Raw genomic sequence first — 72,089 nt, forward strand, 5'->3', positions numbered from 1 at the left:
TGGACAGCCCATCCTTCTATCCGGGGGGGAGTCAGCCTTGACTTTTGAGAAAACAGGGGAATCAGACGCTTGTGCTCTGTCACCACCCAGAATTGGTGCCCATAAAAATACAGGTGGAAGTGCTGGCATGCCCATTTGATGATGAAGGCTTCCCTCTCAATTTGGGCTACCTTGTCCCAGTATCTAATAGTGTTCAACTGGTGTACCAAACGGATGCCCATTCCTTTCCTTCCCTTTCCTGGAGAGCAGACCCTAGGCCAACCAGGTGTGCATCAATAACAAGCTTGGTGTGCCTCCCTGTGTGAAAGTATGCCATGACCATTTTGTCCATCAGCAATGTCTTGATGGTGTGGAAGGCTGCATTAATTTCCGGGGCCCACACCCAGGTCTCACTGTTGCGTGTGATGGCTCGCAGCAGCTCTGAAACGGAAACTAGGTTCAGTATGAATGGCCATTCACAGGAAACTGTGGACTTCAGTCGAGGTGGTGGGTGTTTGGGCTGTCCTAATAGCAGTGGCTTTCTTCAGGTCTACCTGGAGTCCCTCATGCGAGAAGATGTATTGAAAGAAATAAACAGATTTCTGTTAGAATGAGCTCTTCTCCTTGTTTAGGATGAGGCCACTGACTCTTAGCCATTGAAGTGTGTCCCTCAGGTGCATTTGATGTTCTTCTAGGGTGTTCGAGAGTACCAGGATGTCATCGCTGACGTTTATGACACCTTTCAAACCAGACAGGGTCTCCCTGATAGCATTCTGGAAGACCTCAGTGGCCGTCTACACCCGAAGCCCAGTCATTTGTACCTCCTCAGGCCCACATAGGCGGAGAATGTGGTGATATAGCTGCTCTCTGGCGCAAGCTCCAGCTGATGGTATCTAGCATTTAGGTCAAGCTTGAAAAATGACATAGCCTCGTTATGGTCAGCCACGAGTTTGTCCATGGTAGGTGTCAGATGTCATTACCGCTGTATGGGAAGGCGCATGTCGACACACAACCGAATGGCTCCAGGCTGCTTCGGCTTTGGGGGGCGATGACCAGAGATGACACCCACAGGTTCAAGCCTGTGACTCTCTTGATGAAGTTTCCTCAACTTCTCCTCCAACTGCGGTCGTGGGTGGAAGGGTTACGCTTCTGTGCCTCAGTGCTGTCGACCTGATCGAGAATTCAATATGTAGCGTGAATTGCTTGTCTTATTGTTTTCCCAAGCCCTCTAACAGCTCAAGAAACTCCTGTAGGGTGAAGTTGGCATGGGAATTAGGCGCTTGATTGATGAAGAAAAACCAGCCCAAGGTCCTCCACTATGTGGCAGCTGAGAGTGTCTTACCTCCATCATGAGAAACCTTGCTTATGTTGTGTGCTTGTCGTTGGCCACTTCCACCTCCTTCACTCCTCTCAGAGGTAGTCTGGGTCCTGCAGTAGGTGTACATCTTCATATTGGTAGCTGAGAGAGGAGGGCACAGTGTGAGGCGTTCATATTGCTCATGGGCCATGACTTTGACTGCTGACCCGGTGTCAATGAGTGCTTTGCACCATGGAGCCTGCCATTTGAATGGAGCACTAGGGAGGTGGCCGTCGCCATCGGTCCGCACGTCCAGCAAAGGATACTATAAACACTTTGTTGTCCTCTCCCTCCATGTTGAACCCATGCACTGATGGTGTGGCATCCTCTTGGGTGAGGTGGTCATCAATCAACAGCTGCCTTATATTGGATGTAGGGCCACATGGCCTGCTGAAAGTTGAGAGTTGCCTCCATCTCCTCGGCTCGGGAGTTCAACAACTTGTGGGATCTGGCCAGTATAAGGATGTCATCTAGTGACTTTCCTGGTTGATGAAGGATTAGCCGCGGTAACAGCACCTACCAACATCCCTGGATGATCTGGGCCCCTATTTCTTCCCTCTGGTTTTGGTATGTGCATGTGTTTGTGAGCCTTTTCAGTCGAGCGTAAAAGACATTGACAGATTCCATTTCGGATTGTTTTTCCTGTCACAGCTTGAAGCGCTCGAAATCCAGATTGATTTGGGGGTTCAGGGCTGCCTCTGCAGCTTCAAAATCTTCATCATCTCCAGTGTCTGGGAGGGTCTTGAAGAGGTTATACAACTCTCCACCATCATGGTGCATAAGCAACAACATGTTGACGGCTCCTTCCATCTTTCTCTTGCCCCGAAAGTAGTGGTTGGGGTGCCCTATCCAGGATTTCCAGCGAGGGCAGCCGTTGCTGGGTCAGCAAGCTCACTGAAAGGCAGGAACGGTGTCACCACGGCAAGGCTGTGATGTTGAGGTGGTGTGGCTGCACCTGCTAATGGATCAGTTGCGCCTGCTTGTGGAGGTGTGCTCATGGTGGCTAGGGTCTCACTCTCCTGTTCTTATGTCCTCTTTTCCTTATGTGCCCCTCATTTACCCTGAATTTGTATTATCTATTTTTTAATTCAATTATCTGTTCCTACTCCCCCTTTTGATTTTGTTATTTATACTGATCTGTTTGCATTTTTTTTCTTTTTTTTTTTACTTTTGCGTTGCACCCTAGCAACTAATCCTCTTCTCTTTGTTTTTTGTTTTTTTAGTTGTAAGACTGCACCGGGGGCCCTGCGCGGCACAGCACGCTAACCTTGCATATTGTAGGTGATGCCCCAGTCCTCCTGATGGGGACCTTTAGTTCCCGCCAGGGCGGGGTCACCGCCAGCCGATCTGAGACCACGGAAGAGTGCCCACGCTTTACTGCTAAGCACTGGGCAGGGCCATGCAAGCTGCCAACTGGGCTGCACTCCGTACCCAGTGGAGGGTGTGGTCTCACTTTCAGAATGAAAGATCGGGATGTGCCCACTGCCACACGCTTTGCAGAGCAGCACCCCAGGCCAGTGTGGAGTCTGGCGAGGTGGCAGAGAAAGGTGAGCAGGAGAGGCGCTGGTTGTAACCGGCCTCATCACCAGTGTGGTGGGTCAGTCTGCGAAGACAATGCAGCCTACCTTGCTCCCAATTGATTGCAGGACACACACTTCGTTAAAGACCACCAGTGGACTTTCATCCCTTTATTTAGCTCCTCGTGGCTAGCCCGCACTGAGGAGTGATTCCAGGTGAAACATTGTTGCTCTCTACTCAAGAATGAAATAATTTTCATATGAAGCCAAAAAGAAAAGGAGTTTGACCCTTGCTTTTTGAAATGCCCATTTATTTTAAACATAATACCAGTGTACGAAAGAGACCCTAAGTGTGGAAAGAAACCTGGCCCTCATGGACCAAAAGGCCGATTTATTTTTACTTGGAAAATACAAGCTTTTCAATACTACTTGAAATGTGGTTAGGTCTGTGGATTCGCAACGGGAAAGATGCCAACGCATCTGTGAGTGGACTGCTGCTGCGAGGCGGCCTAGAGGTGTTCGGGGCCCGCACTGTGTTCAATGCACTCTGGTCCTCTGCGGAGCACCGGAGTGGCGCGTGAGCCGCTGGAACACCTGCTGTTGCTGATGAGCCTGTGCTGAGAGGACCCCTGAGTGGCATGGAAGAAGCCACGACAAATCAGGAGTTGGTGATGAGGACATGACACTGATGACAGAGGCGCTCATACAGTCTCTATTTGGGAGCTGCGGCTGGGCCGGACCTGAGGCGGTGCAGCTGCGGCAGTCCAGAAAGAGCCCAGGTGCTGTAATTGGTGCTGAGGGATCAGTGCAAGCATCAGATGGATTTGGACGAGAGCTGCTGGTGCCCATGAACGCAGCAGGCAAAAGGTCCGTGGTGAGGTGTCTTGAGAAGTCGGGTGTGTGTGTGTCTCTCCCTCCAGCAGGGAATGCAAGTGCTTTTTGCTGCCTGGTGTGCCCTGTGTGGTGAGGACTGTGGATGCTTTGCCACATGGCTGCAAGGTCTCCATCTCAGGGTACACAGCCGGCTTTCACCCGTTGGCACTGGCAGCATAGCTGAGGAGGCCGCAGTGATCCAGCGACGTGAGTTCCCGGGGCCTGTGTTCTGGGTGGTCAGTGACAGCTACAGCCGGTGAGCACTACCGTGGGCCGCTGTTACCCTGGGGGGCAGCGGGTTTCTGGGGGTGGTGGGAGGGTCCATATCGTATGGCTTATACGTAGTCCTTTGCATTTCAGCCTCTAGGGAATAGGAATTTGCCCCTCCCCACCCGCCCTGAATACCGGCAGCCTAAGGACTACTGCAGGGCCTATCTGCCGGGGTGTGGTGCTAAGATGTGACAGCACGGTCTTCATGTTGGTAGATGCTGAGATCCTAAGACACTGTATTGGATGTTTAGCACCCCTGATCACAGGACGTGGGCCCTGTGGCTCGGATGGCTAGGAAAGGTGGTTTCCTAGTCTAAGGGAAATCACCAAAAAACTAGGGATTGGCTGGTGGCCCTGATGGCTATCACCCATACCACTGAGATGTTGTAGAGAAGCGGCTACAACATTCGCTTTACAGATCCTTGAACCCTGCATTCTCTTGGAAGATATTCTGGACACCTCCCCTTCTGGTACTATAATTTTATATTCCATGACACAAGGAGGGGCCCGTTTGAGAGCCATGCCCCCCGCAGAGCCTAACAAAGGGAGGAATTGACAACAAAGAGGGGTCCGGAAAACTAAGAAGGACCAAATTGCGGCCCTGGGTTCAAATGCATTTGCTAATTCCCCACTGCAGGACTAGGTGGAAACCCCACAGGTCCTGCAGGGCCCAACGGGCACCCAATTACTTGCCCCCGTCAAAGCCTTGAGTGCTGCAGTCCAGGCAAAGATAGAGACTGTCTCCCAGGCGATGGCTTGCTAAGGGCGGATCTCCGCAAGTTGATGTAGATATCCTTAGCCAAAGAGCGGGATGGCTCCCAACTTACGGAGGAGGTGGCCTCCCTGCGGCCCAAGTAAAGAGTGCCCTGTCAACCAAAAAAGACACCTTGGAACTTAGGGCCAACGCAACAGGGTATGGTCCTGCTGTGTAATCTGTGCTTTGTGGGTTTCCCATAGGATGCTGAAGGTCGGACCCCAGAGCTTTCCCTTGAGCTCTGGATAAAAAAGATAATTCCTTTGGTGCAGTTGTGTCAGTTGTTTGTGATACAAAGGGCTCATTGTGCCCTGATGCTGAGCTCGCCTGCCAGGATACCATCCGCTCTATGATAGTGAAGATTCTTAACTACAGGGACAAGAATGCTATACTGCAGGAAGTCAGATAGACCAGAGACCTACAGTTTGAGAACCATGTGATACGGATTTTCCCAGATTACACAAGACAGGTTCAGCAGCGGCTTATGTTTGGGGGAATTAAGCAGAAATTGAGAGCTATGGCACTGCAATATATACTCCATTATCCAAGTGAAATTAAAGGTGATTCATGCAGGCTGGTGACCCCTGAAGCCGTGTGGGACTGGCTGGAGGTTCGTGGTGAAGATCGGATCCCGGGACCTGTACCCCGGTGATCTCCTGTTGCTCGCTTCTAGAGACTCCTCGCAAGTGGTGGTCCATCAGGATGGCACCTTAAACTTGGTGAAAAAAAGGTCAGAGAGGGAGGCAGCGAAAGCATTGGTAGAGGAAAAGACAGCCTCCAATTTGGGTGACGGTATAGGTGATGTGGTTGAAAAGACCCTTTAGCCAGGGTAAAACCTATTTGATACCTGACTTTTCTGACACTGCTGAATTTCACACTACAGCTATGGTCTAGCCCCTGTGGGTGACGCATGTGGTGGTACGTGGTGGTATGTATGACTTGTGAGAGAGTGTAAAAAAAGTAAAGTGGCAGGAGTGTATGTGTGGTACTGGGTTCTGCCCAGAGTCAGCAACTGTGGTTGATATCACTGGGTGGAGCTTCTGCTTCTGCTTCTGCTGACTTTGATGATTGACTGGGGATTGCAAGGGTTGGTGGAGATTAGCTAGTGTAGTGGATTGGGAGTTTGTATCAAGGCCGGGCTCAACGGGGCACTCCTATTTGGGGAGACACATGTGGGTCAATTATGTTTACCCGGTGGGAGGGTTATGATGTTTGGGGTTAGTTCTGTTTTGTTTTGTTGCAACTACGGTGTAGTGGCTGCTGGGGGTGGGTTGAAGATGGGGAGGCTGTTGAGCAAATGCAAATATGGCTGCCCACTTTAAGGTTGTGACGTGGAACATGCGGAGGCTCAATTCCTATGTCAAGCGGTAGGGTTCAGACCTATCTCCGGTGGCACGAAATACACATAGCACGTCTGCAGGAGACACGTCTGATGGATAGTAAATGTTCAGAAGATGCCGTGAAAATGGAAAGGGCAGTTGTTATCAGCTACCGATTCTGTTTCCACTTAGGCAATTTTCATTTGGATCGCCCCACATGTTCCATTCAGTGTTTGGATTTTTAAAGCAGATATTGAGGATAGATACCTGTTGTTACATGGCACTTTGGATGAGCGAGAGGTGTGCCTCTTGAACCTGTATGCAACCACTGCAGGTGATGGTGATTTTATCTTGCACTGGAGAGGAGCTCCTACCTTTTGTCGGGATCCCCTTGTTGTGGACTGGGGATTTTAATTGTGTGGTGGATAGGGACAGGGATCGTCACCCCCCAACCCGCGGAAATGAGGTTTGAAGCTGACCGTGGTGTCTGTGCAGCGGGGTGTGATGGAGCGCATGGGTTTGTCTCGATACTTGGCTCACTACTCACCCATAGTTCTAGAGAGTACACTTTCTATATCCCAACTTATGGCATATATAGCCGCCTAGATAGGTTCTTGTTGTTTCAGGCTTCTAGACGGAATGGTAGAGGATGTAGTGGTTTGTCTCGTCAGCCTTCACGCACTAGCAGGCAGCCTAATACTACGCCTTTAGGGCTGAACCAGTGTGCATATAGTAAGGAGGAGGTTCTTGTGGATGGGGTCAGGGAGCTGGAGAAGTGGACAGGGTTCAGAATGCTGCGGCCTCGCAGGGTTGTTCTGATCATAACTATTTTGATGACCCTCTAGGCGGACAGTATTATCATGATGATTGTGACACAGATGAGGTGACAGGAATGTCTTACAGCTTGGACAGCCAGGGACAGAGTGAGGGGCCAGTTCCGATACCTGAGATCAACGCTGTCCTTATGTTGCTGCGAGCTTGCATTGCTAGGCTAAGTAATTTTTGGTGGATACAGGTGCAACAAACAGTTCTATTTCTCACTCTTTGGTCCCTGGGGCGGCTCTGTCTGGCCATATTAATGTTTCAGTAGGTTTTTCTGGTGTACCAGTTGTAAGTCCATTTCAAAACCTCTTGCATTGACTATTGGTCCTTTCACTGTGGATTTGCCATTTTTGCTGATATCTAATTGTGGTGAGAATTTGATGGGTCTGGATTTATTGAAAAAGTTGTGTGCCACAATTTACTGTTCCCCAACAGGTGTGTATGTGACCATGGATCCGGATGTGGTGTGCGCTAAGCAGTGTCTATCCAAAGATATGCCCCTTCCTGTTGAATTTGAGGGTGTGTCACCCACTCTGTGGGCAACAGGTGACACAGATGTGAGATTGTTGCAAAAATTGCCTGTTTCGATTCTCGTTAAGGATGGTTCAATGTTTCCTCGTATCCCTCAATATAAAATACCGCAAGCAGGAGAGCGAATCTTGTTGCAGATTGTACAGGATTTTATTGAGAAAGGTGTGGTTGATGAGATGACCGCTAATATTTGCAATAGCCCTATTCTTCTGATTCTTAAAAGGGTAACCCCAAGTTCCTCTGATGACCATGAAGATGTTTATCATTTTATGATTGATTTGCGTGAAGTTAATAAAATAGTAATTCCCCAGTTTCCGGTGGTTCCTGACATTACCACTCTCTTGACAATGATTCCGTTTTCTGCTAGATTCTTTTCTGTTATTGATTTGAAAAATGTGTTCTTCAGTATTCCAATTCATTCTGATAGCAGATATCTGTTTGGGTTCACCCTAGCTGGTAGAAGTTTTAGGTATGTTGCGTTCCTCAAGGCTATACAGAAAATCTGAGTATCTATAGTCAGGTATTAAAAGGTCAGTTGGATTTATTTATTTTATTTATTTATTTATAAAGTTTTATATAGCGCGATCAAGATCCCAAAGGATATCAGAGCGCTTTACAAAAAGGATGTAAGGAAGGACATAAAAGCAATGTCGACATCAAGTAAGAATACAAAAACAGGAAAAATCGCATAATTTTATTTATTTATTTATTTTATTTATTTGATTTATATAGCACGTAATCACCCCGGGGTCTCTAAGCGCTTTTCCAGGTACAGCCGATCATCAAATTACAGCACACCCCATGCCTGCTGGAAAAGCACTGTTTTTAGCTTTTTTTTCGAAAAGGCAACAAGTTGGATTCTTTGCGCAGTTCGGTTGGTAAACTATTCCAGACAGCTGGAAAGATGTTAGAAAAAGCACGACCACCCAGGGTGGATAATCTGAAACGCGGTTGAGTTAGCAGGGTAGCATCTGAAGAATGCAGCCGTCTACCAGGTTTATATGGGACCAAACGGGCTTTGATGTAGCTTGGCGCCTTCCCATACAGGACTTTGTGCGTAATGCAAAGCCCTTTGAACAAAACCCTCTGTTTGACCGGTAGCCAGTGGAGTTCACACAATAGTGGAGAAGCATGCGTTCTCCGAGGTTTATTGATAATTACAAGACAAATTAGACAGGGAGAGTAATACAGTAGACAGGTATATAGCAGGCTACGCAGGGAGACACACTGTGGTAAGGAAGAATTCTTTGTCACTCCCCACAGGTAATGTCTTGCTACAGATGTTGATGACTTGCTCATCGCTTCTGACACAGAACAAGGTTGTAGGGACAGTACAGTTAAGTTGTTGTTGCACTTGGCACACCACGGACATAAAGTGTCCCTTTCCAAATTTCAGTATTGTTAACAAGAGGTCACCTATTTAGGTCACTTACTGTCGAAGGAGGGTAGGAGACTGACTCCTGAGCTCATTAGTAGCTCATAGGTATCACTTCCTATTGTTGCCAATAGATACCCAAATATTCCTTACTAACCAAGCTCCTGCTTGCACTAACCACTAAAGATGTGCATGAGCCCCTGCCTTGGACGCCTGAATGTCAGCAGTCTTTTGAGCAACCAAAAAGTGTGCTTTGCTCAGCTCCAGTGCTTGGCACACCTAACGACTACACGTAATTTGTATTTTATGTCCATGTGACGGCTGGTTGTATGCTTTCTGTTCTAACACAAAAATTTGGAGATAAGCAACAGCCGTGTGCTTACATCTCCGCTGTCCTTGACCCTGTTGCAAGAGCCCTCCCGAGCTGTGTAATAGCAGTCAAGGCTGTGACTGTCTTTATAAGACAATCGGCTGGACTCCTACTTAATACTGACCTCACAGTTATGGTACCCCATGCTGTGGATACACTTTTGAATAAGACCAAGACACAGCACCTCACCAGTGCACTTCTGACAGGTTATGAATTGACCCTGTTTACGAAATACATTACGTTCAAAAGATGTGCTACTCTGAACTTGGCCATATTACTGCCTCTCCCTTCTGAAAATGATGAAAATGAGAAACATGGTGGGCTCCTCCCCACTTTTCCTGGGGGTAGTGGGGTAGTGTACTCTTCCCTCTCTCCCTACGTGCTACCGTGCATTCTGGACTTTTTTATTATTTTTCCCTTTTCTTTCTTTACTTGCTCCTATATTTCGGGTTTTCCTTTGGGGCGACAGACACACTGCTAGGGGGGGGTAGGCCATAGCCTCGGCATGCGTGTAGGGTGGGGGGTCTTCTTCGATTCGTTTATTATTTTCTATGGGCCTCTTTTTCTCTTTTTCTATTCCTCTTTCTTCTGTGCTTTCTTGGGTCAGTGGATGGAGCTGCTGGTAGGAGGGTGGCGGTTAGGGGGCACGCTTCGTTTCATTTCACTATTCTGGTATCTTGGATTTGTGCCGCCATTTTTGATATGTTACTGTTAGTGGGCTCTCCTGGTGGACGTTGCCCATTTATTACTTGAATACATGTGCTGTACACTGATCCGTTCTAGTTTCTGAATCTCTTTATATAAACAATTTATTACCTTTCCCTTTTCTTTCTCTACTTGCTCCTATATTTCGGGTTTTCCTTTGGGGCGACAGACACACTGCTAGGGGGGGGGGTAGGCCATAGCCTCGGCATGCATGTAGGGTGGGGGGTCTTCCTCGATTCGTTTTTTATTTTCTATGGTGCCTCTTTTTCTCTTTTTCTGTTTCTCTTTCTTCTGTGCTTTCTTGGGTCGGTGGGTGGAGCTGCTGGTAGGAGGGTGACGGTTGGGGGGCACGCCTCGTTTCGTTTCACTATCCTGGTATCTTTGATTTGTGCCGCCATTTTAGATATGTTACTGTTAGTGGACTCTCCTGTTGAACGTTGCCCATTTATTACCTGAATACATGTGCTGTACACTGATCCGTTCTAGTTTCTGTATCTCCTTACATAAAAAACTTTAAATTAACCTTAATATCTCCTGACACTTGGTGCACGTGGAATTATTGTAACGTATGTTGGATGCTTTCATATGCTGACGTGCTGCCGAGTGGACGTATAATTTGCTATCAAGCTTCAGAAGTGTCGTGGCCGGCCGGATGGTTGTAGGCCCGTATTTGTATTGTGAACAGTGCTAAATAAAGGTTTTCAAAAAAAAGAAAATGAGAAACATGTTGTCTCTTCTGGATGGAAGAGGAGACAAAAGGACAGGTACTCTACGTTAGGTTACGTTACATTAAAAACATTTATACCGCGCACGTTCACCAACGGTTTCATGGCGCTCTTGACATACCGGCAGCTGAGGTAGAGGAGTTACTCAAATGCTGACTGAAACAAAAAGGTCTTTAACAGTCTGCGGAAATGATCGTAGCTGGGACAGAGGCGGAGTGGAGTTGGGAGGGAACTCTAGACTGATGTTCTCTTATCTGACCAATAAGAGGAACTATATGTCGATGGCTCTTGTTTTAAATTACCAGATGGCACAACAGCTGCTGCTTATGCTATCACCATACTGTGTACAGTCGTAGGGACATCACAAGTCCCTTATCAGTCAGCCCAAGCAGCTGAGTTAGCCGCCCTTATTCGAGCTTGTGAATTGAGAGAGGGACTGGTTGTCAATATTTATACTGACAGCTAGTAAGCCTTTGGGTTTGCACACAATTTTGGGCGACTCTGTGCTGAAAGAGGGTTCCATACTTCCCATGGTACAAGGATCCATCATGGTCACCTTATATTGAGGCTTTACTCTGCTTTGACACCTCCTAAGAAGTTGGCGATAGTGAAGTGTAGCACCCATAGGAAAATTACTGATGAAGTAGGTAGGGGAATGCTTTTGCTCACCAGATAGCTAAGGAAACGGCACAGACTAAAATGAATAAAATGTTTGTAGCAGGTCCTGCTAGGTGGGTGCCGGAAGTCACAATGTTTGAGGATACACTTGAGAACGTGAAGGAGATACAGAGTGAGGATACAATAGAGGAATTATCAGTATGGCAAGAAAGCACAGCACAATTGAATGATGAGGGATGTTGGATTGACAGAAAGGATTGACCGCCTTGGTTAAGTAGTGTCATGTGTGAACATCACTAGATTGAGCTAAAACAAATCTACTACATATTCCATAATTCTTAGCTGCCAAAGAAATGCGGTTCTAAGCAGTCTCGTGAGAACTGGCTCCGTAGAGACCGAAAAACGTCGAGTTGTGCTGCTGGCTGGGCTGTTATGAAATAAAATAACTAAGCATGGGCGAATTTTGCGAATTGGCAATTCGCGAATTTGCGGATTTGCGAATTGGCAATCCGCAAAATTCGCGAATTTGCGGATTTTTTTATTTTTGCGTGTTTGCAGGTGTTCGGGAGGCGCTTTGCGTGTTCGCGGGTGTTCGCGATGCGCTTTGCAATTTCGCGGGTTTTTTTTTTTTGCCTGCTTAATCACTGCCACCCTCTTGGTTTTTTTGCCCATCTGCCCTCTGTACCACTTGTTTCTGTGCCCTTCTGCCCTCTGCCCCACTCATTTTTTGTCCCCTTCTGCCTTCTGTCCTACTTTTGTGCCCTTCTGCCCTCAGCCCCACTTAGAATGGCGCCGGCAAGCTGCCAGCGCCATTCTAAAATAGCTAGAAATAGCTTTAACAGGAAGCACTAATAGATAAAATAAAGCAGGTGCTCCAGTTGAAGGTCAAATTAAGTTACACAATCATTAATCACCCCAAGTTTGGGGGTGAATAATGATTGTGTAGCTGAATTTGAGCAGCGCCTGCTTTACTTTATCTATTAGAGCTTCCTGTTGAAGCTGACTTTTGTAACTATTTGAAAATGGCTCTGGCAGCTTGCTGGCGCCATTCTAAAAGAGTTACAAAAGTCAGCTTGAACTTTTGACCCAATCCGTTCTGTTCGCGGATTTTTGTTCGCGGATTTTGCGGGAAATTCGCGAATCTCGCGGATTGCGAATTTACAAAAAATCCACGAAATCCGCGAGCGAAACGGATTTTTCGCCCCTGCTTAAAAATAACCTGAACTGCATGAAGTGTGTGGACTTCGCTTATTGAAAATCCGAGAGTGCGCGAGGAATGCCCTTTGGGAAATTGGATTGATTTGTAATGCGGCGTAGCTCTGCCGTACTTCAGATGCACCGCCCCAGAGCACCCGGGAGCCTGAAAGTGTGCCAATTTGGAAATTATATATATATATTTTTTTTCCCAAGGTGTCTCAGATCATGAAGATGCCACTCCGTGAATGAACAAGTAACAAACCTTCTTTATTAGGAACTGCACAATGTGTCTGTTGGTAAAACAGTCCCAACGCGTTTCGAGGTCCACACCTCTTCCTCATGGGACGACACAGCTTAAGGGAAATGGAGCGCTCCATCCCTATTTCTCCAATGCGCATGCACTCCCAGGTGAGTGGCATGCTGGTAGATGCAGTGTAACTTTTTTTCCCCCAGTGGAATCCATGCCTCTAAGCATACGTTGCGTGTCAATGTTCCTTATTTCACAGCCCTCCAGTGGGCTACAAGCACATTATTAAGTTCCTGCTCGAGTTCGATCACGCTGCAATATATATCCTTGCAATACTTATTATAATCTGTACAGGACATTGCGGGACTTGTATTTCCATTTGGAGGTCATGTGACAGTACGTATTTATACCAGCACAAAGCACGTTGCTTTTGATAAACTTTCCCACCTGTGATCAAGGCGAGAGCTGAAAAGCACAAGGGAAGGGGAAAGGTCGTTGTTACCACTAAAAAATAAATCATTTCATCTCTGGAAAGTGCCTCTGTTTTTCCTTACTGTGCTGACGTTGGTGGGTTGCTCCATGCCCAGTGTGTTACGAGGCCACCCTGAAGGGTCGGGGGCTCCTTGGAATTGGAGAAATGTATTTGGTAGTTAAATCGGGAGCATGACCCACTACAGTCACACAACCCATCTGGGAATGCCACGAGTGCGAAAAGCGTTGACCATTTTGGAAGGGAGTAGGAGGGGTGGACATCCCACTCAGGCCATCCAGAGGAACAAACTAGTTTAAGGTGGTGCACGTCTGCTGGGAGCACTGGCAAAGAAGGCAGCACATCGCAATGAGGACAGTATACCCGTTAAGCAATGCAGCTACAAAGCAATTAAAAGCGGAACATTTGTGCAAAAGAGAATTCATTGAAATTCCTTGCGGAGCTTATTATTATCTCTACAGTGCATTGCAGGACTTGTATTTCCATCTGGAGGTCATGTGGCAGTAGGTATTTAAAACAGCACAACACACGTTGCTTTTGATAAACTTTCCCACCTGGGATCAAGGCGAGAGATGAAACGCACAAGGGAAGGGGAAAGAGCGTTGTTACCACTAAAAAATAAATAATTTTATCTCTGGAAAGGGCCTTGGTTTTTCCTTGCTGTGCTGACGTTGGTGGGTTGCTCCATGCCCACTGTGTTACGAGGCCACCCTGAAGGGTCGGGGGCTCCTTGGAATTGGAGAAATGTATTTGGTAGTTAAATCCGGAGCATGACCCACTACAGTCACGCAACCCATCTGGGAATGCCACGAGCGCAAAAAGCGTTGACCATTTTGGAAGGGAGTCGGAGGGGTGGACATCCCACTCTGACCATCCAGAGGAACAAACTAGTTTAAGGGGGTGCACGTGTGCAGGGGAGCACTGGCAAAGAAGGCAGCACATGGCAATGAGGACAGTATACCCATTAAGCAATGCAGGTACAATGCAATTAAAAGCGGAACATTTGTTCTAAAGAGAATTAATTGAAATTCCTTGCGGAATTTATTATAATCTGTAGACACGGCCAACCTGGGAACTGAAAGCAGCCCTGGCAACTTTTGCCAAAGTAGCCCCCGACCGCTACTAGGGTGGTTCGAAGGGGGTTTTTCCCCAAGAAAATATTGGAAAAAGACAGACCAAAATTGGGAATTTTACAGCACATTTCTCATTACATATTCAATTGTATTAAATTTCAAAGTACAGTAAATAGTGGATGATGACCTTAAAGAGCACCAGGTTACCCACCCAGTCATATGTACTTATAGACATTCTTCCAGAGAGCACCAAAAATAGTCACAAGTAGAGAATCAGAGAGAACAAAGTAAAAGTGAGACCAGCTCCCACATGGTGTGTAGTGAGCAAGCGCACTGAGCGATCGCTACTAGTGGGAGTTTGGTGGGTTGTCCCCCCAAGAAAACTTTGGAGACAGAAAGGCCAAAACAAAGCATTTTTCAACACATTTTTCATTACATATTAGATTATATTAACTTTTAAAGCATAGGAAATGATTACCTTATGGAGCGCAAGGATACCCAGTCATAAATCATACACATTCCTACAGAGAACACTAAAAAATGAAATACCAAGCACGAAACATGCAAAATTGCGCCCTAATTGTCTTCTAATGTAAAGAGCGATCGAATCCCCGCTTCAGGGATCACCATGATTATCTTGCAATAAGACATATTTCTAGTCCTTCAAAGTGGTCCCCAAAAATGTGTCTTTTCAGTGTATGATGAAGCAGAACATGGCAATTGACTGTTAGGGAATAGCGGGCAGGTTGATTGGACACACAATCCTGGATTATTTCACTATTATATCATGTCTTTGTTTCTTTGAACTTTTTAAAAAACATTTTTACTCGTTATCTATCTCTTTATTTTCTTACATCTATATTTTGTGTTTTTTTCTACTTTTGGTTACTTTAAAACTACTTTTTTTAAACTTTTCTATTATTTACTTTTTCCCTATTCTTTCCTATTTTATTTTCCTTTCCTGTCCAGGACCATGTAAAGGGAGCCGGGAAGAACCTAAATGGGAAGGGTTCCGCACCCCGTACCCGGCTCCCTTGCGGGCGCTTAAGGGGGAGGCAGTAACTGCCCGGGAGATCTTCAGCGCAGTGGAGGTGGCCACACTGGTTTTCTTTGTCCAGCGCCACCTCCCCAAGACCGTCGCAGCAGGAGGCAGGCCCGGTACCGGGTACGGGCTCCGGGAGAGTCACCAGCTATGGGGGAAGGTGTGCCTGGTCATGAATCGGGAGTCTGGGGTCCGGCGCACCTAAAACCAGGCAACGCACCGATGATCAGACATCCTGGACCGGGAACACGACCTGCTCGACCTGCTTGGTGTGGAGATCCCGGGGCTTGATGAGTACTAGTAGCTATTTGATCACTACTTTGTTTTCTCCTGCTCTATGTTATGATATTGCAAATATTGGTTTTTTCCAATGAGCAAGATTGCTGCCGATTACATTGCAGGTAAATTATGTTTCAAAAGGTTCTATTATTGCAGGTGCTTGCCTGCTCCCTGGTGGTGCTCCTATGCTTACTTGTTTTCAATGTTGTGCTCATTTGGCCTCGGTGACTGATTATGTATGAGTGTACTTTACAGAACTGCGTAATGCTAGACACTAGAGTCTCAAGTCCAGTCCTTCGTACTCCTGCCACTAAGAAGAGATAGTGGTGGTGGTTTGATAGTTTGAGTATATTATGACTGGTTATTTAGTAGGAAACTTTTTGGTGGTCTGCAAACATGGCGGACTGTGTCTGTCACTTTGCGTGCTGTGGAGTGCTGCCTGCCAGTCCTAGTAGAAACTTTTTGTAGTTGGTTTAGGGAGTTACATAACTTTCCAAGTAGATGGTCCGTGAATCCAACAATACTAATATACTAGTAGACCACAGCAGATAGGTCAATACATTTAGTGCAATTGTTGTCTTTTTCCCCAAAATAATGTGTTATTGTTTTTTTGAAATGTTTGATTTGGTTGACAACAATTACCCATGTGTGTGTCTTTCTTTCATGTACATCAGATCCCCCTAGGGGCAAGAGGACAGAGGTGGAGGTAGAGGCACATCCAGGATAGGTCCGCCAAGGGCTCCTCTGCTGGCCTTCAGTAAGTATTCCTGTTAATATTAATAATTATACTTCCCTATCTTTTACGGCACCTATTTATTCCAAACGTTCCTCATAATTCTATTTTTTCCTAAATCGTCTTTGATCTTCTTGTAGACTGTTTCTAAATTCTTATCCTGCCTCTACTATGACTCTCTGTGGTACTACTAGATTATTATTAGTCTGTCTGTGTAGCTAGCTAAGCTTGCACAGTTGGCAAAAGGTGTTAAACAAAACTCCTATTCTATTCAGCAATAGCTCTAGCACTGAGTGCAGTCCTCTGGGTTGTCCATAATGTCTATTGAAGTCTTCTAAATGTTTATGCTTTGACAGTTCCCAACAATAAAATGTCAATGGCCACCAAGAATAAGATACGTTTTAATTTTTGATTGGATAGGAGGACATACTACTACTGTTGCAGGGACTATTCTGCACACACACAAAACTATGGACAAGAAATAGGGCATTGGTTATAAATTATAATAGGCGCAGTTAGACTTTCCACATACCTCAGTCATGACAGAAGTTGAACCCCCAATCTCCTTACTGACTAGCTAGTATGTCAGAGTCATTATTTATCTCCCAAATGCAGCGATGATCCCCAATGAATATACAACCCAGAACATAAGACTATGGAGTCAGAGTCCCGACCTCTCAGAGTCACGGACTCATGCTTGCAAATTGGAAACTCTTTCGCTCACTCACTCATGGATGTTTGACGTTACAACGCATGCTTTTACCACGCATGCCTTTACAACGCGGTTTTTACAACGAAAACCTTTACAACGCATAGAGCTTTGGGGTGCTGGATAGTGAAAAGTTTAATTTACTATTCCAACTCCAGTCCCCGTGGACACTAGGGAAGGTGTTGGATAATAAATTAAACGTATTCCCTATCCTAGAGCGCCCCCCAGCGCAATGTGTTGTAATGGTTTGCATTATAAAAGTTGCGTCGTAAAGGCACTGCATGGTAAAAGTTGCGTTGTAAAGGATGTTCCCCGTCCCTCATGACCAAAAACCACAGAGTCTATGTAAGTTTAAAGCTTTATTAAAAGTAAAACATCTAGCTCTGTGTGTACTCTGTAAAAATTTAAATTGTGCTTTATATAAAAATATTTATTAAAATCAATGTCATATAAGATAAACAGTGAACAACTGAAAAGTGGCTGATTTCCCACATTAATTGTGGGAGAGCCCTCACCTGGTTGGAACTTAAAGTCTTTGTGTGGATGAATCGTTGACGACTCCGACTAACATATGATGATGATCTTGCTCTTGTTCGTAGAAGGGAAGCTTCTGTCTGTTATGAGGAAAATGGTGCGTGTTAAAAAGCAAGCATTCATCAGTTATGTCAAAAAGTGTAGCATCACATGTTATGGGTAAGCATAAATAAAAAACACCCTTCCCTGAAGAAAGAGACATTTTTAGTTTAGACTAGAGAGTCACAAATTATTAAATTTGTTCATGTAGTACTAATAACTTTGTTTCATTCCTAGACAAAATAGGGAGTGGTGTATATGGCATCTAAAAATAATAAATATATTTTCTAGGTGTAACACCATCGGCACAGCCAACCACCAGTGTGGGGGCCAGCACGGAGGTGGGCATTCCAGGGGTGGATGCGGTGCCACAGCCAGCAGGAACTGCTGTGGGGGTGCCACGGTAGTGGTGGGCAGTGGTAAGCTATTATATTCCTTACTTATTGAGATTGCAGAGTAGGCTCGCTGCAGGGGTGTATATGTTGTAAAATACAAGTACACTTTACTGCTAAGAAGACTTACAAATTTAGAACTAAGTTTTTGTCAAACAACAAGTAAAAGACAGTCACCCTTGACTTCGCATTAGCAACAGCATTAGCGTCGGGAGTTGACGAGTAACCAATGGCCTCCACTAAATTTGACTTCAACTCAGCTGTCAAAGTTTTATCGAGAAGCCAAGTCAGATCAGAGATAAACTTGATGGATTGGATGAACGAAAAGGAAAAGAAAGGTGTAAGGAAGGACTAGCGAGTTAAATTAATGACTGGCAAAGAATGATACGTGTTTTTGAATGCAGGCACAGGTGGCTGGGAATCTAATGCATGGTCGGTTGAAGGCTGAATCAAGGATGGGTGGAGGGAGAAAGAAAAGAGGACTGCCTGGGTGGGTGAAACAGAAACTGTATGTGTGCGCAATATATCCTTTGGTTCAAATTCAAATGCAAGTCAAGCACGGATGCATGGCTGGCGGTTAACAAAAGAAAATAAAAAGGGTGTTTTTCGGTGAGAAAAAGTAAGGTTTGTCCAGTTGAGACATTAAGAAGAATGATTGACATTTACTTTGAATGGATGGATGCCTGGATGGTATCTTCCTCATAGCATAGATGTATGTAGTAGACAGAGTAGACGGTGACTGGATGAAGAGTGTTACTTTGAAGAGCATATAACATGGCACGTCCGTGCCAGAGTAGCGAAGCCGAGGAAAGAAGATGTAATTTTTCAGAATACTACCATGACTAGTAACAGTAGTTTGCAAGCACAGCATATATCCTGCAATTACAGGGACCACTCACTACCTCTGTTAATAATTGTTTTACAACTCTGTCATTTATGTGTGGCCTATCGGTGTTCACTCAATCAAAAAGAAAGCACCTAAAGTCATCCCATATGTAAGCAAATATCCTGTGAAGGTATAGATGATCATATTATTTATCTTCTTCATTTTCCTTTTGTAGTAGTCATGGGCAGGGCAGGGTGAAAGTTAAATTAATTAAGCAGTAGCCCTTGTAAGAGAGTATGGCCAGTGCCATCCATAATAGAAAAGTAAGAGCTTCGCCACCTGCATGTACTGGACTGGTACAGTAACGCAAGTCTGTGTCATCATGGCTTGCATCTGTTTTTCTCGGGTGCAAGTTGACTGCGCTGGCATTATGCCGGCTTCCACAAGTTTACGAACCGATTTTGCTAAACAAGAGAAAAGAAGAGGAAGACTGGTGTACTGTCTGAGTCTAATGTAGTGAGTCCATATAGTGCTAGTTGAATTCCTGAAACTCCCACTAATGTTAGAGCAGAGGCCGACGTAGTGGGAGGTTAGATAGATACATGCCACAAATATTATGTACTGTGCTTGCAAGTTGCTAATGCTACTGTGACACAACTTTCTGCTGAATTTTTTTGTGATAATCTTAAAGAGCATTGGTTACAGTATGTTTTTCTTTCTTCATATAGATGCTCCTTCCAAACTAACAAGGAAGGAGTTGGCTAGACGGGCCCGGCAATGAAAGCTGGAGGCAATTGTCGCCGAATATCGGCGGCTGTTGGCCCAGGAGGAGGAGAACACGCAGTCTCAGTCGACAACATCCACGACAGCTGCATCCTCCTCCGCTGACCCTGGGTCATACAGTCAGCGCAAGCCTTCAGCGGTACGGAGCCGTGGTCTGGAAGCCACCCACCGCCGCTGAGCAGCAAAAATATCAGCTGCCCCCACGGTACCTGCAAGTGCAAGGCTTGTGTGCACCACTAGACCCTCAGAGTGTCCAACCTTGAGCAGGAGGTGGCGAGGCTGAAAGCCCTGCTCAAGGACCTCCGGAGAGAGCAGCGTGACCACCTGGACAAAGGACACCGCAGGCGTAAGTAGAGGAGTGACTGTCCCTTAACCCTTTTCTTAAGACTTTTGGGGGGAGGGAATTGGGCGTTGCGGTTTTTGGACTTTTGGGGACTGATTTCATGGACATTGGTTGGGGTTAGGGAGGGGGGTGCGTCAGGTCCTCTTGTGGGATAGTTTATTTTTGTTAGGGCTCAAATAATTATTTATTTAAACTTAAATATAGCATATGCGTTTTTACCTTTTTGTGGGGGAGGCAGGAGTGGTTAACTGTACGTTTGTTTTCCTGAAACTTAACTTTCTGGTTGATTCAAATTGTCTAATCGCCCAAATTTGCACAAAAGTGCCACTGACAGAGTTAGTGAATTCAATTGTCCTACTACTTTACTAGTACTACCGTCAGTCTCTCCTCTCCTCCTACTCCATTATTCTTCCTCCCCCAAAATGCTTATCTTATCTGTGATTCGTGTTTGAGAATAGGGCTAGGCACAGGGCTGGCTACATGGCAAATGGTGATTAAGGTTGGCTATGTAATCCTGGACGGATGAAATGTCATCGTTGTGGTGGTGGTAGTAGTAGTGGTACACACTGGCAGTAGCAGCGTATGAAAAAAAAGGAAATGAAACATTGAGTGGCCTGAGCGGAGCATTAGAACAGTAAGATAGATAGTACAGTACACAAGAAAAGTGCCATAAAGTATAGCCTAAGCAATGCTAAAGTATTCAAAATATAACTACAAGTTGCGTGGAGTATGGCCTATGGCTAACACAAGAAATTGTACTGAAGATGAAGGACACAGCAGCCGTCACGTGTAGGAGTAGGATATTGTTGATAATGAATCCACTCAATGGCGCACATGAAATTCTGATTTGATTTGCAAATACTCATGAGTGTGTGTCAAGCAGAATAAAAATAAGATATCCTCGGATTCCTTCACCAGCCTTAAAATTGATTTTCTGTTGCTTTGACCTTATCCTCCCCAGCAAGTGTGTGGAATAATTCTTGTAATTTAGTCTTTCACACCTCAAAGAAAACCACACAGCCCGGGGGAAGAGGGCTAGGGTTAGAAAATTGGATGGGAATGGGGGGTTTTGGGAACGTTTTGTGGAGAGAGAGGAAAAAAAAACACAGAATGGACAAACAGCAAATGAAGAAAAACAAATCTTTGGATACGAAGATATCCATAAATCTTTTAAGGGACATAAAGGAAGTGCACTGCATGTATGAAGTTGTTTGCTAAATGGGTGGTTAGGTTACTGAAAAGTAGTAGTTACTACAACTTACTAACTATGAATAAACAATTTCACAGTACAGGGCTGCTGTAATTACGCAATTTCACTTGCCTATCTGCCCTCGGAGAGAATAAACAAGTATTAGTACATTAAAAAATTAGTTTTAAAAGTAGCAAAGAAAGTACTTATCAAATTGCTGTAGGTATGAATTTGAAGCAGAGAGCAAACGCACAGAGTCGCACTCATGGAAGTTCACAACAATGACATTATTTAAAAGATAAGGAGAAGTGAAGAGGATACTGTAACTGTATGTTGTAGTTGTCCTGTTCAATTTGGGAAGTTGCATGCATTCAGCCATTCCTCCTCTTGTTTGCGGTATTCCTCCATTCCATCTGATGCTCTGTCGATCAATCTTGGTGACCAGACATACTGTCCACTGCCTGCCTGGCTGATGCGGGGTTGCGGATTGCTATGGTAAACCTGAGTTAATGTTTTTCCCATCGCACAGGGTAAAAGGAAAGACGGCCTGTAATTGTCAATGGAAAAACAGGAAGGGATATTAAAACACCACGGAGAAAAAATATAAGGTACGGTGTGTAGTGAAAAAATAACACTTTCACTTTCAGAAGTGACAGTATTACATACGAGCATCATTTCTCATGTGCGTACTCTGAGTCTCCTTTTCAAGGATAGTAATTAGCACACAGCAGGCCAGGGCCATGCAGACGGTAAAGGCAGGCACCACTGAGTGAACCAACCTCTATGTAGCATACCTCTTTGACACAGACAGACAAAGCAGATCTAATTTTATGCAGCAAGCCACATAGCTGCAATTTTACATGAGCTGCTGTCTGGACTCTGGCATAACAAAACTACACTGGCTTGACCACTCCATACCACGACTAGACAGACATGTAGTTCTGCTGTGGTTGTTGTTGACTTGTTTACCTGTTTGCCACTCACGAAATAGCCATAGTTCTTCCGTAAACCGACGATGATGATCCCTCCATCCCAGTGAGTGACTGTAAAGAAAGATATTAACTTTGATCAACAAGACTCATCATCTTCATGGTATTGGCAAACTCAATGTTGTTGTTCACGCAGACACAGTCTACACACAGTGATTCCAAGGACATTTTCCATATTAAAAAATGCAACGCAGTGACCCCTGCAGTAGAAGTACAATTTGAACTAAACAAGGTAAAAACAGAGTACACTCGAGTTACATTTAGTGTGTAAAAGATTAAATATTAACAGAACACATAGGATTCATTTCATGCACAACAAACAAAGAGCAATTGCTTTCATCAGAGCCAGACATCCAGTGTTGTCCACTGCATGCCATCTCATTATTCATTACCTGTTCCACTTTTTGTCCGCATCTTATTCTTCAAGTGAAGGCCCACAGGGCAGCCTCTCATGTCAATTTTAGAAGTAACAGTCAGCAGCATATAATCAGTAATTCTAGTCCCACTTCTTTTGAGGGGACTCGTCTATGAAGCAACAGTTTCTTGATTCTGCGTAATCCAGCCATCTGCCCTAAGGAAATGGATAGGGGGAGTCTGGAGGAGGAGGATAGAGGAGCATGACTGAGTTGTGAACTTATGAACTTCAGGAATGCAGACAGTGGCACCTTCAATAAGGAAATAAGACGAAGACAGTGCTGCTGATGGATTTGTTGTGATTAGGGTTTTGCTGTGGTAAAAGTTGCAAAACAAAGAAAGAAACAAAGGAATAAAAGTGAATAAGGACGAAAAAAAAGGAAGTCAGTTTCAGGCCTGGGTGTCAGGAAAGTAGAGCTCGTCCTCAAACTCTGTGAATTGAGACGGGAGTAGGTCAGCTAACAGAGATGAACTTCCGTCACCTATTCGGTGTCGTCTTCTTCATGCATGGATTCACATATTTTGTAATCTGGTGGTATGAAGTGCTGATTCATCTTGATCATTGTTAACCTCTCTACATTTTTGGGCGAGAGGAGGGTCCTTTTTGAAGTTACAATGGCACCAGCACCACTGAAAACACATTCAGAAGACACGCTTGCAAGTGGGCAAGACAAATAATTTAGAGCCAGCTTGGTGATCAGTGGTCATTGACCCCTTTTCCCATACCAATACAGCAATGAGTTGTGATCAATGAAGACCTCTGTTGGGTCATCCAGATAGGCCTGCACCATCCACTCAAGGTCATCCAGGGGTGCTGAACTTTACGTACCATCTGAGGACTTTGCATCAACACTGGAACAAGCATACCCTTGATGAGTTATCCAATCCGCTTCCGACAATATTATGGCTGGGCCTGGTGCAGGTGAGGATGATGATGATAGGGTTGCTGGTGTCGGTAACAGTGTGAGGGAAAGTGACTGCCTTCGGCCACAGAAGTGGACCTTGACGCCGGATGGCCTGCTGATTCAGTAGTACTTCTGCTGGTTCCTTCAATTTCCTGCCGCTCTTTTTCTAACCGAGTCGCTGACAGAGCAAGCCAATGTTTGTACTTTGAAACATCTGCTTCATTAAAAGGAATGAATGTATTGCTGGCCAGTGCCTTTTTGTACCGTGGATCCAGAATAGTGGCACAAATGTAATGTTGTTAACACTGTATTCCTTGCATTGTCAAGTAGGCGGGTTGATAAGCTCTCCGCCAACTGATCTGCCTCTTGCTTGTCAGTATCATATTTGAACGTTGAAGACACCGCCTTCAGTTGGTGTTCTTGCATGCGCAACAATGGGATAGCTTTGCCCAAAGTACAGTCCTCCCTGCTGACTTAACGCGTGAAAACCTCAAAAGGACAAAGCATGTATGTCAGGCTTTTAACTAGGTCCCATTCCTCCACCTCTAGCCTCATGTCTTTCATAGAAGAACCCTGTGCAAAGACATACTCATTGATTACCAAGCACTGCTCAAACAGACGCTCAAGCATGTAGAAGGTTGAGTTCCAACGTGTTGCCACCTCCTGGATGAGTCCTCTGACTGGCACTCTACGGACACGTTGAATAATCCTCAGCTGCTTCCGGGCCTTAAAAGAATGGCTGAAATGTGTGCAGATTCTTCAGCAGGTGGTCAGTAACTTGCTGACTTTGTTTTCTTTTTTCAAGAAATCTTGAACAACAATGTTAATACTGTGCGCCAAACACGGCACTCTGAAATAGCCACCATCATTCATGGCCCTAACTATATTACTGCCATTATCTGCGGAAACATAACCAATCATGGGCTTTCTTGGATGTAGCCATTTAACCCCTCCCCTGCTGGTGACGGAACCACTCCGTCATCAGCCGCGGTCGCGCTGTGCTGATGACGGAGCGGTTAGTCATCAATGGAGCGCACACCGCTAGCCCCTCCTCCGGATCGCCCCTGGGGACTCTGGTACTTGTAGTTTTTTAGTGGATCACCCAGGTGGGTGCAAGTTGGTACTTGTAGGACTGATGAATCTCTAGACCCGATACATGTCCCGGGTTTTAGGATATCGCCTGAGACATGTCTCGGGTTTCGGGATAACTTCCCTCATCAGTAGAGAAAGATCGTTAGGGGTGGAAGAGAAGGCCGCCACACAACAGTCAAAGGCCTCGATGCCAGAACCGGCACGCAGGTGCGTCGTCCAAGAGCCCGTGGGCCCAAAGCTCAAGGGAGCCATATTGTGTTTAGTCATCAATGGAGCGCACAGAGCCAGCTCCTCCTCCGGATCGCCCCTCGGGACTCTGGTACTTGTAGTTCTTTAGTGGATCACCCAGGTGGGTGCAAGTCGGTACTTGTAGGACTGATGAATCTCTAGACCCGATGCATGTCCTGGGTTTTAGGATATCGCCCGAGACATGTCTCGGGTTTCGGGATAACTTCCCTCATCAGTAGAGAAAGATTGTTAGGGGTGGAAGAGAAGGCTGCCACACAACAGTCAAAGGCCTCGATGCCAGAACCGGCACGCAGGTGCGTCGTCCAAGAGCCCGTCGGCCCAAAGCTCAATGGAGCCATATGTGTTTAGTCATCAATGGAGCGCACACCGCTAGCCCCTCCGCCGGATCACCCCTCGGGACTCTGGTACTCTGGTACTTCTCTTCCACCCCAAAATATTTTCTCTACTGATGAGGGAAGTTATCCCGAAACCCGAGCCATGTCTCAGGCGATATCCAAAAACCCAGGACAGGTATCGGGTCTAGAGATCATCAGTTCAACAAGTACCTACTGGCACCCACTGGGGTGAACCACTCAAGAACTCCATGTACCAGAGTCCCCAGGGGCGATCCGGAGGAGGGGCTAGCGGTGTGTGGTCCATTGCGATTGTTTCTACAAATTGGCTCCCTTGAGCTTTGAGCTGAGAAGCTCCTGGACGACGCACCTGCGTGCCGGTTCGGGCATCAAGGCCTTTGACGGTTGCTTGGCGGCCTTCTCTTCCACCCCAAAATATTTTCTCTACTGATGAGGGAAGTTATCCCAAAACCCGAGCCATGTCTCGGGCGATATCCAAAAACCCGGGACATGTACCGGGTCTAGAGATCATCAGTTCAACAAGTACCTACTTGCACTCACTGGGGTGAACCAGTCAAGAACTCCATGTACCAGAGTCCCTAGGTGCGATCTGGAGGAGGGGCTAGCGATGTGCGGTCCATTGCGATTGTTTCTACAAATTTGCTCTCTTGAGCTTTGAGCTGACGAGCTCCTGGACGACGCACCTGCGTGCCGGTTCGGGCATCGAGGCCTTTGACGGTTGCTTGGCGGCCTTCTCTTCCACCCCAAAATATTTTCTCTACTGATGAGGGAAGCTATCCCGAAACCCAAGCCATGTCTCGGGCGATATCCAAAAACCCGGGACATGTATCGGGTCTAGAGATCATCAGTTCAACAAGTACCTACTTGCACCCACTGGGGTGAACCACTCAAGAACTCCATGTACCAGAGTCCCTAGGGGCGATCCAGAGGAGGGGCTAGCGGTGTACGGTCCATTGCGATTGTTTCTACAAATTGGCTCCCTTGAGCTTTGAGCTGACGAGCTCCTGGGCGACGCACCTGCGTGCCGGTTCGGGCATCGAGGCCTTTGACGGTTGCTTGGCGGCCTTCTCTTCCACCCCAAAATATTTTCTCTACTGATGAGGGAAGTTATCCCTAAACCCGAGCCATGTCTCGGGCGATATCCAAAAACCCGGGACATGTATCAGGTCTAGAGATCATCAGTTCAACAAGTACCTACTTGCACCCACTGGGGTGAACCACTCAAGAACTCCATGTATCAGAGTCCCTAGGGGCGATCCGGAGGAGGGGCTAGCGTTGTACGGTCCATTGCGATTGTTTCTACAAATTGGCTCCCTTGAGCTTTGAGCTGACGAGCTCCTGGACGACGCACCTGCGTGCCGGTTCGGGCATCGAGGCCTTTGACGGTTGCTTGGCGGCTTTCTCTTCCACCCCAAAATATTTTCTCTACTGATGAGGGAAGTTATCCCTAAACCTGAGCCATGTCTCGGGCGATATCCAAAAACCCGGGACATGTATCAGGTCTAGAGATCATCAGTTCAACAAGTACCTACTTGCACCCACTGGGGTGAACCACTCAAGAACTCCATGTATCAGAGTCCCTAGGGGCGATCCGGAGGAGGGGCTAGTGATGTGCGGTCCATTGCGATTGTTTCTGATGACGGAGTGGTTCCGTCACGGCCCACTCGGCACGCCTGCACGGAGCGGATTCCTCGCCTGCGCTGAGCGTTCTATTGAGCGGACGGGGCTGTGACGGAACCGCTCCGTCATGAGCACAGCGCAACCGTGGCTGGTGACTGAGCGGTTCCGTCACCAGCATGGGTGCGCCGCGCTTCCCCTGCCCCCTTAGCACTGCGGCGGAATAGCCACCACAGTGAAGGGGTTAAAGCCCTTACTGTTAAACTCCTCCAAAATGTTTACTGCAGTATGAGATTTCTCCATGGCAAACATGGCTACTGTTGCATGTTTCCGACTAGGCTTGAAAAATAGTGGCACTGTCAACACCTGCAGATATCTTGTCTCTAACCCCTGAAAAAGAGACCCAGTGTGCAGTGATGCACATGTAATCAAGGGCTTGGCAACTGGTCCACATGTCTGTTGTCACGTGGATAGTGTGAACAGCACTCTTCTACAAAGCTGCCCTAATCACCTCCAGCACATCTTGATGTAGTGCTGGAACCGCAACTCTGGAAAAATAGGATCGGCTAGGAACCTTCCATTTAGGGCAGACTGTTGCCACAAATTCTAGAAAACCCAACTCTTCCACGAAAAAAAAGGGAGAAGGTCCAGCGCTAACATTTTAGCCAGCATTGCATTATAAAGATGTGCCATTGGGTGGTTGCGTTCAAATGGCGCCTCGAACCAAAACATGCTTTTAATGGTGGTCTGGACCGTTTTCATATGTGATGAGGCGGATCCAGATCTCTTCAACACAGTTAGGCTCATTGATGTACTTTCTCGCATTGGTGTCTCTACCAGACTACTGTGCCTCCTTGATGTTGTTGGGGTAGAGGTGGGCTTGGGCGCTACCACTGCAGTGCTGCTTCCAAGGGTACTGTGTGTTCACCTCCCCCTGCACGATCAGCTCCTCCTCGTGATCAGATGCATTATCAATGTCTACATTTGGATTTGTACTTTTGGCTTCTCGGATGTTACTTAGGTGTGCCTCCCACTAGATAATGTGGTGTTTTTTTAGATTACCTCTCTGGCCTCCGGTATCATAGTTGGTACCAAGCTTACTCCGACTAACTACTTGTTTACAAATCGAACAAATGAATAGGCTTTCCGCCTTTTTTCTAATACTAAAGAAGTCCCAAACTGGTGACTGGAGATTTTTGATGGTGGTGGAGGTGCTACTTTCAATGACAGATGAAGTGGAGGATGGGCGTGGCTGAATTTGACTCTGTTGTGCACTTACAACACCACTACTTGAGGTAATGGTGGTTCAGCTGGATGGAGGTCCCTGCCGGCCCTTCTGACGAGAAAATATGGAAGCTGTAGGTCGTGTTGGTGTAGTAGTTACCTGTGTTGGTGGTGGTACCAGTGCCACGCCGCCTACATCCCGCTCAGCAGCATTTCGGGATAGGGTAAAAATGTCTGTCTGCTGCATGCCTGCTGGGGCTGGAGTGACGACTGTGATGACAGGGTCATCATAGTCAGAATGTTCATCAGCAGCAGAATACACTACTTCTACTTCTTGTTCGTCGTCATCACCCATAAATGAAAGCCTTGCGCGAACCTTCCTTTTAGCTACCTTTGTCGGCTCATGGCGTGCCTCCCTCTCAGACTGCATTGGTGGGTTCCAATCAAGATCTAGATCATCAGAAGGAAGGGGGCTTGAAGAAGAACTTGTACTAGCCCTCCTTGACCTTTTTCTTGCTGGGGATCTGGAAGACAATGGATCATAAGGAGGAGTTGTTTGCTCGGATGATACTTCTGCTTGAATCTCGTTTTCCTGATATGCCCCTACTTCTGGAGGAACAAGCATTGTGGGCAGTTGTGCCTCTCCATGCGCCTCTATTTGCTCTTCTACTTGCGCCACTCCTTGTGCCACTCCTTGCGCCACTCCTTGTGCCACTCCTTGCGCCTCTACTTGCGCCACTCCTTGCGCTACTCCTTACGCCACTTCTTGCGCCACTCCTTGCGCCTCTCCTTGCGCCTCTCCTTGCGCCTCTCCTTGTTACACCTGTGGTTGTCATTGCGGCTGTGGTTGAACACTCATCGGATGAGTGACACTCTGTGTTGATTGGATGCTGCTTTGCGATGAGTCAAAGCCAACATCACTGGTCGATGGTGAAAGAGGAATTAAAGAGGCTGCCTCCGGGGCACTCATGGACTTGGGTCTAACTTGGCGTGGTGGCACTGAGACCAATGAAGCGGAGGTGCTGCCCCCCGCTTGGTCCCCGGTGGACACCGCTGCTGCAGGCGTAGTTTTTTTTTCTCACACCAGTCTCCTTGGTAAGTAGCACCACTTTCTTCTTCTGCTCCTTGTTACTGGCAGTGGCACTGACCAATTTCTTGGTAGAGGAGCTATGCCCCCCTTTCTTTGGGCCCATCTTCTTCAGATGTCAGAACAGCAGGACACTGCTGCATGAGTTGCAGTTGTCTGTGGCCACCACACGTGACATCACGTGACATTGTGCACACACCGCAGCAGGACTTTTTCCTGGCACTACAGCAAGTGATGATGATGAGGATGATTTTGTCAGTCTTTGTGCACCTAAAGCAAAGGAAGTCGTGCTTCAATTAATATTTGCATCTAGGCATTTATTATTATTAACTCAACACACCCAAAAACGGAAAGACCCAAAATAAAAATTGCAATTCTAATCCAAAATGGATGTTTAAATTAATAGAAGAGAGAGAGACCACACAGAAAGAGTTGTTTCATGTAGCACTGAGTACCCCTGGGCATAATGGATGAAAGCAAGGCAGACTTGTTGCAGCCTATGGCACAAAGCACACTGCCTGGCTTCAAAATGGCCCCTAGATCCCCACCCACATGGCCAGGCCCTGGACCAGGCCCCAACAACACCTAAAAAATCAAAATACAGACAAAAATTACCCCAATCCAATGGCATCCATGTCCTAAATGATGTTTAAAATCAAGAAAACACACAGAAAGACTTGGCACACGCACCACTGGCTGCCCCTGGGCATAATGGATGAAAGCAAGGCAGACTGGGTGCAGGCCTATGGCACAACAAAGCACACTGCCTGGCTTCAAAATGGCCCCCCTAGACCCACACCCACATGGACAGGCCCTGGACCAGGCCTCAAAATGGCTCCACCCACATGACCAGGCCCTGGACCAGGCCCCAACAACACCCAAAAAAATCAAAATACAGACAGAAATTACCCCAATCCAATGTCATCCATGTCCTAAATGATGTTTAAATTCAAGAAAACACACAGAAAGACTTGGCACATGCACCACTGTCTGCCCCTGGGCATAATGGATGAAAGCAAGGCAGACTGGGTGCAGGCCTATGGCACAACAAAGCACACTGCCTGGCTTCAAAATGGCCCCCCCTAGACCCCCACCCATATGGCCAGGCCCTGGACCAGGCCCCAACAACAACACCAAAAATATCGAAATACATACAGAAATCACCCCAATACAATGGTATCCATGCCCTAAATGATGTTTAAAATCAAGAGAACACACAGAAAGGCTTGGCACATGCACCACTGGCTGCCCCTGGGCATAATGGATGAAAGCAAGGCGGACTAGGTGTGGGCCTATGGAACAACAAAGCACACTGCCTGGCTTCAAAATGAACCCCCTAGACCCGCACCCACTTGGCCAGGCCCTGGACCAGGCCTCGAAAACACCCAAAAAATAGAAATACAGACAAAAATCATGCCAATCCAAAGGCATCCATGCCCTAAATGATGTTTAAATTCAAGAGACCCCACAGAAAGTCCATGTACCACTGACTACCGCTGGGCCTACTGGCTAGTGTGACTTTAACACGCACCTCAAAATTTTTAAAAAAATCCACATATAACAGTGAGTTAATCAATAACATGCCATAAATGATATTTAAGTTCAACAAAACTCACAGAAACAGTTCATGCACCCATGACTAACCCTGGGCCTACTGGATACAGTGGGTACCCACAATATATATATTTTTAAAGTTGTGAAAAAGTTTATAAATTATAGTTGCAGCAGCTGCAATGCCCCAAACAAACAACACCAACTTACTTGTAAAATCTCAAATCCAAAAGTGATCCCCCCAAAAAGTCCTCAAATACAAATATCCCGCAGCAGCCACAAAGAGTAATCCTTCCAGCTCCAGATCCAAATGAAAGGTGACCAGGACATGGACAAAGCACTGGGAGGAGCCTGCTGGACAGGAACAGGATATATATATATATATATATATTACCTACTGGCGATAGCCAGTAGGTATATATAGTTAGGATTTTTTCTCTATGGAACTTTTGAAAATTCTATGCCTAATAACTTTGGCGTTTGTGGACGGAATTGGCTGAAATTTTCAGGAAAATGGCACATTTTGTTTCTGAGCAGGTCCTAGAAATTTGGGGGGGTTTCGTCAAGGGGGGGCCGAGAAAAAAGGGGGGTCCCAAAACGCGTTTTTCCCATGTTAATTTCCATAGGGCGGTTGGCCTCACTTTTAGCCCGAACGGCTGAATGGATTTCCACGAAACTTGGCAAAATTGTAGGGACTGTTAGCCCGATGTGCCTTTGCTAGGTCTCAATATATGTGCTTCAGTGGATTTTGAGAAATTAACGTTTAAAACAAGATATATATCTGTAACAGCGCTCCGGGTAGCGCTCCGGTTAGCGAACTCTTCGCGTATCGGAACTTTGCGAAGCGAAGCTGATTGGCTCTCCGGTGTCTGTCAACATTCTAAACAGTCCGGAGCGGCCGCCATCTTGTCTCTCGGTAGGATCGAGAGACAAGAGGAGGCCAAAACAAAGGGGGAAATGAAGGAAAGGGGGCAAGGTAGACCCCTTCTGACCCCCTAGGATAGATGAGGGGGATATTATAGAGCCACGCAGGGCCCCAAAAAAAAAAAAATCTGATTTTTTCGCCGTAGAGACGCGTCTTGGTACGCGAACCGGGCAGCTAACCGGGCAGCTAACCGGGAAGCTAACCGGCAGTGTAACGGGAGTCTGAGGAGTAGCTGATTGGCTGTCAACATTGTAAACAGTCCGGAGCGGCCGCCATCTTGTCTCTCGGTAGGATCGAGAGACAAGAGGAGATCAAAACAAAGGGGGAAATGAAGGAAAGAGGGCAAGGTAGACCCCTTCTGACCCCATAGGATTGATGAGGGGAATATTATAAAGCCACGCGGGGCCAAAAAAAAAAAAAAAAAAATCAGATTTTTTCGCCGTAGAGACGCGTCTTGGTACGCGAACCGGGCAGCTAACCGGGAAGCTAACCGGCAGTGTAACGGGAGTCTGAGGAGTAGCTGATTGGCTGTCAACATTGTAAACAGTCCGGAGCGGCCGCCATCTTGTCTCTCGGTAGGATCGAGAGACAAGAGGTGGAAAAAAAAAAAGGTGTAAATGAATGAAAGGGGTAAGGCAGACCCCTCCTGAACCCCTAGGATTGATGAGGGGGCTATTAAAGTTCCCTGCGGGGCAAAAGAAAAAAAAAATTGCGATTTTTCGCGGTAAAGGTGCTTCCTGGTACGTTAACCGGGCAGCTAACCGACAGCGTAACGGGAGTCCGACATATTGTGTTTTTTGAACGTTTGTGATATGTGCACGTGTGGATTTTGTCTAATTAAGGTTAAAAAAATATATATATATCTTTAAGCGTGTTCTGGCGCGCTTACGTTTTGGGTTTGGTTTGCGCTGCAGAGACGATACGTCACGGTTATGCGAAGCATCATGAGGCGTCTCACGGGCTACGTGATACGTCACTTAATAAAGAATATATTTTACAGCTATAGATATTAGCTTTTAAAAAACCAATGAAATTCACAGAAAAAAACATAGGTTATAGACCATATATAGTTAGGAATTTGCATTTACAAAACCTTGAAAATTCACTGAAAAAACCATAGGTTATAGACCATATATAGTTAGGGATTAGCATTTAAAAAACCTTATTTTATTTGCACAAAACCATTGAAATTCCATATATAGTTAGTTGCACTAACTATATATCGCGGACCCGCAATCCACTGCTAATGATGTCACGTATTACATCATTCATGACATGGTCAGTGGCATCACTGGTGACATCACTGATGACATCTCAAATGACATCACTGATGACATCACTGATGACATCTCAAATGACATCACTGATGACATCACTGACATCTCATTTGACATTACTGATTACATCACTGATGATATCATTTATGTGATAATACATCTTCAGACTCTAATATAACCTTAGATACACTCAGTGTAAACAGGCACTCACAGACTGTCACACATCCATGGAGTTACTCACACACCTAGTCAGTCATGCAAAGAATCAATCACATCTCCATTTCCTCAACTATACAGTTATACACACCTTACTTATTCAAACATATAGTAACACATATTTATAATCCTTGATACAAGTTCACAATGATTCATACAGCCACTCACACATTCACTGGCTCTTATGTTCAGTTATTTATATATGTCAACTCTCACATGGAGTGTGTTTTACATATGTACTTACTTTGACATGTAGCACTGAGATATCCATTCACTCACCAATATACTCATGCACACAGTCAACTGTCCATACAGCTGTTTCGACATGCACTTTTGAACCCATACACCTAGGGAATCAACTGCTCACACATCTATGCACAGAGTTATACACCTCCCAGCCACCCACACACATACTCAGTCTCCCATACAAATACTTGGGCAACCATTCAATAACCCATATAGTTACTGATATAGCTACTGATTTAAACATGCAGCAGTTTACAGAACAACATAAATAATGATTGCCAAATTAAGACACTTTAATCACTAACCCATACACTCAGTGAGACACATTTAATCATTCTCTCATACAGTCAGTCATGCACCTACTAAATCCTTCATCCAGACACTTATACATCCACTCATTCTTCAATATGTAAGACATATTTTAACTTTACAGAAACATACAGTCACTGGGTGTTGTCATCAGTGATGTCATCAGTGATGTCATTAGAGATGTCATCAGTGATGTCATCAGTGATGTCACTGACCATGTCATGAATGATGTAATATGTGACATCATTAGCAGTGGATTGCGGGTCCGCGATATATAGTTAGTGCAACTAACTATATATGGAATTCAATGGTTTTGTGCAAATAAAATAAGGTTTTTTAAATGCTAATCCCTAACTATATTTGGTCTATAACCTATGGTTTTTTCAGTGAATATATATATATATATATATATATATATATATATATATATATATATATATTACCTCCTACTGGCGGTCGCCAGTAGGTATATATAGTTAGGATTTTTTCCCTATGGGATTTCTGAAAATTCTATGTCTAATAACTTTGGCGTTTGTGGTCGGAATTGGCTGAAATTTTCTGGAAAATGGCACATTTTGTTTCTGAGCAGCTCCTGGAAATTTGGGGGGGTTTCGGCACGGGGGGGGTGAGATAAAAGGGGGGTCCCAAAACGCGTTTTTCCTATGTTAATTTCCATAGGGCGGTTGGCCTCACTTTTAACCCGAACGGCTGAATGGATTTCCATGAAACTTGGGAAAATTGTAGGGACTGTTAGCCCGATGTGCCTTTGCTAGGTCTCAATATATGTGCTTCAGTGGATTTTGAGAAATTAACGTTTAAAACAAGATATATATCTGTAACAGCGCTCCAGGTAGCGCTCCGGTTCGCGAACTTTTCGCGTATCGGAACTTTGCGAAGCGAAGCTGATTGGCTCTCTGGTGTCTGTCAACATTCTAAACAGTCCGGAGCGGCCGCCATCTTGTCTCTCGGTAGGATTGAGAGACAAGAGGAGGCCAAAACAAAGGGGGAAATTACCATAAGGGGGCATAGTAGATCCTCGTTGACCCCCTAGGTTTTATGTGGAGGTTTTAAAAGGGCCCAGGAGGGTCAAAAAAAAATGTTTTTTTTTTTTTTTTGCGTGGTGAGCGCCAGGTTCGCGAACCGGAAAGCGTTCTGGGCAGCGTACTATAAGGATAAAAGAATGATAGACTTTTCTAATACTGTATGTTAATTGTTTGTTGTTTTTGTTGTTTTTTTTTTGTTTTCTTTATTTTAAAAGTATTTTTTTTTAAATTTTGATTGTGTGTCATAATTCATTAAACTTTTAACATTCAATAAACATATAAAAATAAATAATGTGTCAAACAATTTTTGAATTAGGAAATTAAATTTTTTTTTTCATTTTGTTTTTCAAAATTTAAAAGAAAATCTAAAAAATCGTGATCATTTTTTTCTCCATTTTTTAGTAGAAAATCTACTGCATCTACGCATTGCACAAGTTCATTATTTATTGTGTCGTCGTAGAAATCCATGTAATCTTGTGTCTCAATTTTTTCTTCTGTTTCAGTTTTCATGTTGTTTTGTTGTTCTTCCATTTTCAATTCTGAAAAATGAATTTTTAAAAAATATATCAGTACAGAAAGGGCATTGTTGGGTTTCAGTACAGATTGGCAGTTTGGTTATTTATATAGTGTTTTTTTCACAAAGAAAGGTGTCGCCTGCAATTAAGGTCTATTGCAGGGGGCCCCCTCCTTGGGCCTCCCATGGATGGTGTCAGGAGGTATAGGGGAGGGAGAAGGAGACGCTCCCTCAATTGCAAGGAGACCATTCACAGGCACTGAGGGGGCCCATTGTCCAGCATTTTTGCGCCCCCACAGTTTTAACTTTTAGACCACAATCAATTCTCACACCTATGAAGGTGTGAGATATGCGTGTGGATTTAAAGTTAAAACTGTGGGGGCGTCAAAATGCTGGACAATGGGGCCCCCTCAGTGCCTGTGAATGGTCTCCTTGCAAGGGGCCACTTATGTAAATTGTAGGGGGCTTCGCGCACGTTCCTTTTTAGCCTATGGTCTTGCAAATTCTTGGAATGGCTCTGCCATAACTAAAACAGAGTAGTCTATTTTTTTCTATAAGTATTACAGAGTGATAGAATATAATTCTCAGAAAATGTTTTTCTAATTAGGTTTCAGTACAGAACATACTTAAGTTTTATAAATAATATCTTACCTTTTAAATATAAGTTGAAGTTATCAGTTGATTTTTTGTTGTGCACTTCACGAAGTAGCAGTCAAAATGGCTGTGTTTCCTTCTCTTCCTTTATATATATTCAGGTATATAACCAATCAAATGTCAGGTAATAAAAGTTGAAAATGAAAGTAACATTTTCATTGGTTGTCAATTCCAACACTTCAGATGTGTTTTGTGAAGTAATTTACCTCACGGTACTTAGAGAGGTCTACAGGCTAAATGGCTAAATGAAATTTCAATAAATTTGTGAAAATGAAAGGGATTGTTATGTAGTATGAGCTAATCTATATTTGGTGAGAGTGTCTCTAGTCGTTTTTCTGTAAATTACTTTCCCACCTTTTTTCAGGACCGCTTCCCGGTAAGCGGCTCGGATCGCGAACCTTAAGCGTCACAGGAGTCCTCCATTTTGTGTTTTGGTCGCATTAAGATACAAGATGGAGGGCAAATAATGTTCAGAATGGGTAGAAGGGGGCATGGTAGATTTATTTTGACCCCCTAGGTTTTCTGAGGGTGGCTGAGGAGGCTTATATGTGCGGAAAAAAACATTTTTTTTAAAAATTCCGCGAGGTTAGCTTTTGGTTAGCGAACCGGGTAGCGCCCCGGGGAGCGTATTTTGTGGAAAATTAGTGAAAAAAGTTAGAAAAAAATAATAATTGTGAGTGATCAGATGAAGGGTAGCTCTGAGAAGAGCTTTTGGGTTTATGGTACATTTAGGTACTTATAAGTAGGTACCAATGCACAGTCTTAAATTCAGAATGTAAATTCTGTTGCCCTCATCTGAGAAGTGAACTCCATCTCCTCTGTAGATATCTTGCATGTAGTAACGCAAGTTATTGTTGTACAAGGAGCCCATTCCATGGTCTCTCATGAAAGCTGAAACAGATTTGTTTACATGCTTCCTCGCTTTCTCAATTTGTGGACAAAATTGGTTGGACCACCTCCATTTCTGTCTTTGGCATATATTGGAATATACCAAGGCAGTTTGAGGAAAAAGTGCCATTAATTGCTCAAAGGTGTCCTTTAAAAGCATTTCCAGACCTACCCCAGTCAAAGTGCCCAAATCATTACCTCCACAGTGCACAATTAACAGGTCAGGTTTTGGCAAATGCATAAAGGTTTTCACCAATGGTATCAATTGGTGACATTTTAATCCTCTTTGGCCCAACCACTTAATTTCCACATCTTGTAAATTGAGGTTAGGTAAATTTCTGTTCTCAGCATACCTTTGAGCCCAGTGGATGTAACTATGTCCAACAATCCAGACATTAAACATGGTGGGAGAAGGTTGTGCTGCAGTCAGATGAAGTGTGGTAATGAAAGGGCAGTTGAAACAGTAGGAGTTTGTAAAGAAAAAAAACTGTGGATTTCCAATGCTAATGATTCATTAGCAGTGATTGGTGCATTTCCATTTCTGAAAACAGAAAGTTAGGGTGCATGGATGTGTTCTTTGTAAGATGTAATTTGAATGGTCAAGGAAGAAACATTTAATGAAAGATTGCACTGGATACGCAGGTGCACTGAGAGTTCAGAGTTCAATTGAAACATTGTTGTGTGAATTTGCAAACATGAGAGGTCTTCCAGGAAGTGGTTGCTATGGAAAAAAGGCAGAGAGGGCAGAGGGGGGAAGGGTTTTGATTTGAAAAAAGTGAGGGAAGAGTTATGATTGGCTAATATGAGAGATATGTGAAATGAATATCTGTATTTCTGTGCTTTCAATAGCTGCAGCCTCTGGAGTGCATCCTTTTTCTTCTGCTGAAGACAATTTGGTGTATTTCTGAGACTGTTTTCAAAACTCAAAAAGTATTTGCTAAGGTGAGAAAAGATTTATTTAATTTAGATAGAGAATAGTATGATTTAAGTAGAAATTGATGAAGAAAGCTGTGTTTTTAAAATGTGGCTTTGTCTCTAGTGATATACAAATAGATTTTGTTTCTTTGAGAAATTGTAATTGCATATTCGGTGTAGCATTCTAGCATGCAGTAACACAAGTTATTGTTGTACATGGAGCCCATTCCATGGTCTCTTATGTAAGCTGAAACAGATATGTTGTTTTTAAAAACGATTTTTGGAAATCAATTACATTTCTGGATATGTACTGCTAGAGCTTCATAGGTTGTTTTGGGTCATATTTATAAGGCATTTGAGTATCTTTGATGTTATTTTTTCCTTTTTAAATGGAAAGCATTCCTCATGGGGCAAGTGTCTTGTAAATACGCTCCCACTTGTGCTTGGCAAATTTAGATTTTGATTATGGGAGTTACATAGCCATGTTAATAATGTCCAAAAAATGGTGCTAGGGCATTCCAGAAAACGCTTTCATGTGTCTCAAGGACATTTTCAGTCATTTCCTCTTGAATGCAGGTATACAATTGATTTATATGCTGTGTTTAAAAACGATTTTTTGAAATCAATTACATTTCTGGATATGTACTGCTAGAGCTTCATAGGTTGTCTTGGGTCATATTTATAAGGCATATGAGTGTCTATGATGTTATTTTTCCTTTTTAAATGGAAAGCGTTCTTCATGGTGCAAGTTTCTTGTAAATACGCTCCCACCTGCGCTTGGCAAATTTAGATTTTGATTATGGGAGTTACATAGCCATGTTAATAATGTCCAAAAAATGGTGCTAGGGCATTCCAGAAAACGCTTTCATGTGTCTCAAGGACATTTTCAGTCATTTCCTCTTGAATGCAGGTATACAATTGATTTATATGCTGTGTTTAAAAACGATTTTTTGAAATCAATTACATTTCTGGATATGTACTGCTAGAGCTTCATAGGTTGTTTTGGGTCATATTTATAAGGCATATGAGTGTCTATGATGTTATTTTTCCTTTTTAAATGGAAAACGTTCTTCATGGTGCAAGTTTCTTGTAAATACGCTCTCACTTGCGGTTGGCAAATTTAGATTTTGATTATGGGAGTTACATAGCCATGTTAATAATGTCAAAAAAATGGTGTTAGGGCATTCCAAAAACGCTTTCATGTGTCTCAAGGAAATTTTCAGTCATTTCCTCTTGAATGCAGGTATACAATTGATTTATATGCTGTGTTTAAAAACGATTTTTTGAAATCAATTACATTTCTGGATATGTCCTGCTAGAGCTTCATAGGTTCTTTTGGGTCATATTTATAAGGCATTTGAATGTCTATTATGTTATTTTACCCTTTTTAAATGGAAAGCGTACCTCATGGGGCAAGTTTCTTGTAAATACGCTCCCACTTGCAGTTGGCAAATTTAGATTTTGATTATGGGAGTTACATAGGCATGTTAATAATGTCCCAAAAATGGTGTAAGGGCATAATCAAAATCTAAATTTGCCAACCGCAGGTGGGAGCGTATTTACAAGAAACTTGCCCCATGAGGTACGCTTTCCATTTAAAAAGGGTAAAATAACATAATAGACACTCAAATGCCTTATAAATATGACCCAAAACAACCTATGAAGCTCTAGCAGTACATATCCAGAAATGTAATTGATTTCAAATAATAGTTTTTAAACACAGCATATAAATCAATTGTATACCTGCATTCAAGAGGAAATGACTGAAAATGTCCTTGAGACACATGAAAGCATTTTTTGGAATGCCCTAACACCATTGTTTGGACATTATTAACATGGCTATGTAACTCCCATAATCAAAATCTAAATTTGCCAAACGCAAGTGGGAGCGTATTTACAAGAAACTTGCACCATGAAGAACGCTTTCCATTTAAAAAGGAAAAATAACATCATAGACACTCATATGCCTTATAAATATGACCCAAAACAACCTATGAAGCTCTAGCAGTACATATCCAGAAATGTAATTGATTTCAAAAAATCGTTTTTAAACACAGCATATAAATCAATTGTATACCTGCATTCAAGAGGAAATGACTGAAAATGTCCTTGAGACACATGAAAGCGTTTTTTGGAATGCCCTAGCACCATTGTTTGGACATTATTAACATGGCTATGTAACTCCCATAATCAAAATCTAAATTTGCCAAGCGCAAGTGGGAGCGTATTTACAAGAAACTTGCACCATGAAGAACGCTTTCCATTTAAAAAGGAAAAATAACATCATAGACACTCATTTGCCTTATAAATATGACCCAAAACAACCTATGAAGCTCTAGCAGTACATATCCAGAAATGTAATTGATTTCAAATAATGACTTACTTCATTGGTAGGCCTTCACATGTATTATCTCCTTTGTTTTCTTCAGTGAAAATCTTATCTGCAACCATGTGTTGGCCTCACCTCAAACAAACAAAACAGGTGATGGACCGAATGTGGATCAATGACACACATTCCCCCCAGTCCAAAGATCTGGGCCTAAACAAACCTTTAGATAGGCCACACCTTATAGTCATCCTGAATTAATCATTTAAAATATTAGGGAGAGATTTATGATTGTTGTATGCCTGTTTTGTACCACTGTGTGTCATTTTTGTGATGCAGTGCTGGTGCAAAAGATTTGCTATGTTAAATAATAAGTAGGGCATTAAGTTTTTGATGACTGTTATTCATTTACTGTTTGGTAATAGTGGTTAATAACATTTTTTATTATATTTTTCCACAGATTCAACTGCAGATCTTTTCTTAATTTGAAAAATGCCAACGAAAAATCGAATTAGCAAGGCTAGAAAACGTCAAAGACAGCAGGATGATCTTTTATTGCAGCAGTCCTCTTCCCCAAATACTTTTCAAAACACCAAGAAAGCTCCGGGTAAGAGCACAAAATCATTCTTAAGAAATATTTTTAGTAAAAAAAGTATTTATCCAAAAAATGTTTCAGTTCAGAAAAAGAAAAGCAATTTAAATGGAAAGGAAAGACCCATCAAAAATGTTACTGGTAGAGGAAGAGATAACTCTGTGCATGATAGTAGAAGGAAACAACAGTTTAGGGACATTCGAAAACGAATGTTCCGTAACAGGATAATAGTTAATTTATTAAAAAATATTAAGAAAGGCCAACAGAAAGTGGCATTTTATAAGAAGAAGAAAAATGTAGAGAAAATTATGGATCATGCTTTTGAAATTAAGCGAAAGTTGTTTATTTTGGTAATCAATAGAATTAGGAAACTAAGCAAGGTAATTTCTGATTTCAAAACAAAAAGTAGATGGAAGAGAGTAGTAAATCGTAGTAACTTTTGTGAAGTTTTTTCCGGAGAATGGATGCATAGTTCAAGTTGTGAGGCATTTTTTAATGAGGAGAGTTATTTTCAGGATAATGATTTGGTGTTTGCAGTTGACACCAGTGGTCGAGCTTATGAAGTGAAGGATGGTTGTCCAGTTGAAAAAGAAAAACTTGTGACAACAGAGACAGAAGAGGCGCTAAGTGATGAGGTTTTAGGAAGACGTCCTAAGGGTCCTGTGTACATTCGGAAGTGTAGTTCTATTTGCAGTGTGCGACAGGTTTCTATCAATTTGCTTTGTGATTTTATACGGACATTTAATAAGAAAAGTTTGAAGCAGAAAATGAAGTTGTTGCAAGATTTAGATCCTTGCAGAGTGAGACAAATGACAGGTTTGCGTGGTCATTCACTGGCTTGTCTTTCCAGGAGAGTATGCCAGAGTGTTTTTCATCATTTCAGGATGCTAGCAGTGCATCATAATAAAGTGAGAACATTAGTGAGAATGTTGTATTATGCTAAGAGTCCAGCAATTATGCTTAAACAATTATGTGCTGCTCTTTTGCATGGTTCTGAAATAGATGTGAAGAATATTTGTGAAGAAATTGAGTTTTGTTACTTTGCTGGAAAAGATGAGAATGTTCAAATTGACCCAGAAGTAGAGGGTAATGTTGAAGATAATGTACAGGTTTCCAGTACAGATAATTTTCAGAAGGAAATTGCCACGTTTCAGATGAAATCAAGTGAGAGGCCTAATTTCACTTGTGTATGTTGTCGACGCACTTATTATAAGAATCAGACTAAGTTAGTGGATTTATATGCAAAAAGTGAAAGGGAAAATAATAGTGAATGGAAGGATTTTGCCACATACTTGATGGTAGAAAATTATTTTGATTTGGGATCGGATCAACGTGTGTTTACTTATTGTTGTAATAAATTAAACCAAAACCAGATGCCTGCTAGGGCAGTTCATAATAATCTGGAATTGGTTGAGATTCCTTCTGAATTGAAGGATTTAAATACTTATGAATCTATTTTGATTCAAAGTATCCATCCCTTTCAGGCTATTGTAAGAATGGAGCCAAAGACAGGGAAGTTGCCTCCAGCAGATTTACAGAGAGGATTAAAGGGAAGAGTTGTTTATTTGCCTCTAGATTTGAACAAAAACATTAACACAATTGGAGTAGAAAAAGTGGAAGAGGAACCTCTGGTTATCTTGGTTAATGGGGTTCCGACAAAGAATAAGAAAATATGGCAAGATTTAGTGGATGTTAGGAAAGTCAAAAAGGCAACATTGTATTTGAAGAAAAATAATAAGTACTATAAGAATGTATATGTTGCAGAAGAGGAAGTAAGTGATGAAGAGGATAGCGATTTGTGTGCTGGCCAAATTGAGAAAGTAGAGGCCTCTAAAAGTGAAGAAATATATGAACATTATAGTGTTCATCCTTTGCATTCCAAGGAAGTCATGGGGAATGCTATTGAGTTGTTTCAAATGAAACAAGCCAAAGGGAGTCCCATTAGTGTTTGGGAGGAAAGTTTGGAAGCTCGGTGTTTCCCACAGCTATTTCCCACAGGTCGAGGAGGAAGATATGATGAGCGACCTCATCAAATTCCTGCGTCTGAATACCGGACTTTACGATTGTATGCAGAAGATCCTAGGTTTCGTCAATGCATTCCCTATTTGCTTCATCTCCTGTTGAAAGCGATCTGTCTGGACTGTCATATGCAGTGAACCACATCTTAAAAAGTGGTATACAGATGCGAAACATCTCGGCAAGTGATTTTATGCATAAAGTCAATGTCCAAGACAGTATTTTGGATTCTCACTTAATTAATCTCATGGCGTGTCAGCGTGGTACTAATGAGTACTGGTATCGTCGTCATGGTGATTTAAAATGTATGCTGAGGAACTTAGGAACTCCGACATGGTTCCTCACTCTGAGCTGTGCCGAGTATGGCTGGGAAGACTTACTTGAATTTCTACGAGAGGCAAATGGAAATATTGAAAACATTGAATTCAAGACACCTGGAGAACTGTGTTCTTTGGATCCAGTGAATGTATGCAGGTACTTCAATCATAGATTTGAAGCTAGGATGTCTTTCATCACAAATAAGAAGAATCCACCTCTTGGAGAGGTGTTGGATTTCTTCTGGAGAAAGGAGTACCAAGCAAGAGGTGCTCCTCATATACATATGTTGTTGTGGATCAAGGATGCACCTAAATTTGGAACAGATCCGGATGACTTAGTGATGAATTTCATAGAACAGTATTCTACGTGTGCTGTTCCAAACGCAACGGAGAAGAAAAGCCTAAGAGAACAAGTTCTACGTTTCCAAAGCCATCGTTGTGGAAAGTACTGTCGTCGTAAATTCAGAAACAAGGACAAGTTCTACACCAAATGTCGTTTCAACTTTCCACGACCGGTGATTTTTAAAGGAAGAGTGAACAGTTTGATGTCTTCACTGCGACATAATGTGACGAGGAAATCACCCAAAAATACATACAATTTGAAAAGGAACGAAGAGTCCAAGTACATCAACGACTACAACCCAGTGATTTTGTCCATGTGGAATGCTAACATGGATATACAGTTTGTGGCTGACAACTGTATGGCTGTGGCTCGGTATGTGACATCTTACATCACCAAAAAAGAAAAGACAGAACTGAAGGATATGTGGGAGGGCAGTTCCCATGAAAAGAGCCTCAGCAAGAAGTTGTACAGTTTCAGTCTGAAGATGTTGTCGCATCGAGAAATCGGAGCTTACGAATGTTCTGATCGATTGTCTTCAGCAAGTCTCTATGCCAAATCCAGGAGTATCGTTTGGGCGAGTCTTGGTCTTGCTGCAACGCGAAATCGAGTTCTAAAACCTGTCCGGGAAATTGAGTATTTGGCAGAAAAGGAACCAAACAGTACCGACATTTTGAAGACCAACATGTTGGATACATATTATCCAAATCGAAGCAGTCACCTTGAGAATGTTTGTCTATATGAGGTTCTACAAAATTATATATTCAAGAGGAACATTAAAGAAGATATTGAGAAAGGAGTGTATGCTGTAATTGGAAGTGAGGGATGCCTGGTCAAGCAAAGAAAATGCCAATTAGTAAACCATTGAAAATTGAGTGGCGAATCTCCAGAAAAAAAGGAGTTTTTCTATTTAGCACTTTTGCAACTTTTCAAGCCTTGGCGTGCAGAAGAGGAACTGCTTGGAGATTTCCTCTGTTACGAAGACTCTTTCACTGCTGCTAAGGAGACCATAGAATGTCCTGCTTTTCCCAAATATCAAGAAATGCTAACTTTGGAAATTGAGCAGGAAGCAACGATTGCAGCCGAGATTGCCAGAGACAGTTCTCAGGACAGTCAGAGTTCTGTTTCATTGAGTCAAGATCCACTTGGAGGACCTATTATCGAAAATGAAGCTGCCACTGCTATGAATGAAGTGGAAAGAGCCATGGCACATGCTCAGGAGGATTCAGTTAACTTAGAAGACTTGGAAAAACAACTCAACGTTGAGCAGAGGAAAATATATGATGAAGTTACCAAGCAAATTGAGCATGGATTAAGTCATGAGAAGAAAGAGTGCTCATGTACATCGTTGAAGCCTGTCCGACTGCACGTGAGTGGAGAAGCGGGAACTGGAAAAAGTTTCCTCATTAAAGCAATTTCTTGTTATTTGCAGGAAAGGACTGAGTCATCGCTGTCTTGTGTTGTCACCGCTCCTACTGGACTGGCAGCACATAACATTAAAGGTATTACTTTGCATCGTCTACTGATGCTGCCAGTGGAGCATGACAACAAATTACAATACCACAAGTTATCTGGGGATGCTTGCTGTGAAGTTTCAAGAGTCTTGAGGAAAATGAAACTACTTATCATTGACGAAGTAAGCATGGTTTCCAATGTCGTGCTTGCCTTTGTGCATTTGAGAATGCAAGAAGTACTTAAAACTGAATATGATGTGTTATTTGGTGGCAAACACATCATTGTTTTCGGAGATCTTCTGCAGCTGACACCAGTAAAAGGTCAACCTGTGTTCAAAATACTCACGCATGAAGATACCAGGAAGTGCCTAGGGAGCATTGGCAACGTCAATATATGGTTAAACTTCAATTATGCTGAACTGCATGAAAATATGCGTCAGGCGAAGGATGAAGATTACAAGAATATTCTACAAGATATTAGAATGGGAAAAGTGACCGAGCATGGAAAAGAAGCTTTAAATGCACGATTACTTTCAAATTTATATCCCGAACAAGAGATTGTGCCTGAGAATATTTTTCAGAAAATTACTGAGAAGAAATCCGGAATATGTTTGATGCCAACTCTTGCAGAATGTGCCATCTTCAACAACAAAATGTTGAATTTAGAAAAGCAAGAGATTGTGAAACTTGAAGCTATTGACAAAATAGAGCATATGGGATCAACAATTATTTTGTCAGAGAATTTGAAATCAAAATTGGATTCATTAGAGAAGACTATATCTAAAACAGCGGGTTTTGAAAAGACTTTGAATGTGTGTTTAAATTGCCGAATCATTTTGAGAAGGAATTTACATGTTAAAAGAGGTCTGGTAAATGGATCAATGGGTAATGTTGTTGATTTTGAGAAATACAGAAATAGAGATGGAATAGAATTTTTAAAAATTAAATTTGATGGCATTGAGGAAGTACAGCTAATTGGTCGTTGTTCTGCTAGGTTTTTGCTTGTTAAAGACTTATATGTTCGCCGTAAACAGTTTCCTGTTTGCTTGGCATATGCGGTGACAATCCATAAATCGCAAGGTTTAAGTGTAGATAGTGCATTGGTGAATATTGGCAGTTCTGTGTTCAAGGAGGGTATGGCATATGTGGCATTGTTACGAGTTAGAACTTTATCGGGATTGTACTTGATTGACTGTGATGTCACAAACATTTGTGCGGATCTAGATTGTGTTAAGGAATACAATAGGTTAAGAAGAGAGTATGCGCCACATTTGCCTCAATATTCTTTGTTTGAGAAACGTGTGGTAGGCCGGAAACGTAGAAATATCAGTAATGGTAGGGAGGTTGTAGCAAAAAGACCAAAAGTCAATGAACCGAAAATTGTTAGCAGAAAGAAAGTGGATTCTGTTGAAGATGTTGTCGGTTTTCAATTTGAAAACAGTTCTGGTGTCAACTGCTATGCAAATGTAGTGGTTAATGTTCTCTTTTCACTAGAGAGTTTAAAAGAACAGATTCTGTTGAATTCAGAACAAATTTTATGCTGTTTGTTGAATTCTGTTTTCGAGAAATGTAGCACTGATCGAACAAAAGTAGAAAGTGTGTCTGAAGTTCGTTATCTGTTAGATGAATGTTCAGGTCAAACAGACTTCTCTGAAAATAATCAGCAAGATTGTCAGGAGTTTTTAATGTATATGCTTGATGTATTGCAAGATGAGGGTGTAGATGTAGATCACCTGTTTGGGCTTTCTTATCAATGGCAGCATGACTGCGAGAACTGTATGGTATCAAGTACTACTAGTGTAGACTCAGAAAGATTTATATATTTAACTTTGCCAGACAGTAAATCAGTCTCCTTTAATAAGCTAGTAAATGCAGCGGATCACAACATGGAGTGTAGCCAATGTAAATCTGAAATGATGTCAACATTATTTATACGTAGATATGGCCAGTATGTCATTTTAATGATCCAACGATGTAGGCCTGATGGATCAAAATTGTCAACTTTAATAAAAAATGTTGTGGCTTCTCAGCTGTCAATATCAGGAAGGACTTTTGTAACTGTAGCAATTATCTATCACGATGGTCCTTCAACAACATCAGGACATTATACAGCTTATTTAAAGTCTCGAAACGGCTGGTCATTCTGCAATGATTCCGTTGTAACTTTAAAAAAAAAATTGCCGTTTGACCTTAAAAATTCTTACCTGGTGTTTTTAAAACCAAAATTTTAAAGAAAGAATCTCGGGATTTCCTGTGAGGAATTGCAAAAGGTTCATCAAGTAGAGGGAATGTAAGTCTGCAATGCTGTCTAGATTATTGGTCCAAAACTTTTAATTATAATGTCAATTTAAAAATCCAACTATATAAACCTGATGCAAGTAAGTCTGCTTCATAGTAAGCAGTATCAGTGTCATAGGAAAAGGAGAACATGAGTGACAAAGAAGGGTAAGATATTAGTAGTCCAGGATTGTGAAAATAATCTTAAATGTTTTCTTTTTGAAAGTTGCGAAAATAGAAAATGACGGGATTTGATTGGAAGAATTACAAGAGTTGTGAATCGCTGCAACATGATTTGGCCTAGTGGAAACATGTGGTAGAATGTGAGAAGTCTTTTCTTGTATGTAACATATTTTTCAAAACGATGGAGGTTTTCTTTCAGAAAGTGGCGGGCTGAAAATATTTATAGCACAACAGAGTGGACGCTGTTCATAGGACATCCTTCGATGTCATTGAAAGTAAGTTAATTTTAAGGAGTTTTGAATTCAGATTTCTTAGGTTGTATGGGTTTTTTAAACACAATCATTTTGATTGTGTTTTTTTTCCCCGCTGTTACATGATGAATACCTTCAAGTCACTGATTTAAGTGAAATTTGATACATTCTGAGAACAGCAAAAATAAACCATTTTCCATGTATAATTAATGTTCTGCTTTTTGTACTTATGATATACATTTAGAAATGTGAGGTAGATATGGAGAAACTGAGTCTTCTGTAAGTGTCAATTTTAATGCTTACAGTGCTGTACTTCTGGGTACTGTTTTTTTTTAAAAAAAGGAATAGGCCTCACCTCAAAGAAAGCTCTTGAAAGCACACATCTTATTTGCATCCTGAAACAATCATTTAAAATGTTAGACACAATTTTATGATGGCTTTACATCTTTTTTGCGCTGCTATTGCATCACTATTGTGAGACATCAGCAGTGCAAAAGAAGCACCATGTTCCAAAATAGGCCTCAGTTCATCAGCATGAAGATACTGTTTGTTTAAAATATATATCTTTAGGATTGTGTAGGGGACGTAGAGAAGCAGAGGCTTCTGTAAATGTCAAAGTTGTTGAAAAACTGTTTCTTCTTGAACCTTTTCCCTTTTCTTTTCTAATTTTTAAATACATGTTTTAATATTTTTGGAAATGTTTGTTCTCTCTTTTACAGATTAAAAGTATGAAAAAATATTTTAAAAAGTTAACAAGAATTATAAGGTAAATGTTTTCTACTCTTTTTACCCGCAATGCACTGCTGATGATGTCACTGACCATGTCATGAATGATGTAATAAGAGGACATGACTTACTTCATTGGTAGGCCTTCACATGCATTATCTGCTCTGTATTCTTCAACAAGTGTAAAATTGATCTGTAACCCTGAGTAGGTCTCACCTTAAACAAACCTCAGGAGAGATCACACCTTATCGTCATCCTGAATTAATAAATAGATCTATTAAACAGTATCTCTGGTTTACTCCCTATAGCTGTCTTTCTTTTAACATTACTCTCTGTTTACTTCCCTTATACTAACTCTTCTTTTTTAAAAAAAAATATTTTTTTGGTTCGCTTCAAGTTCGCGAACCGGGCAGCGAACCGGAAAGCGAACCAAAAGAAATAGAGCTTGCCAGAGTGCTAAACATTCTAGCAATTTTATTTGAAAGGGGAGGTAGTTCTGAAAAGAACTTTTTTTTAATGTTTTTGTTGTTTTATTTATTTATTTATTTTTTCTGAACATTTTTTGTTTTTTTGTATTTTTAGAACAGTTTTATGTTTTTTTTGTGTTTTTCATGGAGGGGAAACAACAAAAAACAGGCATTGAAAAGGGCTCAACAGGAGCAAAAAAAAAATTACTGTTTGGGTGGGTTAGGGCAATTGTGGTTTTCGTACGCAATGTTGATTAATTTCACGCTCATGTTCCCACATGAGAGCAGAGCACCACAATATATGCAGGTAAACTTCATGTGTTTGAAGTTTTGCTGTATGTTTGGCACGGTTTCCTGTGCCTCTCTTCCTGTCAAAGAGATATTTGATGTTGACCTGGCCACAGGAGTTGTTGGGGGATTATCTTGCAGGTCCCTTAACTCTGCCCGGCTGTAGTTTAGTGGATGCCACCTGGCCATATGGCGATGTATAGTATAGTTTCCCATACTATACTTTTTTTCAGTGCCTCTAGATAATCTGGATTTGCAAATGAGGCAGGTGGCATACTTCGCATTGACCTTCTTTTCCCCTCGAGGGATTGAAAAAAACTGCCATATGAAACTTGTTTTCCGTCGGGAAACACGGGGCAACTCCTGTATAAACTGTGGTTCATCTGTGTCCTCTTCTTCTAGGTCATCCTCTTCCTCCTCTCTTTTGGAGATGAATTGAGATGGTGGTCCTCTCTTCTCATGAGGAGGTGGAGGTGGTGGTGGGGGTCCACCAGCTGAAGCAAGGATAGAAGCCATTGCTGAACTACAGGAAAATGGTCTTTCTCTCACCAAGATGAAAGTCAGAGTGAGGAAAGAAGGAGGGGTTTTCATGATTTGGGAAAAGCAAAAGTTCTGAACCAATGAAAAGTGTTATTTTTAGGTCACATGACCTAGTCATACATCATTTGGAAACCAAAAGTGAAATGAACCAATGAAAAGTTTGATAAACAAGTCACATGACCTGTTCCGCTTACGTTACGCGGTGCGCGCCGCGTCCCGGATCGTTTCCGGTTCGCGGTCCGGAACACTTCCGGGAGCGCTAACGCGGCGCGTCATAAGACGCATTACGCGACAATGATACGTCGCGCTTCCGCGACGCGTCACAGTTGCGCTAACGAAACGTTTACCGGTTCGCGGACTAGGTCGCGGCATCAAGATGAGCTAACGGAAAGCTTCCCGGTTCGCTTACCGGAAGCGTAGAAAAAAAATATTTAAAAAAAAAATTATCAATAAACATCTAAAATATATTTTGGGATTTAAAGAAGAATACATTTTACAGCTACAGATGTTAGCTTTTAAAAAACCAATGAAATTCACAGAAAAAAACATAGGTTATAGACCATATATAGTTAGGAATTTGCATTTACAAAACCTTGAAAATTCACTGAAAAAACCATAGGTTATAGACCATATATAGTTAGGGATTAGCATTTACAAAACCTTATTTTACTCGCATAAAACCATTGAAATTTCATATATAGTTAGTTGCGCTAACTATATATCGCGCACCCGCAATCCACTGCTGATGATGTCACATATTACATCATTCATGACATGGTCAGTGACATCACTGATGACATCACTGATGACATCTCAAATGACATCACTGATGACATCACTGATGACATCCCAAATGACATCACTGATGACATCTCAAATGACATCACTGATGATATCTCATTTGATATTACTGATCACATCACTGATGATATCATTCATGTGATAATACGATGAACCTCTTCAGACTCTAATATAACCTTAGATACAATCAGTGTAAACAGACACTCACAGACTGTCACTCATCCATGGAGTTACTCACACACCTAGTCAGTCATGCAAAGAATCAATCACACCTCCATTTCCTCAACTATACAGTTATACACACTTTACTTATTCAAACATATACTAACACACATTTACTCTCTTATACAATCCCTGATACAAGTTCACAATGATCCATACAGCCACTCACACATTCACTGGCTCTCATGCACAGTTATTTATATATGTCAACTCTCACATGTACTGTGTTTTACATATGTACTTACTTTGACATGTAGCACTAAGATATCCATTCACTCACCAATAGACTCATGCACACAGTCAACCGCCCATACAGCTGTTTCCACATGCTCTTTTGAACCCATACATCTAGTGAATCCACTGCTCACACATCTATGCACAGAGTCATACACCTCCCAGCCACCCACACACACACTCAGTGTCCCATACAAACACTTGGGCAACCAATCAATAACCCATATAGTTACTCATATAGCTACTGATCAACACATGCAGCAGTTTACAGAACAACAGACATAATGATGCACAAATTAAGACAGTTTAGTCACTAACTCATGCACTCAGTGAGACACATTTAATCACTCACTCATACAGTCAGTCATGCACCTACTAAATCCTTCATCCAGACACTTATACATCCACTCATTCTTCAATATGTAAGACATATTTTAACTTTACAGAAACATACAGTCACTGGATAATGTCATCAGTGATGTCATCAGTGATGTCACTGACCATGTCATGAATGATGTAATATGTGACATCATCAGCAGTGGATTGCGGGTGCGCGATATATAGTTAGCGCAACTAACTATATATGAAATTTCAATGGTTTTATGCGAGTAAAATAAGGTTTTGTAAATGCTAATCCCTAACTATATATGGTCTATAACCTATGGTTTTTTCAGTGAATTTTCAAGGTTTTGTAAATGCAAATTCCTAACTATATATGGTCTATAACCTATGGTTTTTTCTGTGAATATATATATATATATATATATATTACCTACTGGCGGTCGCCAGTAGGTAGTTATAGTTAGGATTGTTTTCCATAGGAAATCCTCAACATTCTATTTGGAATAACTTTGGCCCTGGTTGAAGAATCTTAGCGAATTTCTCAAAGAAGATAGCTCGGTCTGCTGCGCTCCTTCCCTTAAAGTTTGGGGGGGTTTGGTCAAGTGGGGGCTGAGATATAAGGGGGGTCCCAAAACGTGTTTTCTGCATGTTATTTTCCATAGGACCTTTAGACTCGGCTACAGGTCGAACGGCTGAATGGATTTATAAGAAATTTCGCAAAACTGTAGAGTCAATTCGCAGATTACGCTTTTTTTGGAATGGTGTAAATCTGTTCAGTAGTTGTTGAGAAAATTAAAGTTAAAGTCAATTATATATCTATAGGCGCGCACGCGTGTGCGCACTCAAGCGCTGCGCGTGAGCGGAATTTTTTTTGCTGCGTGACGTCTGTTAACATTCGATTCGAAGGAAATCAGGAAGTTTTGTCCGCCATTTTGTCACTGCGAGTAAATATATTGTTCATTTCAAAGCGTTGAAACATGGAAAGGGGAGAAGGTAGAGATTGTCTTGCTGCGTAGGTTTTCTCGGGGTGTGCAGTAAGGCCCTTAAACGCGAAAAGATATAATTTTTTTCCGAAAAAAAATACGGGGTGCGCGCACCCGGTCACGCACACCTATTTACAAGAGTGTGAAAATGGAGATAAATCAGAAGTTTGAGTGCTTAGATATAAGGTGGCTCTGAAAAGAGCCCTTGTGTTAATTGAGTGTTTTCTGCATTTATAAGTAAGTACCGATGCAGAGCCTGATGTTGCAGAGGAAGATTCTGTTTCCTTCATTCGTGAAATGAACACCGTCTCTCCTATAGACGTCTTGCATGTGGTATCGCAAGTTGTTGTGGTAAATAGAACCCATGCTATAATCTCTGAGGAACGCAGAAACAGATGTATTTACATGTCTCCTTGCTTTCTCAAATTGTGCACAATGTTGATTGGACCAATTCCATTTCTGTCTTTGGCATATATTGGAATATACCAAGGCAGATCGAGGAAAAAGTGTCATCAATTGTCGAAAGGTGTCTTTTAGAAGCATTTCCAGACCTACCCCAGTGATTGTGCCTAGATCGTTCCCACCACAGTGCACAATTATAAGGTCTGGTTCTGGGAAATGCATAAAAGTTTTCACCAATGGAATCAATTGGTGACATTTCAATCCTCTTTTGCCAATCCATGTTATGTGTACATTTGGTAAGCCGAGGTTGCAAATTCGTCAGCTTACTGCATATTTTTCACTCCAGTGAATATAACTGTGTCCTATTAGCCAGACCTTCATTTTCAAGGGATTTGTAGTCGTCCTCCGATCTGTTCTGGAAGTGGAATGGTAGTTAGAAGTTGAAATTCTAAATAAAGAAAAAGGAAGAGGCTGGGTGTGGTTAAAAAGATAAAAATGATTGGTTGATTGTAATAAGTGGAGATTGAAGAGTACGTTGCATGTTAATGTTTATGTTAAACGAAAAGTACTATTGGGTGTGAAAAAAAAGACATGTAACAGAGTTGTGGATTGGCAGGTGTTTCTAGAGGGAAAACAGTGTTCTTAGTTTGCTGTAGAACGTTGAGACATGAACTTTTGACCTCTGCCTTCAGCAAGGTGCAGAATGAGGTGTAACCATGGAAACAGCCGGAGATGGCAGTTGGTGATGGGTTCACTCTTTGGTGCCTCTGCATCTGACTCTGTTCTGTGGTGGCAGGCGGAGAACTGTTTGTTATTGTGGAGATGAAAGGGTGATAAGGAGAGAAATAGGACATAGCATCTGGCCTGTAGAAGCGTGGGAGCAGTGATTAACTCTGAGTGAAGCGGAACTGTGGTGGTGTTTGGTAACAGTAAAAATTTTTTTTTAACATAGGTACAACTGTCTGTACGGTGCACGACCTACTAAGAAAGAGTTCACGGCCGTAATTGGCTTGAAGGTTGTAGTATCAGTAAGTGAGGTCGAGAAAAGAAAACATTCAGGACTTTATTTATGAAGGCCTTGCACCACCGGTGCATCACTTTTTCCCATTTTAAAAAATGAGGCACCGGCGGCGGAAGGTCTTCATAAATAAGGTCCACAGTGACTACAATTAAGGTTATGTGGACCCATTAATAGTTTTTCAATATGAAATCATTTCAGTTGAGATTATGGATTAAAAGAGAAACCGTGAATATTTGAAATGTTTATTTAGAAATGTACTGTTTTAAGGGCAAATCATTATGTAATATGAGTACAGAAATTGCAAAAAACACAGTAATTGGTATTGTCAGTAGTACATGGAATACAAACGCTATAGTTGAAGAAAAATGAATATAGTTGGAGAAAAACATTGTACACTCTTATAAGGAAGTATATCATATTTTAATAAATGGAAGAAGGTCTCTGGCCTTTCAGTTAGGGAACGATATATGAAAATGCAAGTGGTTATACATCATTACTTTATGAATCAGCTGTCTACATGCGAAGCACTATCAAGTTTGTGTTATGTCAGTGTGTGAGGGGGAAAAAAAGGCGCCAAAAGCGATAAAATGGTGAGAGGTGCATGTATGTAATCTGTTGGATGCTGCGCAAATCACTATTGAGGAGAACTACTGTATTGAGATATCTTTTGAAGGTTGCAGTATTGCATTTGAAATACAGCACTAGAAACAATGGAAATATTATTGAAAGAACATATTTTTCTGTAAAGTATTTTAAAAACATAATTTTATAGGAAATTAAAGGAGTAGAGGCGTGTGAGGCGGAAATAAGCAGTTGAGATGCAAAATGGCGTTTACAGTTATAAAAAACTCGTTTAAAATTTACACATTAATTAGAGCACATGTAGCATATATTAGCGAGTTTTGCATCGAGTACTTTTGAAATAACCTTAGATAAGATATGCAATAGAATTGTTGAGATTAGATTGTAATAAAATAAAGTTGAAAATCGAGTAGCTAATGAAATGAGGACGTCAATGGCTTGTATAAGAGTTATTGAAGCATTGTTTAGGCAAAATAGGTAGCTTCTGCTTCTAACAGGAAATCACGTTTATCATTTGAAAGTATGTCAGCTATCCAATGGAAAAGAGTAAAGCAGTACTCATGATCTGTTAAAATCGGAGCCTCTTTTATTATCAGAGGGCAGCTCTGTGGGTTTTCGATGTAGTTCTCTGTTAGGAAAGAGTTAACCGTCCATTGTGTAGGCAAAATAGGCAGCAAGTGCTTCTAACAGGAAATCACTGTTATCATCTGAAAACATGTCAGCCATCCAATTGAGAAGAGGAAAGGAGCATTCATGATCTGTCATTATTGGAGCGTCTTTTACCATCATAGGGCAGCTCGGTGGGTTTTCGATGTAGCTCTCTGTTAGGAAATCTTGCGCCGCTGCGGATATATTCCAATGACCCAGAACTCCTTGTATCGCTGCAAAGGCCATAAACCCTCCGTTGTAACAAAGCTGTTCATGATCAAGTAACGGATTCATGAGGTGATTGCAATTCGCTTCAGGAGGTACCAAATTGCAGAGACATAAATCCAGGGCCCACGTGAAATCACAGCTCAGGCAATGAAATACAGGCTGCACACAGGTGAAATACGAATATCGAAATGATAATCGATATGAAGTATTCAAAGTTGAGAGTGCTAAGGTGCCGTAGTTCATATGGCTGAGATACCCGCCACCCCCTCTCAACACAATCCCCAAGGATGGGAAACCGGAAACAGTTCTGAACTTTTTGGAAGACGGGAGGGAGTGACCCTCCCGGCCGTATTTATTAAAATATGAAACAAAATTAAAACATTAAAATAACAGTTTCATATTATTATGTACAATTTCATTACCACATTGCGATGTTTGGCTAACCTTAACATATTCTCTAATACAAAGGTTCTCCTAGCCGAACTAACATCCTACAAAACATTTAACTTGAAATTTTGAAATTGTACATCCTAACGTTTAAGGGCCAACGGCAAGGTCGTAACCGGTGTCAAGATCCCTAAACCAGAAATATCCCCCTCACTTGTGAGGGGCGACCGCACAGAGGTGTACCTCGAGTGCAACTACCAATTTCCCTTGACTTGACGGGGGCCCCAATAAACTCGACGCCACTTAAAGGTCGTTCGAGGACTCGTGTGAGGTATCTAGAAGGTAGCGTAGACCCCCCCCCAAACCCCACACAACTTACCGCATCTGCCGTCGCAGATGACCTGGCCCCGGGAAATTCTCCAGGAGGGGGCTGTAGCCCCTCCTACCCAGGAAGGGGCCTTGACCGCCTTTCCTTTCGGCGGCCCATCCTTAGAAGGGACCGCCTACCCCGTTGAGGGGCCAATGGCCACCTCCCTCGAGCGCTCCCATCCGTAATGGGTGACGCCCACTAATAGGGATCTTCCAATTAGTGCTCACCGATCATGACCTTACCGCCCGACCAAAATAAATACGACAGTTCTAAGCTAAATGACTAAATTACTTAAAGGACAGTTAAGAGCAACCACTTTATTAAAAGCATGCTACACTAGAGCAGGATTACTTTATTTGCAAAACATACCACAATTGCCCATGTCTTTATTGCATATTCAAAGTTATCACGATAATAATCCGGAACCTGCAAAACAAAAGAATTACCACATCAAACTTTATTCAATACCACTTGCTGTCCTCAGGGGCTGGTGGGTGGGTCATAAATTGGCTCTTCGTTCCGTCACGAGCTCACGTGCAGCGAGGTGGTGCAGCTTCAGAGCACAGGAACAAGAGGATGCTTCCTTGGCTTGTTGCTCCTTTTATCCGTCTTCAGGGCGGGCGTAAACCCGCCCCGGCCTGCCTCGTGGGCGTGGCCCGGCCTCGTCAGTGTCTAGGCCAGCCCACTCCAGGGCGGGAAAAGGCGCGCCCCGGCTACGCCGCTTCGGGCATACCAGCCGAGACTCGCCTCCCGCCCAAGATGGCTTCCCGGGGGGATCGTGGTACTCTGCCATACGTTCGGGGGGACCGAATGGTCGCCCCTTTCCATATGGCTGAGATACCCGCCACCCCCTCTCAACACAATCCCCAAGGATGGGAAACCGGAAACAGTTCTGAACTTTTTGGAAGACGGGAGGGAGTGACCCTCCCGGCCGTATTTATTAAAATATGAAACAAAATTAAAACATTAAAATAACAGTTTCATATTATTATGTACAATTTCATTACCACATTGCGATGTTTGGCTAACCTTAACATATTCTCTAATACAAAGGTTCTCCTAGCCGAACTAACATCCTACAAAACATTTAACTTGAAATTTTGAAATTGTACATCCTAACGTTTAAGGGCCAACGGCAAGGTCGTAACCGGTGTCAAGATCCCTAAACCAGAAATATCCCCCTCACTTGTGAGGGGCGACCGCACAGAGGTGTACCTCGAGTGCAACTACCAATTTCCCTTGACTTGACGGGGGCCTCAATAAACTCGACGCCACTTAAAGGTCGTTCGAGGACTCGTGTGAGGTATCTAGAAGGTAGCGTAGACCCCCCCCAAACCCCACACAACTTACCGCATCTGCCGTCGCAGATGACCTGGCCCCGGGAAATTCTCCAGGAGGGGGCTGTAGCCCCTCCTACCCAGGAAGGGGCCTTGACCGCCTTTCCTTTCCTTTCGGCGGCCCATCCTTAGAAGGGACCGCCTACCCCGTTGAGGGGCCAATGGCCACCTCCCTCGAGCGCTCCCATCCGTAATGGGTGACGCCCACTCATAGGGATCTTCCAATTAGTGCTCACCGATCATGACCTTACCGCCACAGGCCGGATAGTTGACCGGCTATCCGGACCCCCCACAACACTCCTACCTAAAGGTCATGTCTTAAAGTCTTTAGCCAAGCTATACAGTCCCCTATGAGTAACTCGTTCCCCACCCGGGACAAGTGAACACCATCCCCCAAATACATACTGTCACCAGTAATACAACCATGCGAAATAGAATGCAGTGTATTGGAACGGAACAATCTACTCATTTTGTTATTAATTTTCCTTACTGAATGATTCAGAGCAGAAACAGAAATAGCCCCCCGCCATACTTTTCGTGGGATCATATGTGACCATGCAATCGTGCACCCTGGAACTCTCCTCGCCAACCAACTTACAGTGGAAAGCATCGCCTCAAGGAGAAGTCGTCTACCAGTGGTGACCAAATCATTGCCCCCAAGATGTACTATGATTATAGCCGGCGGTGACCTCGTCCGCCCTAGCAAACCCTCAAAAAATGATTGAAACTGGTCAATACAGAGTCCGCCCTTTCCGTAGAAGGACATACTGTACCCGTATTCCCCAGCCACGTGAATCATGTCACCTGCCTCGAATACGTCCGCGGCACGCCTCACGTATGAGTGGCCCACGACCCACACCTCCTTTTTCACAGCCGGTGAAGTCTGACCGCTGGCCCGGTGTTGGGTCAACTGCATAGTCCGCCCCGCCTCGTAGGCTTGCGCAACTGAAACCAAACAAAAACAAGAAGCGTGAGTACAACATTACAGCTTCACAACATGTGCAACCGCACGTACCTCTTATAACAATTGGAGGACCAACGCCCCACACGTTTAATTTGTTCGACATTCAACCCCCTGGCTGTAGCCTCTGTAGCAGCCCCTATCCGAAAGGAATGGGTCCCAAACTCGCCCGGGTTCAAGCCCGCAGCCGTAATCGACATCGCAAGCACCCGCTGAAACTGAAACCTCGTCAGTGGGGTGGTGTCAGCGTGTCTCAACAAGGTCCCCCCCCATGATGCCACCCTTTGTGCCAAATATTCCTCTACACAACTCACTGGGCACATGGAGGACCCGGGTATCCTTTGTATGATTATGCAATCACCCCTTGCACCCTGATCGGTCTTGGACCTGACGAACGAGAGAGTCATCGTCTCCCCTCTGATCTGAACGTGCTCTCGGCACAGTCCCCCCATCACATCCTGCTTGTTCCTCGCCACTAGTTCGCTTACTCGCATAGCCCCATGGAATGCCAGCGTAAAAGCGGCTCGGAATAACACCATTTCATACTGGGATGAACATGTTGCAGGGAGTTTAGATAATAACAGGGCCAACCTATCCAAACCTATCGGGCGCCTTTCATCTACTCTGCGACCCTCAAGGCGTTGCCACCCACGTAGCGCTTTTTGTACAACGAAAGACGCTGTCGGGTCCTGGATCCCATGAGCCCTAGCCACAAAGGAAATGGCGGCCCGATGCCTCTGGGCCGTAGCCACTGATTTGCCTGCCTGACGTTGTGAAAAATTGAAGAAATTGATGTACATAGACAGCATTCATTCCTCTTCTTCTCCCACTCCTCTCCCTGTGAGCACCATGAATACCGTAAACTATTGACCGTATCACTCTGCCAGTAAAAGCCCCTACCCCTGTGCATATGTACAGCCAGTTTAGGCACCATGGCCTTTTTACCCATTAGGGTCTCTGGTTTCCCTCCTGCGCGTATCTTAACCCCCCCTCTCTCATGCATAGACCATGAAGCCCTCTCCCTCTGCGCGACCCCGCTGTGAAAGGCAACTCTCCCACTTGACTCGCACAAAACCCCCCATTCCTTCTTGGAGAGGCATCCTTCGCCTTAGCTGACGTAGCCCTCCCCAGCTGCACCTGACTGCCCCCGCTGTCTCATGTACGGGTCATAAGATCTCTCTCTCGCTCTCTGTGTGACTCTGTCCTTGTGTCCACCCTGGCTACCCCTCCCTTCTCCTCACGTGGGCAAGTCATAAACCTTCTTCTTCTGCAAGACCCTGTCCTTGAGAGTCACGGCCGCGCCTGACCAACCCCTCCTTCCCTTCCATGAATGCCCCTCTGTTGACAAGCCTTCTCTCCGCGCTCGATTGTCCACGCGGCATGAATACCACTCCTTTGATGACCCTTTCCCCCGAGTCCGGCTGACCACACATGTCCGAGGCCATCGCCTGGGCCAGGAGATACCATTTACTGCCCTTATTGTATGAAGCCACTCCTCTTCAAAGGATCCTCTATTGGTCTTAGCCACCCCACCCCCCGGGCTATGACCAGGCGTACACATCCTACGAAACACTCAGCTGCGTGATTGCCCTCCCCTCTTATCAGCAGGTCAAGGGTCCCCATTGTGAATGTATATGGGTAGGATCACCACGAGGATTATAGGGATGTCTTTCTTTTGCGTCATACAGTCCTGATTGTGTTATCAAGTGTTCTGTAGGGTATAAAAGCAAGAGTCTCAGCTCACTTGTTAGAGCACCTCCCGAAAGACACTGTGTTTCGTGTCCGAAATGACTGGCTCTCCTCATGAGAAATAAACTCTGTTCTTGATTCCTGCCTCCAGCGCCCGTCTCTTTATTTTGGTAACTATTCAACATGGGAACTAAGAGGCGGTTTGCGCCAGAGGCCTGGGCATCGATAGGATTATGGGCTCGTTTTCAACAATTGGCGCCCAACGCGGGGCCCATCAGTGACATGGGGTCCGGTAAGAGAGATCCAGACGAAGAAGTGAACATCTAAATGATCGGGGCATGCCTGCCTTGAGAGGGCCCTCGCCCGGCTGCCGATCGACAGAACTTCACCAATTCTGAACGGACCTCTCTTGAAGTAACCTATTGTCCTGACTGGAATCCCACAGGAATGCTACATGGAGTAAGAGAACAAATGGGTGCTGGAGGAGGAAGTCGAAGAACTGTCCGTATGGTCCGGTCCGGGTAAGATTAAGTAGGGCGTTTTTACGCCTGATTGGTAGGGTGGTTCTATCCACCTGATTGATTGATTGTTTGTATTGAAAATTGGTATTTGTATACCGAAATTGTTGGTATTGGTTCATTTAGCTTTGAGGGCTACTTGACATATTGGTTCTCTTCTGAGAACGAGACATTCTCTGTTTTCAAACAGCGGCGAATAGGAACGTCGTCCCTCTTTGCAGATAGAGAAGGGTAGGTAATGTAGACTTTTGTCCCCGGTATTAATCCGTCATGCCTACTTTTCTCCCCACTGAATTGTTTGAAGTCGATTAATAATCGATTGTTGTTCTTTGAGAATTGTTTGAAGTCGATTAATAATCGATTGTTGTTCTTTGAGATCTTCCCTGTCTACAAACTGAGACGAGTAGAAATATTCTGTCTTCCTTTTTGGATAGCGAAGGGCAGGTAATGCAGACATTTGTCCCCGTTGTAATCCGTCATGCCTGTTTTTCTCCCCACTGATTGGTTGGTTGCCTGGACATTGTTGTTCCAGGAATTGTTTCGTTTGAGGTATTTTCTGCCTGCAAACAACGTGGAATAGAAATATTCTATCTAGTCTTTGCAAGTAGTAAAGGGTAGGTTATGCCCCTTTGTGAATTCGTCAGTCCTACCCACTCCCCACTGTTTGGGGGGTAGCTCGCATGGTCCGCCCAGGAGACTACCCTTATGGAGGACATATGCTCCCCGCTCATGGGCCATTTAGTGGAGGTAGACCATCTGGTCCGTCCAGGAGGCTACCCTAGTAAATGGAAGTACATCGCTCGGTCTGTCCAGGATGATACCCTAATGAAGGAATATATGTTCCCCTTTTGATCGATAATCTCGTTCCACCCCGGACCATTTATTGGAGGGAACTCGTCTGGTCCGTCCAGAAGTACCCCCCCAGTGAAAAGGACACATAAAAATATGAAGTGATCACCGTTCCCTACTAACAGAAAGCTTTAGCTCGAAACACGCTAAGGAAGAGAAAGAAAAATAGAAAAAGAAATCAGGCTAAGTCAGTAACCCCCTGATGAGCTTTTGACTTCACTAAAAATAAGAAACATTAGAAATAGTTCATAATAAGAAATATAAAATGGCGAAAAGTTTGGCGGCAAAAATAGCCACGAGGTAGCTAGGCTTCACTGCCTGTTCCTGCTCCCAACATGCCTGCCTCATTGCCCGCCACGCCCAAATAACGGTCACATGAAATAGAAACAATCCAATAGGTACCTACCCTCATTCCAGAAGCTCCCAAAGTGCAACAGGTCCGCGGTTACGCCCATCCGGAAGGCGAGGCCTCGAGGCACGAGGGGCTCGCCTGACCACGGTCGGGAGGAGATGATGTTGGGCAGGCGGTCCAAAGAATGGCAGAGTCCTCTCCTTCTCTCCTCTTCCGCTGCCCTGCAGGCCACGGGGGGGGGGGGCTGTCTTGCCTCAGCCACCGACCACCCCCCCCTTCTGTCTCTCGCCTGGTCCGACCCACGAAGAAGGCCGAAGCCGAAGGCGAGAATGGCGGCGAATCAAGTAGTCCCGCCACATGTCAAATTCCTGGATAGTTACAGGTAGTGCCGCCACATGTCGACGCCTGGACAGTTCCAGATAGTCCCGCCACATGTCAAGAGAAAAGGGGGGGCTGTCTTGCCTCAGCCGCCGACCACCCCCCCCATCTTCAATAGCCAGCACGGCCAATATCGAAACGACGGAGCCGAGTAACGGCGCGGGGTCGCTGGAAGGGGGAGGTGACGCGAACGAGCCTCCCCCACCTCCCTCCAGGTGGAGGCTTCCAGCGACACCCCAATGCTCTTACTTAAAGAGGGTCAACATCATAAAGCGGTCTTCTGCCCAGGACGGGCACACGCTCCATGCCTTTTCCCCTCAACCTTGAAGATTCTATAAGAGCCGGGGGGCACCCCGATCCCTCCGCATGGGTGCCCCCGCCCCCTTCACTGGGAACCACGACACCGGTGCAACTCCTGCCGGCACCAGCCTCGGATTGGAAATGACTAAAAAGAAGCCACGGCACGGACTTGTTCAGTTCCGGAGGAACGCCAGGATGACCCGGTAGGAAAATTGTTGCCGCCCTTCCCACTCTTTGACTCATGGTCCATATTTGCTAAACTGTTAACCACATAGCACAAAACTTTTTGAACTACCAACGGAAAGTTCTGGGCCAACCACACGAGACTAGAGACTTTCTGACTATGCTGGAACTTGCCTGACCCCACCTAAAATGGCGCCGCCACAAAATGAAACATATTTGAATAAACTTTGTTGCACCCAGGTTGCGCAGCTTGTTGTCCCGAGACCTATGTGCAGTTTTTGGATAATGAAAGTAGATATGAAGGGCGTTGAGTATGTGCTTGGATAATGAATTGACTTAGGGTGGGTACTGATTATGATTTGGAAAATGAATTGGTGTAACTTAGATAACGAATGAGTATTGGATAAATGAATTTTTGAATTAATTAAAAATGAATTCTTGACATGCATCATGTTTGCTCTGTAAGGAAATTTTAATACGATTTTATTTGCACTGCTGCACTTTATGCCATGAACTGCCACCAATTTCGTTTATTAAAAGTATTTTGAAGAAGAAAGCATGGTCGTAGCAGTTGCATTAATGAGTTTTGGATGCCTTACTACTGTGAGCGAAGAGTAAGTATGATAAAGATATGAAGATCAAAAGGGACCAGATATTTAGCAGCTACCTTATGTGCCACAAGCAGCCGGAAAAGTGTTTCAGATACCCTTAAAATGACACCACAGAAAATGCCACCTGACCGTCACTCTTGCACCCGATAAAGAGGGTTACGACCAAGTAGCTCATGTAGATACTCAGATCGTCAATGATTATCTATCTGGCACCACTGGTCCCTCTGGGCTGAAATGCCGAGATGGCAAGGGAATGCAGTACGAGGAGATAGGGCGAGTATATGGTAGGTAAAAACATTTTCGAACTACTGCATGATGATGTGCTTTGAATGCTGCCCCCCCACCCCTTCTTTTCCTCCCTTCTGCAGGTCACGTCAGAACGTCGGCTGAGGTGTGGAAGAGCGACGGTTGGACCACCGACGAAAAAGGGAAAGGGGGAATATGTGTTTAGTCATTATAACGATAAATTTTTAAAAGACGTAGGCTTAACATGACTGTTCCTCCTTAGGACATAGCGACTGAGAGGATGGACTGATATAGAAGCTGGACAGGTACTGAATGACGAAAAATTGACTAGAAATGACGTGTTAAATAATGTAACTGGACGTTTGACTAGGTAGGGAAAGGACAAAGAAAAATTATACAGGTAAGGGTTGCCACGGCACCACCCGTCTAGGAAGTTAGAAATGTTGCTGATGTTCAAAATGCACTACCCCCCTTTTCTCACACTCTTATAGATATAGCCAAGCTGTCCGACTGTTCTCCCGATCAATACCTGCCGTTGCCTCAGCCTGGAGAACTTCCCACCAAAGGAGGGAACAGAAAAATGGCTTAAGATCCAACCATGGGTAACTAGCACGACCAGGTTAATTACTGATCGACCAGCCGAGGTGTGAGTATTGGTAATTGGGAACGCTCGCAGGCGTGACAAGCGAGAAGGAAAAGGGGGGAAGGGTAGAAAGAGCTAAGCACGTAGATAAAACAGGATAGTAAAGATACGTAGGATATACAACAAAAAAAAATAGATCTTGTAGGCTAACAATTGTTTCCTGTCTTGTCGTGAATGTCTTGTATATGTGTAATACATGTGCCGTCTTCCCTGTCTGAGTTTGTGTGTGTATAATGTACAAATTTATGTCTTCCCTCTGTCTGTATCTGTGCGTTACCTGACCTTTGCTGTTCCGTGTTGTGAGCGCACTAAATGACCTATTTTTGTACACGTCTCTCTCTCTCTCTCTCTCTCTCTCTCTCCCTACATGTCATACGTGTACCGAATGGCTCGTTTAGATTGCGGACGACTCTCACTCTCTATGAGAGTCTCCCTATTCTCTCTCCCTCATTGGTAAAATTGTGCCCCACCGGCACCAGTCTGATTTGATACATACTGAACGCGAAGGTGTTCAGCGAAATTGACCGAAACTAAAATGATTGTATCTTGCCATATTACTGCCTCTCCTTTCTGCAAAAATGAATGAACTTGGATTGGCTGAGAAGGAAAGGACAGGTAAGACGACTAAAGTCCCCCAAATCTGGCCATTTATAGGGGAACTGTATGTCAATGGCACCTTATGTCTGTTTTTCAGAGATGAACGCCAACGTCCAGATTGAACCCCCAACGCCCGGATTGCCCCACCCCCTTTTGCACCCAAGCGCAAGCGCCCGAAGCATCCCCGCCCCATTTTTGATAAACCCCAATTGCTGTCCCGAATATAAACTTGATGCACATGAGTAGCTGTTGACCCTCGAGAAGACCCTGTTTTGCCTGACTCTCGATAATGGCACCCCCGCCCTGTTCGAAAAGGTTAGCCAGTCCTGATGGGAAATGCTCTGTAAAATGCTGAATATGATGTAATGCACAGTTGATGGGAACCTCACTTGATTTATAAATAAGACGATGAATAGACCTGCCATGAACCCAGTAGCAATACTGACACATGCACTGCTTGGTAACGGACCTCCGACTGTGACCAATGAGCGTATCTCCCAAATGCGTAGAATTGAGGGAGGAATTCACATGCGTAGATATCTTCTTTTGCCATTTCACTGAAACCTTGTCTTGTACCTATTCAAAGATTCACGATCACCGACGGAGATGGGTCAGAAGTGACGTACAGCCTGGCTGCGGATCTTGGGACTCGTGTGACCTCGACCAAAGGTGGAGCCGCAGAGCAACAGGATACGGGACGAGACCGCAATTTCAGCGTGGAAAATGAAAAACGGTGGGCCGCCTCGAAGCCCCCCGCCTGCTAACCCACGTGTGCCTGGAGTCTCCGTCCCCCTTCCTTGAGCCCGATGGATGGGCCTGCCTGCTTGTTATCCTTTGCTCCCTTGGTCCCTTTTGTGTGTCCCAGGAACTCTGACCCAACTCCACCCTCTCCCCTATCGACTATTTGGACCACACTCACCCTCTTTTCCACGTGACTTTTTGCCAAGGGAAAGAACAGCATCCCACTGGGAATAGGGTGCTGCCATAGAACTGTGGGTGCCGAGCATAAGGCGCCACCAACCGGATTGTTTAGGGAACAGGACTGTGGTCTAACAGCAGAGGACTGACCGCACCCTGCAACGCGTAAGGATAAGAGCCGAGCTGGACCTATAGCTCCACCGCCGGTGCTCAACAGCGCCAACGAAAGTACTCGGACTAGAGCCTACCAGTGATGGCTCACTGACAAAAAGACACTGGGACGAAGAAATATTGTGTATTGAACTGAATTCCGCTCTCAACTACCTGGTCAAAACTGTTCATTGGTCACATTTTTTTAAGTCGGAAAGATTTTTTTTGCTATGTAGTGCGTTTAATTGTTAGGAACCCAAAGAAAAGCCATTTTCTATGTGCTGCATTCTGCCCATTACCTTAACTGTCTATGATTGTACGCCAAATGTTAGTATCGACAAAATGATAACTCATCAACGATGCCTGTCTACCTGTAAACCCATCAATTGCAAATATGACTGCTGCTATGTAAAAAGGGGCGACTGTGAAAAATTGAAGAAATTGATGTACATAGACAGCATTCATTCCTCTTCTTCTCCCACTCCTCTCCCTGTGAGCACCATGAATACCGTAAACTATTGACCGTATCACTCTGCCAGTAAAAGCCCCTACCCCTGTGCATATGTACAGCCAGTTTAGGCACCATGGCCTTTTTACCCATTAGGGTCTCTGGTTTTCCTCCTGCGCGTATCTTAACCCCCCCTCTCTCATGCATAGACCATGAAGCCCTCTCCCTCTGCGCGACCCCGCTGTGAAAGGCAACTCTCCCACTTGACTCGCACAAAACCCCCCATTCCTTCTTGGAGAGGCATCCTTCGCCTTAGCTGACGTAGCCCTCCCCAGCTGCACCTGACTGCCCCCGCTGTCTCATGTACGGGTCATAAGATCTCTCTCTCGCTCTCTGTGTGACTCTGTCCTTGTGTCCACCCTGGCTACCCCTCCCTTCTCCTCACGTGGGCAAGTCATAAACCTTCTTCTTCTGCAAGACCCTGTCCTTGAGAGTCACGGCCGCGCCTGACCAACCCCTCCTTCCCTTCCATGAATGCCCCTCTGTTGACAAGCCTTCCCTCCGCGCTCGATTGTCCACGCGGCATGAATACCACTCCTTTGATGACCCTTTCCCCCGAGTCCGGCTGACCACACATGTCCGAGGCCATCGCCTGGGCCAGGAGATACCATTTACTGCCCTTATTGTATGAAGTCACTCCTCTTCAAAGGATCCTCTATTGGTCTTAGCCACCCCACCCCCCGGGCTATGACCAGGCGTACACATCCTACGAAACACTCAGCTGCGTGATTGCCCTCCCCTCTTATCAGCAGGTCAAGGGTCCCCATTGTGAATGTATATGGGTAGGATCACCACGAGGATTATAGGGATGTCTTTCTTTTGCGTCATACAGTCCTGATTGTGTTATCAAGTGTTCTGTAGGGTATAAAAGCAAGAGTCTCAGCTCACTTGTTAGAGCACCTCCCGAAAGACACTGTGTTTCGTGTCCGAAATGACTGGCTCTCCTCATGAGAAATAAACTCTGTTCTTGATTCCTGCCTCCAGCGCCCGTCTCTTTATTTTGGTAACTATTCAACATGGGAACTAAGAGGCGGTTTGCGCCAGCGGCCTGGGCATCGATAGGATTATGGGCTCGTTTTCAACAACGTAACGACAGCAGGAATTTCACTACCAACTCCTCCTGACCCCAAAACTCCCCTCTAGCCGCCCCCAAAAAGGCCCAATAGGAACGGAACGCCCCTTCATATGCCTTCCTCGTCCTGGGTGCTAAACTCTCTCCCACGAGGTCCTGTAGTTCTGGGCACCGAGAGACCAGAGAGCTTCGGGAAAGGGTGCTGCCACCGGGTCCGCTGTGGGCAGAAAACCCCAGAAGGCCTGCATATGAAAACGAGAAAGCGCATCAGCCGCTTGGTTCATCACCCCCGGGACATGTCTTGCCCTAAATAGTACATTCAATTGCATACACAATAACACAATTTCCTTGAGCAATCTCAGAATCCATTTGCATCGTGCTGCCTGGCTATTGATACACTCAACAACGGTCATGTTATCAGACCAGAATACCACAGAGTGATCTCTGAACCCCTCGGGCCAAGTTCTCAGGGCCACCAGTATGGGAAAAAGTTCTAGGAAAGCAATGTTGCTCGTCAGACCACTATCATGCCACCATGATGGCCATTTTTGTGCCGACCACTGTGTGCCGAATATGGCACCAAAACCAATGCTCCCTGCCGAATCTGTCCACAGCCCTAGCTCCTCAGAGGACACGGCCGGTTTGTTCCAGACAATTCGACCATTGAAATCCGCCAGAAATGCCAACCAAATGCGCATGTCCTGGCGAACCTCTGCCGAGAGCCTTGTGCGATGATGACCCTCCCTCAGGCCGACCATGGCTTGAGCGATCGAGCGAGAAAAGGGGCGGGCCATCGGTATAACTCTCAGGGCAAAATTCAACTGTCCCACCAATTGCTGTAATTGATGTAGCTTCACCTTAGACTCACTTATACACATTTGCAAGGATGCCCTGAATCGTAACACTTTGTCATCTGGTAAATGAAAACAACCTTCTTTGGAATCGAGCTCGATCCCCAGAAACTCAAGGCAAGTCGAGGGACCCACAGTCTTACCTGGTGCCAGTGGCACGCCAAACTGATTCATCAAGACACAAAATGCAGTCAAAGCCTGTCCACATTCTGGATCCCCGGCTGCCCCCAGAAACAAAAAGTCATCGAGATAATGCATAACATGTTTAAACCCCGTCTTCCTTGTGAAGACCCATTGCAGGAAGCAACTGAACTTTACGAAATAGGCACACGATATAGAGCACCCCATCGGCATACACCTATCCATGTAGTAGTGACCCTGAAACATGAAACCCCAGGAGACGCTGATCGTCTGGATGTACCGGGAGCAACCGGAACGCTGACTCGATATCAGATTTTGCCATCAGCGCTCCGGGCCCCAGGCGATTCAATATGGCTACGGCCTCATCGAAGGATGCGTACCGCACCGAACACACTTCCGGGTCTATTGCCTCGTTTACGGAAAGACCACGTGGGGCTGATAAGTTATGTATCAGCCGAAACTCACCCGGGTCCTTCTTGGGGACCACCCCTAAAGGGGAACAAACAAAGTTAGCAACTGGTGGCACATTAAATGGACCGGCGACTCGACCTCGAGCCACCTCCTTCCCGATCTTTTCCTGTACCACGGTCGTATGCTGTAAGACCGATATCTGGTTTTTACATTTTGCTATACCCTGAAAATCCCTCACTGGGATGCGGAAACCATACGAAAATCCGTCCCGTAATACCCCAGCGGAAGCGTGATCCGGGTATTCACTGAGTCAGGGAATCATTGCCATGGTATCAATCGGAGTAGGTAAAGGCGCCCCTCGGACTATGTCAGACCTGTTTGGCGCCTCCTCTACCCCCGTTATCACCCGTTTTGGCTCTGCACATGGACTCAGGATGGGATGATTGCCCGCACCCCCCACATTCGTGCCTAAATTTGCATGACCCCTGGGGCCTAGTACATTTCCCCCTGTTAAAGTTCCAACAAACCCCCCTTTTACCTGTGTTGCCGGTTGGCCTCGAGTGATTGTCGTTACTCGTACCTGATCGAAAGGGCGTCCCCGCATATTGGCGGGAGGATTCACCCACGTAACTCCCTACCAATGGCACCTTCAACATACCAGAATCCTCCATTTTGGACCAGGACACAGAATCATAACAATCCCAAGTTAAGTTTTTATCATGCTCTTTTGCTTTTCTGAAAATATTGTCGTAACAAAACCAATGGTTGCCCTCGTGAGACACTGAATACCCCATGATCCGTGACTGATAAATCGGCAATTCGGGCAGCAATTCGGGCCTACGTTCACCTAAGATGGATGTAAAAACCCCCCATGCTTTGCCCCAATTACCAATGTTTTCATTTACCTTAAAGGCGGCCATCTTTGCGCGCCAAACACTCGGATGCATGAGCTCCTTTTGACTCTTAACATGCTCCATCTCATAATGATCGGTAAGCAACGAGAAGATGTTTATATACTCCCCTGCCCATATCTTCTCCTTGATAGCCAGAGGGACATGTTGACCCAACCTTTCCCTTCGAGAGGGTGCCGACTCATCCCTCGCAATCGGCAATGGCCGCTTACCTGAACCGGAAGCTGTATCTGCGACTGGACCTGACCCAGATGGTTTCTCAACTGCCGCAGCCGGCGATGGTGCCTTTGTCGCTTCCCTTGTATCCCGCAGCTGTTTCATCAACACCTGCGCGTCATCAGCCGTGGCGCCCTTGCTACCTTTACCCAACCACGCTGCTAATTGTGCTGCCAGCTCGGGCGGCATATCCTCCCCGGACACGGGGGTGACCACTACGGGAATCGGATTTCCTTCCTCCGGGACCGGAGTGGGAGCTTCGAGCGGAGTACAGGGAAATGGGACGTCTCCCCCAGCTGTTCCCCTCCTGGGCCTCTTGCCTTTTCCCCCTGGAGCTGTTCCCGCCAGAGGACGTTTCGGCCCCCCTTCCTCGTCTTTCTCCGCCATTCGCTTCTTTAGGTCGGTTACCTCTTTCATGAGAACTCGCAGCATCTGCTCGGTAGTCATTCGTTTTCCCGCCTTCTTAGGCATTTCTCCGACAGAGTATCTGCAAAACAAACAAGAAGATTATAACGCTCAAAAATTGGCTCTTCGTTCCGTCACGAGCTCACGTGCAGCGAGGTGGTGCAGCTTCAGAGCACAGGAACAAGAGGATGCTTCCTTGGCTTGATGCTCCTTTTATCCGTCTTCAGGGCGGGCGTAAACCCGCCCTGGCCTGCCTCGTGGGCGTGGCCCGGCCTCGTCAGTGTCTAGGCCAGCCCACTCCAGGGCGGGAAAAGGCGCGCCCCGGCTACGCCGCTTCGGGCATACCAGCCGAGACTCGCCTCCCGCCCAAGATGGCTTCCCGGGGGGATCGTGGTACTCTGCCATACGTTCGGGGGGACCGAATGGTCGCCCCTTTCCAGAAGCATTCTCTGTCAAAATAGTTCTAAGTGGTCCGGCTCGTTTGCGAAGGCAGGAGGGACATCCATTTTGAATTTCCCAAGATGGTAAAGGAAACGGCGCAGCACTGCCGGTTGTATAGCAACTCCACAGAATTAGGTCGTCGGCTATGCAGTGGAGAGGAGCAGAATGACTTGATAAATTTTCTAGGAGTCTAGTCACTTAAATATTGCTTAGTAGTTATCAAAAAAGTAGCCTGTCTTGAAGTGGAGGATGCGTTAAAAAATAAGGGAGTCATTTGAGCAAGTTGTAAAGCAAGGTCAATTTTTTTTACATCAATGCTGTTTTCTGTTAATGTTAGCTAAGTGAAAGATATGTGTGTGTGCAGATGCTACGTTAAGTTTTAAATGTGACAATGGAGCTCTTGTTCATGTCTTCCGATTCAAGGTCGGTATTCGCTGCCAAATGCAAATATCAAGAAACGCATGCGTGGGGTAGATAGTCTGCATTCTTAAAGGAAAGCAAATGGAGGGTTATTTTTACCGCGTTAGCATTGTCGTTTAAAAAGTTACAGTGATTTTCATTATATGTTAAAAAAGTGTCACTGATGAAGACTGAAAATAAATCCTTATAAATAACAGGGACTGGTGTATTTTAGAAAAGGTGTGTAACATTACATGAATTGTAAAAAAAAAAATAATGTAATTGAAAGTGTATGGTTTGAAAATGAAATGTAGAGGTTTATAGTTCATGTTTTGAAAGCGGTTCTAGAGGGTCAGATGCATGATAAATTTATAAAAAATAGAACATGTTTTTCAATAGTATTATGGAAAAAATATGTGCCTTTATGTACTATTTAGATTATCTGCCTGTTGCCTATTCTTTGAGTTTTAGTAATCCTGTGTCTTATAAGTTTTCCAGGGGCGGTTTGAGGTTCATGGTGGGCTTGGGCAGGGAGGGTAGGTTGGGGGTTTGTAATAGGGGGTCCGGGTGGGGTGGAGTGTGGAGTTTAGTGAAGAGTGAGGGGGGCGGGGGTTAGGGTGTTTGGTAATGGAGCAGAGTCAGAGGACCCCACATTTCTGTTATGGGGTGCCACGGAAATATGTATCCATTCTCAGAGGTTTATTATATTAAGGATATATATTAACATGGTGGCTCTTGTGGTTTTGTGGTTCTGTGCATGTGTATATCGCTGGCCCTGTAGTTTTTGTCTATGGACCTCATTACGACACAGGGGAGCCACGTTGCACAGTTGGAGATCAGAGACTTAGGAAATAAAACTTTATAATTGTAAGGGCTCTAAGCGATACAAATCGCCCGTTCTTGGTGTAAAAAATATCACCGCTATTGGTGGTATTTTCTACGGTGTTAGTGCTCGAAGGAGAATAGTAACATATATGTGAAAGAAAATTCTGTAACAGGCTCAGCATTTCACATTATCGCGTGAAAACAAAAGTTGTTCTCACATAGCAATAAGTCTCTTATAATTAAGGGACGGAGTGTATATAGTGCTATTTACTACACTGCTATGTGAACGATGTTGAATGTTTCATAAGAGGAGGCTTTAAAAGTTTTTCGATAAACTGGTTTTCCAGAGAAGTGGGTAGAGTGTTCCGTGTAAATTGCAGAATAGAAACTAGTAAGAACCAATTGGAAGTGCTGTTCTAAAGTCACATGACTTCACATGCGTGTGTCGCTGCCTCTACGCAATAGGTGGGTGCGCGCACCCGATCGCGCACTAAAAGAAAGCGGCGAGAAAATATCAGCTAATATGCTCTTGGAGCTCGTTTTGGTACAAAGAGTTAGTTCTGAAAAGAACTTTTTTTTTTTTTTGGGAAACAAGTGTTATGATGCTTTTGATTTCTTAAA

The sequence above is a fragment of the Lissotriton vulgaris genome, chromosome 2_1 (assembly GCF_964263255.1).
Source record: "Lissotriton vulgaris chromosome 2_1, aLisVul1.2, whole genome shotgun sequence".
NCBI lineage: Eukaryota > Metazoa > Chordata > Amphibia > Caudata > Salamandridae > Lissotriton > Lissotriton vulgaris.